Below are 72,089 nucleotides of genomic sequence, written 5' to 3' on the forward strand. Positions count from 1 at the left end.
CTTTGTCCGGTTTGCACCTTCAGATCCGCCATGGCAGGCTCAACACTATACTCCCAATGCTTATGGTTTTCCCCTTTTATATTCCACACTAGTTAAATCACAGTAGACTAAATTTCAAAATTGGGTCAGTCGATTTTTCAGAGCTCGCCGGAGTTCGTCGGTGAGATCGAAGGGGCTCGGGTGGTTGTGGGGCCTCGCCGAACGAAGAAAACTCGACGCGGGTGGGGGTTGGGGCGGGGGTGGGGTGGGGGTGGTGGAGGAACACAGGCGGTGGGGGCCGGTGGTCCGGCCGGCGGCCCGTGCGGTGTTCTGTATGGGAAGAATCAGAGACGAGGAAGAAGAAGGGTTAGGAGACGTAGGATCTTCATCCAACCGCCTGAAATGGTCGAGAGACAGCTGGGAGTTGCATTCTTAATGCGCTCTGGTTCATCATGTGTGGGCACTGCGCAACCAACATTTTATTATCCAAAATCTGCTTGCTCTTCTTTGCCATGTTCCTCTTCCGTTCTTCTTTAATATGTACTCTCTCTGTTCCTAAATACAAGTCTTTGTATATATTCCACCATGGACTACATATGGAGCAAAATGAGTGAATCTACACTCTAAAATGTCTCTGGATACATCTGTATGTGATCCATAGTGGAAATCTCTACCAAGACTTATATTTTGGAACGGAGGGAGTATGATAGTAGTACAGTATGTTCCTTGTACTGAAGATGAGCAGGGACATTTGCAGTGTAGAGGTCTATACGGTCGGTGGTGATGGACACTTTGAGCCTCTTTGATTCGTAGGATCTTGTAAACATAGGAATAGGATTTGTAGTGGCCTTCCCACTTGAATCCTATAAGAATAGCAAGGAAATGCAGGGAGCTGTGTCGCCTTTGAGAGTTACACTGATATTAACAGTACCGCACCTTCACTTGAAGAGAGTTGGTATCCGAAGCCTTTCTAGCCGTACCGGCAATACTAGCACATATATTCCAGCAAGTTCCACTTTGCTGATTTTACTCTAATGCTTAAGGTTTTCCCGTTATATCTACACTATGATATGTGTAGCTGCTTTGTGTCGCACTAGCAGCAGTCCACTCTTGAAGCTAAACACTGCAATGACTTACAAAATTGGCACCAAGGCATTGAGTGCCATTCTGGATGCAATGAAACTCATACGCTCCCCACCTGTTGATTCTTGTTCAGAATATGATCCTAATGACTATTCTAACCTTGAGGAGTCAAAGGCAGATGACCTGTCCTGTTCACCCATCAAGGTGCATGTTCTAATTTGGCAATGTTTTATTGATTGCGGGTATCTTGCATATGTTGTCTTGCATTTCTTCTACTTTGTTGCACCGCCATCTGCTTAGTTTACTCATCATATATGTCGAGATGCCCTGCCCATCCATTATCAATACATATTCCATCTGTCATCATACCATGTTTTTCCACTCAAATGTTGTTCTTGTGCATCAGACATCAAAAAGGAAGAGGGTGATTGCCGAACCTGAAGGAGCACCAGCAAAGTCCTTGAAAAACGTGGTGGTGCCGGAGAAATCAGACAGCACCCCACTTATATTGGTTGTACAACCAGTGACACACAACGTAGGACCGACTCCAGCAGACTGTACCCATACTTTACTGGCCACACCACTAGCCCCACCACACAGGACCTGCACTCCAGCAAAAGGTATACCGATTTCATTTGCCATAGCACCAGCTGTACCACAGAAAAATCCCGCTCCAGCAAAAAGTACAGCAAGCCCACCGGCCGAAGACCTATCCCAACTGCAGAGACGGCCAATTCCTGCAGATTGGAACCCCATTCCATTTATTCCCAGTTTAAAAGACAATGCTTTCAATGTTGTTAGGGACTACGTGCATATATTCCCATCATGGGAAGATTATTGTGAAGACAAACACCATTTTCACATCTTCTTGTCCAACTTACGTGTAAGTGCTATTATTCATGGTTATTATTTTCCTATTTTCTGCTGATTGAACACATCAATGAAACATTACATTGTTGTAACTAGGCGAGGGTCAATCTGGATAGTCATGACGAGCAAAGCTTGCTTGTGCTTTTCAAGGAAGCATTGCAGCAGTATCGGTGTTACCTGAGGAAATCACACTTTGATGGCAAGTCTATAAACGAATTTCCGGTGAAGTCTCCTGTGCTAAATTTAGAAGACATTGAATGGAAAAACCTTGTTATGCACTGGTCTCGTTCCCAGGATGAGGTACTGTCTATGAAATCACATGACAATTTGAACTTCTACTTTTCCGCATGTGCCTTACGGATCTTTTTTGCAGGAAATCTGCTCGAAGAAGAATTCCGGTTTGACAAGAACGACAGGATATCGCAAATATGCTGCCCGCTGCTTTGCTCTTATTAGTACCTGTTGTCCTGTATCACTGTACTTGCATACATACCTGGTTCATTATGTGACAGCAGTATGCATGATAGCTTGCTTATCAATTGTTCGCTCCAAATTATATGATCTGTATGAATGGTTACATTAGTGTAGAATATATCCAATGCCAATGTTTTTTTAGCTCTGCATTGTTCTTGTAAGTACATGTTGTCCTTTATCAGTGTACTTATAATGACAGGTAGTTGTTCATGTACCATCACTCTGCAGCTTATTTTCCTTTGCCCTCCATTTTCTACACATCAGATCTATATTTACTCTTACCATAAGGTTGGTACTGAAGAAGTTTAGCTGTGCATTGCTCTTGGCTGTACCTTTTGCCTGTATCGCTGCACTTACATTTATAGCTACTTGGTTATGTAGCATCACTCTTCATCTTATCTTAAATATTCTCCATTTTTTCGTATATTATCACATCTATATTTACTCTTGACAAAATGTAGTATAAAGGCAGTGCTTTTGAAGAAGATTTTGTGGTAAACTTCTTGAATTGCCCCCCCCCATCAGCATGGACAAGGCCTTTATAGAGCATGTCTTCACCAATAATGTAAGTTTGTCCATCTCAAGCCTTCAGACTTTGTTGTATATATTTGGTTAGGCATGACTGCAACAGCTGTTTATTTTTGGTGTTTGCATCAAATTGCTTGTTTAAAGTTTATTATGTAGTTCATAAACAAAAGTTTGTCCTTTCTCAATTTAAGTTTTCAGTTGTACAACCAAGTTCCTTCTTCATACCATGTAAATTAAACTATACAGAGCAAGTGATCTTCTTTTGCACTGCATGTATGCTTCTGTTCTTCATCCGTAATCCAGTGGTGTGGTGAACCTACCCACTACAGCACAATGTCATATTCTGCAATGTCTTAACTATGAACAATGTCATATCATTCTACTATTATTTAAACCGTCTCTTTATTTGCCAATCTGAAATGGTATAAATTGACAACACACTAACCATTGATACTTATGAGTTCTTGATCTGTAATCCAGTGGTGTCTTGAAGCTGCCAACTCCTTCACAATGTCATTTCCTGCCATGTCTTGACCTGAACAATACCATATTGTGTTAATGCAATTTTAAACTGTGTCACTTTATTCGTCAGTAAGAAATGTGATGAATTGTCAGCACCGATATTTTTATGTGCAAAACCTGTCATCTATCTACTTGTTTATCTTTCAGAGTGAGGAAGATATAAGTGTTGAACAAGTGCAGTATCATCATCTTGCTCAGCTGCTTGCGCTGCAGCTCCCTAGCAGGGCTAACCTTTCTTCAACTCTATTGAAGCGCTGTCGGTTTTGTATATTATTTTGTCGGCGTGTTTATTTGCACTGGTGGCGATCTTTGATGCCCAGTGTATGTAATCTGTTGTCTGCTTGTGCTTTATTATCATAGTGGCGAACTTTGATGCCCAGTGGATGTAATATGCCGTAATTTCTTAATTGTATAGTCTAGGTTTTTTCTTATTCACGATGCTGCAGTTATTTTACTATATATATATATATATATATCCTGTCTTCGCAGTAAACCGGCCAAACCGTAAAATTACGGTACATAATCGGGTCGTCATGCAATCATGATGTAGGTTGGGCCTGAAACGTGCCGAACAGCTCACGGGCCGGCAGCAGCCCGAAATGAACCCCGGCCCATGATTGTGCGAATCAAATCACGGGCTTTTAACAGGCCAAAATTGTCTCGGTCCTTGTTTGGCCCAATCAGATATCGGCTGCGAGCAGGCCGGATGCAAACCGGGCCGTAGTTAGGCCCAACTATATGACGGGCTTTTAACAGGCCGAAATTAATATAGGGCCGAAATCTTAAACGGGCCCTTAACAGGCCAAAACTAATATCAGGCCGAATTACTAAGTGGGCCTTTAGCAAGTGGGCCCAAAAGCATAGTGTCCAGTTGACGGGCCGAATCTGATATGGGCCATAATTGAGCCCAAAGCCTCTTAAAGGGCCGGACCGGATCTGAGCCGTAATTTGGCCCAGAACGTGGTAGGCTTTTAACGGGCTGGATCTCATATGGGCCACTATTAGGCCCAGAGTGTGGCAGGCCATTAATGGACCGGATCAAATATGGGCCGGCATTTGGCCCAAAACATGGCAGCCAGTTAATGGGCCGGCCTACTAGGGTCCTCAAAATCTTGTGGGCCTACAGCTGGGCTGGCCCATTAATGTCGGCGAAATCTCGTGGGCCTTTAGCTGGGCCGGCCCATTATGATCCGCAAGAATCTTGGCTTGGGCCCTTATGACCAACTGGGCTTCGGCCGCCATTATGGCACACAAAATCTTGTGGGCCTTTACCTGGGCCGGCCCATTATGGCCCACAAAATCTTGTGGGCCTTTACCTGGGCCGGCCCATTATGGCCCACAAAATCTTGTGGGCCTTTAGCTGGGCCAGCCCATTATGGTCCGCAAAATCTCGTGGGCCTTTAGCTGGGCCGGCCCATTATGGTCCGCAAAATCTTGTGGGCCTTCAGTTGGGCCAGCCCATTTAAACTTGATGGGCCGGTCCACGTGTCAACATATCATAGGCGCGTCTCGCCCATTGGATGAGTGACACCTGTGCCAACGCGGACCTGACACGTGTCTCCTCCAGCCAATGATGATTTTACACAAGGAAAATCCCCATTGGTCGGGGCTGTTAACGGGTTATCGGATCCAAAACCCAACCCGATAGCTTAACGGCGTTCTGTTACGGTAGATGCCACGTGTCGGTCACCCTTGACGAAAGCACTTCTGTGACGCGTGATTTATCGTCATGGAAGTGGACACTTCTGTGATGATAATTTTGGTAATGTCATGGAACACTTCTACTACAACACAGGTATGACTATCTTGATTCTTTCATAAATTTGTCATGGATGTACATGCATGACAAAAAACGCGACCTACTGTGACAAACACGTATCATCATGGAAGTGTATTTTTTTGTAGTGAAATAAACATCAGGGATAATGCTGGATAGGTTAACTAAATCTAGAGGAGGAAGAATGGAGATCCGTATTGAGGCGGGTTTAAAAAGGCCACGTGATGCTACAGAGTCAGCCAAGTTAGTATCAGAGGCAGCGGTTGCTATTAGGTGTCATGTACGTATCCTCCCAACATGGATTCAGTACATGAATGACAAAGACGAAACCCAGTTCAACACCTTCCTCGACCATTTATCTGTAAGTATGGTTATGTATGGAAACTAGTAATATCGTCTTGCTCTGTCCAATACTTTCTAGGTTGCTGATAATGAGACTCCCATAATTTTCAACATATGAGGTTCAAGTTGGATAGCCAAAATGATGCAACCAGACAAGCTTGCACCCATGTTTTCAAGTCTGCTCTGCGACAGTATCAGTATAACTTGAGGAAAACTCACTTTGAGGGCAAGGCTAACAGTGAACTTGCCCAAACATCTCCAGTGGAAAATATATCTGATGAAGACTTGTCGTGGAATTAACACGTCAGATGTCCTAGGTGTAAGGACTTAGTCGTGAGGCCAGCGCATCTATGTAGTAGCTTGAGAGGGGTTGATTGAGATGAGAGACACAGGGCGGTCCAACGCACGAGACAAGGGTTTAGACAGCTTCGGGCCCCGGGAAACATCATCCGGTAACAACCCTACATGCTGTTTGTGGCTAGGTCTCATTATGCTTATCAGAGAGTCGCCGGTAAGCCGGCTCTTTGAGTCTAGCCCTAGAGATTGTTTTTCTTCTCCTCTTGGGGTGCCCCGCCCCTCCTTATATAAGCTGAAGGGGTGGGTTACATGTAGAGTCCAACTCGGACTTAAGATTTAACCTTACTTTCACGTCTCACCATGGGCTTCTTAACGTCTTGGGCTTCTTACAATCTGGCTTACGATCTGACTTACCATCTGGCTTACCATCTGGCTTACCGTCTGGCTTACGATCTGACTTACCATCTGGCTTACCATCTGGCTTACCGTCTGGCTTACCACCTGGCTTAACATGTGCCGGGTTACATGACTGTGTCTGCCGGGTTACATGACTATGTCTGCCGGGTTACAATGCTCAACTGTTCCCGCGAGCTTAACCTACTTAACTGTTCCTGCCGGCTTATAGTCTGCCGGGTCATCAATGAAACACCCAATCCCAGCCGGGTTATATCTCCAGCCGGGTCATACTGCGGGGTATATCCCCGACATTAGCCCCCAGTTTAATTTGGATTCATCCATGTTAAACTGATCCTGTAAAACAACACAAGAACAATTTTAACAGGTTACGCTCCGGGTTAAAACATCTTCGTAAGCCAGCACCTAATCATCCTTAACTCCTTGTTATTTCCTTCTTCAAAAATCCGGGTCAAATAAGCCAACTTCATAATCAATTTGCTGACCCGGCTTAACTTCTGGTCTTGAAATACTCATGTGACCTTCAACCGGCTTAAAGATGAAAAAACTTGCCAGGTTATAAATAGATGATGCCGAGTCATAATTGTTGCTGATGCTGGGTCAAAACTAAGAATTTTGAAGATTTCTCTCCCTCATATCCATATTACCTGTAGCCCCCAAGTCTTGAGGGGAGCAAAGCGATGACTTAAGACTTGCCTCAATATAAATATTACCACTTTGAAGAAATCCATGTTGCTCATCTCAATCACTAGTCAAAACTGTGTATTCCACATATGTAGCCCCCAAGTGCCGGGTCATTATACAATAATGAGCAGGGACTTTATAGATATGATCATGTGAAAGAACATGCGGTGCCCCCATGTTTGGTTTTGGTAATTGATGACAATCTCTATGGACTAATGGTTGCCTTGAGTTATATTTGAAGGATCTGTCCATAGGCATTTCTTGAAGTCCATGTGTTGGTTTCAAGGAGTTTATGTGGTGACCAAGGTGTTATTAAGGAATTATCCAAATATTGGTCATGTGAGAGTAGAACTTATTGCAAGCATGTCTTGAAGAAGAAGATTGTGTGATCATTCATGTTTACCTTCAAGACATCATCCAAATGAAGAGAGTTGGAAAGAGTCAAGGTTGATCAAGACTAAGTCAAGAGTGAATCAAGTTGATCAACACACAAAGCGCACAAGATGTACCGAGAGGGATCAAGCGATCCCATGGTGTGGTAAGCATTGTCGATTACGCTTTGTGTACTAACCCATGATCTTCGTGAGAGTTCTTTGTGGGGTTAGGTTGCGGTGTGCAAGTTCAAGTGAAGCATCATGAAGAGATCAAATGCTTGAAGCTTGCCGTCCATTGTGGCGACAATGGACTTGTGAAGATGTTGCGGTGCGCAAGTTCAAGTGAAGCATCATGACGAGATCAAATGCTTGAAGCTTGCCGTCCATTGTGGTGACAATGGACTGGTGAAGATGTGCGGAAGAGTGGCTCACCCATAGTGGAGTATGGGGGAGCAATCAACTAGTCTTCATCGAGCCAACACAACCAAGAAAGGTGGTCCAACTTGAGGGAGTCAAGATCGTCATCATCTAGCTCAAGTGGACCATGTGCAAGGCAAAGGTTTGCTCTTGATAGGTTTTCTATTTTACCGGTCTCATGATGGTAGTTGGGAGACCGGGTTACAGGATCGATTGCCGTACTATCAAGGGGGGCTCTCGATGAGTAGCTTGATCATATCGTTCATAGAGAGCTCAAACCATTGCATCCTTGCATCATCTTTGTTGGTTCTTGTTTGGTTCTTCTCTTTGTGAGTTTTGGAGCTTATGGTCATCTTGATGACAAGCTCGAGTTCATCGAAAACGGAGTTCACTCGCATCTTCTATGATGTTTTCGATGTTGGAGGTTATGCCGGTTCTTCTCGGTTGGAGGTTTCACTCCTCTATTTTTTGGCATACCTCCCCTGCCTCTTCTTACTATAACCAGTCGCTGTTTTGATGCTACTCGCCTTTCTCAATCCAACAAGCTTGAGTTTGCTCAATTCGGAGCTCAGATGCAGAAGTTATGGCAGTTTTGGTTTCCTAGCGGTAGTACCGCGGCCAGAGCGGCAGTACCGCTTATCACCCCAAGCGGTAGTACCGCCTATGGCCATAAGCGGTAGTACGGCTACGGTTCCGCGCTGGTACCGCCTCTATTTTGGGTCTTGCATTTTTCGTGTCGAGTTTTGCAGTAGTTGCACGGCAGTAAGGCACGGCAGTTCCACCTATAAGCGGTAGTACCGCCCTGATGGGCGGTAGTACCGCCTATAAGCGGTAGTACCGCTCCGGTCGGGCGGTAGTACCGCTACTGTTTTTTTGGTCCCGTGTTCTGCTCCTCCAGCGGTAGTACCGCTGGGGTGCGCGGCAGTACCGCTTATAAGCGGTACTACCGCCCCAAGGTTCATGTTTGGTTGCTCCTTTTCCCTGCTTCTTCCGCCAGAGCGGTAGTACCGCTCGTGGAGCGGTAGTACCGCTCGTGGAGCGGTAGTACCGCTCGTGTGCGGGCTGAGCACATAACGGTTGGATTTTTCCCCTTCTATAAAAGGGGGTCTTCTTCCCCAATGAACCTTATCCCTTGAGCTCGTGTTCTTCCCCCATTGTTGACCTTCTTCGAGCTTGCTAACTCTCAATCCCTCCATGGATTCTTGCTAGTTTTTGAGGAAAAGAGAGAGGAGATCTAGATCCACATTTCCACCAATCACTTTCTCCTCTTTGTGAGGGGAACCCCTTGGATCTAGATCTTGGAGTTCTTGGTGTTCTCCTTCTTGTTCTTCCTCTCTTTTTCCTCCCTAGCATTAGTTGCTTCGGTGGGATTTGAGAGAGAAGGACTTGGGCACTCTGTGTGCCCTTGCCATTGCATTTGGTGCATCGGTTTGAGTTCTCCACGGTGATACGTGGAAGTTACAAGTTGAGAAGCTTATTACTCTTGGGTGCTTGGTGCCCTTGAGCTTGTTCCTCTTGGGCGCTTGGGCGCCCTAGACGGTTGGTGGTGTTCGGAGCTCAATCATTGTGGTGTAAAGCTCCGGGCAAGCGTCGGGGTCTCCAATTAGGTTGTGGAGATCGCCCCGAGCAATTTGACGGGTACCGGTGACCGCCCCCAAGGGTTGCCATTTGTACGGGTTCGGTGACCGCCCTCAAGGGTCCCTTAGTGGAATCACGGCATCTTGCATTGTGCGAGGGCGTGAGGAGATTACGGTGGCCCTAGTGGCTTCTTGGGGAGCATTGTGCCTCCACACCGCTCCAAACGGAGATTAGCATCCGCAAGGGTGTGAACTTCGGGATACATCGTCGTCTCCGCGTGCCTCGGTTATCTCTTACCCGAACCCTTTACTTATGCACTTTACTTTGTGATAGCCATATTGTTTCTTGTCATATATCTTGCTATCACTTAGTTGTTTATCTTGCTTAGCATAAGTTGTTGGTGCACATAGGTGAGCCTAGTTGTTGTAGGTTTTGTGCTTGTCAAATTAACCGCTAGGTTTATTCCGCATTTGTTCAAGCCTAAACCGTAATTATTTTATAGCGCCTATTCACCCCCCCCCCTCTAGGCGACATCCACGATCTTTCATCATGTAGACTGGAACAGCAACGTGTAGTCCCCAAGGGCCGGCTCATTAAGATAATACTGAGCTGGGACTTTGTATATAATTTATTGATGATAACATCACATGATGTAATCTCCACCATGGGGCTTGAACCCACGTCCATAAGGTTAAGAGCTTTGTACTCTACCAACTAAGTAGTGGACCTTTCAATATAATGAACTGAGGCTTGTGTACCTTGAATTTTTGACATGAGCAATTGGTAGCCTCCGAGGGCCGGCTCATTACAATGGGATGAGTCGGGTCTTCAATGAAGTGAGCAAAAAATGACTTTGCATTAGCCCCCAAGTGCCATGGTGCATGCTGGCAGTGACATGGGACTTGCATATTTGATGTGATCTCAATGTAAATAATGTAGCCCCCAAGTGTCGGGTTGTAAGCCTGCAGCGACTCAGGACTATTCCTTTCATTGTAGAATAAATCATATCCATTGATAAAATAATATCCATTGCGCCAAAGCGACTTTGAAAACCTCAACCATAACATTAGTTACTGATAACCATAATAAAAATCCAGCCATGCTGGCTATTAAACATTTGAATAACCCGGTTTGAAACCTCAATCATTCAATATCATAGTGAAAATCCAGCCAAGCTTGGCTATTTAAAGATTCAAATACCTTATCTGTTGACAAATAAATCCGGAGTTTAAATACCCGGAAATTTTAGAACCCGGCGGCTTATAGCCTTTGAGAAAACCAAGAATTGACAACCCTTTCGAGACACCAATTTCAATCTTTGATGATGGTCTTGAACTTAATCATTTATGTAAGTCATAGCCCTGTAAATCCTGCACAGAGTTTAAACAACATATGCCCTGGCGACTTAACATTAAAAACCAGAGTGGGTAATCACCCAAATGTAGTCTTATCCTGCATACAAGTAGATCACAAGATCCCTTGGCGGTTTACCGCAAGTCGGGTCATAATACCTCACATATAACCACTGTGATATTGATTTTGTATTGCCGGTTTACATGACATGTGCAGTAAGGGTGATAACCCAATCCTTTAGAAGCCAATGCTTCCACATAGATGATGATTGTTATAAGCTGGCGATTTACCATTGAAAATCAAACCGGGTTAAATAACAACCACTCATATACACTTTAGATATGAAAAAGAGCTTAAAATAAAATCCAAAAATTGTTTGTAAAAAGAGACTTCAAAATATTTTGAGGCTTCTGATTCGAATACGATCAGAAAACCGTCCCAAAGGGGTTAAGCTAAGATTCGAATACGATCATATAGCCCCCAGTGGCTTTGGCGTTGCCGATCAAGAGGGTACCGACAGCTATGTTCTCTTTGGTTCGAATACGACCTATGTTTGAACAGGAAGCCCCCAAATGACCTTGAGAGTTGTTTAACGACGCTGATTCGAATACGATCCACGTCGGTTCCCAAAGGGGGTTGAGCTATGGTTCAAATATGACCAAGAAACTCCCCAATGAGCTCGGCAGTACGCCGATCAAAAGGGTACCGACAGCTATGTTCTCTTTGGTTCAAATACGACCTATGTTTGAACAGGAAGCCCCCTAGTGATCATGAGAATATTTAACGACTCTGATTCGAATACGATCAGGGTCATACCAAAAGGGTTAAGCTAAATTCGAATACGATCAGCTCCCAATGGTCATTAAAGCAGGGTACCTATATTTGAGTTGTGCTTTGTAATAGACTCTCTTTGGTCCCTTTATTTTTTCCTGAGAACTCGAACTTTGCAAGAGACAACCTCTTTTTGAACCGGAAATTTGTAAACCGGATATTGAGAGCTTCAAAGCTTTATAATATATAAATTTACCTTGAGCCGGATGTTTGAACCGGATATGAAAGCTTCAAAACCATGCGGGAGAGAGAAATCTCTTGAACCGGATTTTAAACCGGAATCATTATTTTGAACCGGCAATTTTCTGACGGCCTTTAAATTTTCATCAATATGGTAGCAGCCTCCGGAACCGGGTTATCATTCCCTCCAACGACCCGGGGTTCCCGAGTCATGCCATTGTAGCCCCTGAGTCTTAAGTCGACTCAAGGAGTTGGCTTAAGATTCTCCGTAGTTGACCGTGATATAGACCGGTTTGAGTCCTACATGGGAGAACTTGCAAGCCAAAGTAATTGCTCTTCTTAAAGAAAATAATATGCAATATAAAATATACTGGATGGATTTCACTTGATATGCCAGGCTAGTGATTTATCCACCGCGGAGTTGTAAGCCAGCGTGGACGCTGGTGCATGGTGATGCTAACATACACTCCATATGCACAGTATGGCACCACCTTTATAATGAACCTTTGTCCTGCACACATAAAAAAATATACAGACCAAAGTAGTTGTTCTGTGATGGAAATAATATGTATTAATAAAATGGATTCAGATAGATATCACCTGATTTGTTCAGATGATGGATGATCCGTGTCTGTGAATGACTTCTGATAACTTCAATGGTGTTCTAGTCACTCTCTTCGTTAGAGGCAAGGCGGCATTGACGGTATCGTAGCAAGGGTGGAGGCTTTAAAGCGCTGGAAACGGGCGGCTTAAAACGGATCCTCCGGGTCATGTTGACTTTGCCTTTGTTTACATCCCACAGATAATTGAAACTGTATGTGCAACGCCCTTGTGATTGAAGTGGCACCTAGGCTGCGCGTGCACGCATTGTTTCCTGGCGACGTCGAGCCCTCGGTCTCCTAACCGATAGATCTTGTTGTCAGGACATTTGCTATATTTTCTCCAAACATTAGCACCCAGAGCGGCTGGTTTTTGTCTTCACTGAAGCCAAATAAATAATTAATCTTGTACCCGCTTTGGCTATTGAGGCGAGAGCCAATACAGTCCTTGGTGATGTGAGTACATGCTTTCCTTTGCTGATCTCCTAACCTCCGCATCTTTTTTGAAACCCACTTGAGGCCAGCATTCGAGCAACTCACCCGTGCTTTGCATGTAGCACTAGTAAATATACGTTACTGTCCAGGAACTTGTTGCAAATACATCGGCCTTGTTTTTCTTAACAAACAAGTACGCGGCGGCTGACAGAGCGAGACCTGCTTGGCGCGGCCAGCAGTGACGATCTTGTAGAAGAAGCAAGGCGTCTTGAGGTGGAGACGGCACCGCGAGACCCGGGCGACGGCGACTTGAGGCGCGAGCGACGGAAACGGAGACCACAAACGCAGCCCGGCCAAAACAAAAAACCAGTTGACAATTGGGCGACAAGCAGTGGCAAAAATGCGTCGATGGAGCAGCTCCAAGGCGGGGCCGTTCTCCCGCAACAGAGAACATCGATGAATGAGGCCCTGGTCAAGCTCGAAAGAGCCCGGGCACGCAGGCGCGGCGCCGGGTAGCAGGTCGGAGGGAGGCCAGGCGGCTCTCGGCGCGGGGCGGCTCTGGCGGCTGCTCACAAGGAAGCCCAGAAGCGCGGAGCGGTTCACCAGCAGCGGTTCAATGCCGATCGGTACATAGGTGCAAGTGGGTCGGCGACAGCCGGTCCGCGTAGGCGACTCAATACGCAGCAGTAGGGACAGCGGCTCAGAGGTAGTTGGTGGCCCAAGGCGCATTGTAACCCGCCGCGAAAGAGGCGCGAGGGTGGCTCGATGAAGCTGTAGTGGCTCCGCGCGTCGCGGCGGAGGTGGTCCGTGGCGACTTAGCTCTCTTGGTGAGGGCGTCTCACGGCGGCGCAAAGCCACGGCGGCTGAGGCGGAGGAGTGGCAAAGACAACAGCAACAAGAGACGGGCATAGCGGCATTCGAACGGCGGCTCTAGGCAAGCGGCGCCTTGCCCTTGCTGCGTTTAAAGCGGAGCTTGGAGAGGCGGATGGACGGCTCAAACACAGTCGGTGGAAGCCGGCGAAGCGGCGCGCGAGATTGACTCGGTGGTTCCATGGCAGCCAATGAATTGCGGGAGAGGTGAGGTGAGGCGGAACCAGGCGGGTCTCGGTGCAGACGAGGCCATCACGTGGCAACTATAACTCGGACGGCCGCAGGGGCGGCGGTGAGGCCGGGTCGATTTGATCCGGTGGCGGTTCAACACCGGGACGGCGGATCCACGGAGGGGGAGGCGACTCAGGCGCGGAGACCCGGCAGGGCGCAGCGGTGAAGCGGAGGCGATTCAGGCGCGGAGACCCGGCAGGGCGCAGCGGTGAAGCGGAGGCGATTCAGGCGCGGAGACCCGGCAGGGCGCTGGAGGTCGAGCGCGGGGCGGAGGCGCGAGGCCAGCCGCGGCCAGAGACGGCTGCGCGACCGGGCGGCTCACCGGCGGAACGGCTCAGGCAGAGGTGCGGCGTGGCGAGCTGCAGAGGGTCCCGGCGACTCACGGCGGCTCACTTGCGGTGGAGACAAGGCCGTCCGACGGCGGGCAGGTCAAGGCGACCCCAGCAGAGGCAAAGCCGGCGGTGCAGCAACGACCCGGCGGGTTGGATGCGCGAACCGGCGACGGCGGGGGCGCAGTGGGTCAATGAGCCGGATGTTGGAGGAGTCTGAGCCCGTGGATCACCCGGGTCCGGGTCGCTGACTGCTTTCCCTCTTGGGGTTGACTCTGGATTGACTCTGGAGATCCTGTGGTTGGCCTGGTTTCCGGGTCGTGGCAGGTTTGACCGCCCACGTCCGGGTCTTCCTTTAGGTTTCCATGCTGGATTTGCTCGTTTGGTGACAGTAGATGATCCTGCTGAGAAACATGGCGGCTTATGCCAAATTTTCGGGGGCTTCTCTGATGATTTTGTTAACAGAGATGATGGTTACTGCCCATAAAATTTCTGATCTCAATCCAGTGAACTCGAAGTTGATGCAGATCCCTCCAAAAAATTGGTCTTTTCTTTATCCAGACGCGAACTTCTCAATCCCTAGATGAAATCCCTTCAAGGACTCAACACCACCGTGCGCGAGCCCCACGGTGGGCGCCAACTATCATGGAATTAACACGTCAGATGTCCTAGGTGTAAGGACTTAGTCGTGAGGCCAGCGCATCTATGTAGTAGCTTGAGAGGGGTTGATTGAGATGAGAGACGCAGGGCGGTCCAACGCACGAGACAAGGGTTTAGACAGCTTCGGGCCCCGGGAAACATCATCCGGTAACAACCCTACATGCTGTTTGTGGCTAGGTCTCATTATGCTTATCAGAGAGTCGCCGGTAAGCCGGCTCTTTGAGTCTAGCCCTAGAGATTGTTTTTCTTCTCCTCTTGGGGTGCCCCGCCCCTCCCTATATAAGCTGAAGGGGCGGGTTACATGTAGAGTCCAACTCGGACTTAAGATTTAACCTTACTTTGACGTCTCACCATGGGCATCTTAACGTCTTGGGCTTCTTACAATCTGGCTTACGATCTGACTTACCATCTGGCTTACCATCTGGCTTACCGTCTGGCTTACGATCTGACTTACCATCTGGCTTACCATCTGGCTTACCGTCTGGCTTACCACCTGGCTTAACATGTGCCGGGTTACATGACTGTGTCTTCCGGGTTACATGACTGTGTCTGCCGGGTTACAATGCTCAACTGTTCCCGCGAGCTTAACCTACTTAACTGTTCCTGCCGGCTTATAGTCTGCCGGGTCATCAATGAAACACCCAATCCCAGTCGGGTTATATCTCCAGCCGGGTCATACTGCGGGGTATATCCCCGACAAGACTGGAGAGGCCTCGTTAAACACTGGTCCGATCCGAAGTATGAGGTACATTATATATATGTGATCAGATCACATGTTGAAGTCCTATTTACGCATGTGCCACACAAATCTATCTTCTTGTAGGTGAACTGTTCAAAGAACAAGCCCAACCGTACGAAAGTGAAATTCCAACAGACGACAGGATCTCGTAGCTATATTGCACACTGCGAGGCTCTTGTAATTAGTTGCTATTTCACTCTTTTTGTTGTACCATATTATCATATCTATATTGACTTGTTCCAAATGCAGAGGAAAGCCCGCAAGGACCAAAAAGTACCTGAACCAAATGTTGTGGAAATCTTCAAGGACTGTCACACCAGCAAGAAGAAGGGCATGACTACACCAGTCAAAGCCGTTGTTGTAAGTCCTTAATCCTCATGCCTTTTAACTACTACTTACTCTGACTTGTGCCTTGAACTGCATGGTTTGCAGCCAATGTCTATTTCTCTTTTCAATTTTATACACAATTGTCTTAGTGTATCATTGCACCTTACAAGGTTTAAAAGAGAGGAGTGATGTTCCTTTGATCTTGACCTGTAATCTAGTTCCGTGCTGGACTTGCCCACACAACGTTACAATTGCCTGTTTGTCTGTTCTCAGTTGTTTTGTGATACGAATGATGTCATACTATGCTTACCGTATTATAAACTTCGTCTCTTTATCCTTAGCCCTCAATACAATGTGAAGAAATAGACAATACATTAGCGATGGTACATGGTCATATGTTTGGAACCTGGTTTTATTATGTACTTTGCAATAAAATACAACTATTATTTTACATGGGTTCACCAGAATAAGTTCTGTATATAGACCAAAGCTATTTTGTTTGGTTTTGCTGCCTCCTTAATATCTTCTGTTCTGGTACTAATAATGTAAAACCACAACTTTTCAGCGAGCTATGGAAAAATGGTGGAACCGCCACCTTCTGAAGGTGGCGAGGCAACTATAACCGCAATGTCAGCTCTTGCTGCAGTGGGTAAGTACCTGTCCACTAAAAGTGCCAAAAGCACGTTCCTGCGTAATACTGGGTTGGTTGTTAAGGCAATCTCGTCCAAACTGCCTCATGATCAAGATATGCAAGCTCAAAACAATGTTGTATCTGCGCTCCAGACACAAGTCCATTCCCTAACAGAGACCCTTTGTGAAACAAGGAGAGACATTGTTCGATGTTGTCAAGATATGCATGGTTTTGAAACCAGACTATCAGACATTTGCTATGTTGCTCAGGAGCCTAGGAGAACTGAAGGCGAAGGTTATGGTGCTCCATCGGACAATACAACATGAAAACGTAATAGTCAGGTCAAATGAACTGAGCTTCTGAACTTCTGGTTGTGCATTTATCTGCTAGACTGTTAACTTTTATGCCAACCTTCCTTTTCTTTTATAGTTGTAATTTGTTTTGGTGCGATACAAAATTTGTTCTTAACGTGCAGCCACCGGCTGAAGAAAACAGCAAGCCATTTTTGTATAGTGTAGGGTGTTCCCTATATTTGCACTGGTGGCGAACTTTGATGCCCACCGGCTGTAGTTTACATGGGCCTCCTACGAGCCGTAGAAACAATGGGCCTTCTAAGGGCCGTAGAAACAATGGGCCTTCTACGTGGCGTAGAAACAATGGGCCTTATACGGGCCATAGACACAATGGGCCTTCTATGGGTCGTATCATCAATGGGCCTTCTACGGGCTTATGATCGGTTGGCCAAACATGGGCCAATAATAGACCACATTATGGCCGTAAATGGGCTAGAGTTGAAATCGTCCATTCATGGGCCGACCATTAACGGGCCGTCGTTAATCGGCCGTATTTTGATGACGCTATCAAAACGGCCCAACGTATTAACGGGCCACAAACGTGCCGACTGTAACCACGGGCTGAATTTGGCCCACAAGCAAAAATTGACAGTAACGGGCCGTAAGTAAACGAATGTGGAAATGAGCCCAAGAATAAATGGGCCCCGAGAAGGCCGAAAGATAACATGGGCTGGAAACGGCCCAACTGAATAATGGGTCGTTAATGGGTATAAAGTGATACACTGTTCATTACGGGCCAGTTTCACCACGGGCCGTTAATGGGTATAAAGTGATACACTGTTCACTACGGGCCAGTTTTACCACGGGCCGTTAATGGGCTGAGAGTAATAAGGGCCTCATATGGGCCGAAAGACGTCATGGGCCATACATGGGCCGGAAGTTAAAACGGGCTGGAATTATATTGGACGGCCCAGATGACGCTACTGGGCCTAATTCGGTTAGGCCGTAAACGGGTCCTGGGTTAGCGGGCTGTAAATGGGCTATATGCGAACAGGCCGTTAACAGGCTTGCTGTGGGCCGGCCCGCCACCTTTTGACCAAGTCAAACGGGCCGGCCTTTTCACAGGAATGGGCCTTTGTTGGGCCGTGCCACGTGACGACGTATCATAGGCGCTTTGTGTCCAATGAGTGGATGACATCTGTCCCAACGGTGAGCCGACACGTGTTTCCTCCAGCCAATGATGATTTTACACGTGGAAAATCCCCATTGTTCGGGGCTATTAACGGGTTATCGGATCCAAAACCGGACACGATAGCTTAACGGCGTTTCGTTACGGTGGATGCCACGTGTCGGTCACCCTTGACGAAAGCACTTCTGTGACGCGCGATTTATCGTCATGGAAGTGGACACTTCTGTGATGATAATTTTGGTAATTTCATGGAACACTTCTACGACAGCACAGGTATGACTATCTTGATTCTGTCATAAAATTGTCATGGATGTACATGCATGACAAAAAATGCGACCTACTGTGACAAACACGTATCATCACGGAAGTGTATTTTTTTTTAGTGGAAGCATCAGTTAGTCCATTATAGAAGATATCAAGTATTTCATTTTTCTTAAGAGGATGATCAGGCAAAGCATTAAGCAATTGGCAAAGCCTTCCCCAAGCTTGTGGGAGACTCTCTTCTTCAATTTGCGCAAAGTTACATATTTCTTGCAAGGCAGCTTGTTTCTTATGAGCAGGGAAATATTTTTCAGAGAAGTAATAAATCATATCCTGGGGACTACGCACACAACCAGGAGTAAGAGCATTGTACCAAGCTTTAGCATCACCATTTAATGAGAACGGAAATAATTTGAGAATATAGTAATAGCAAGTTTTCTCATCATGAGTAAAAAGGGTGGCTATGTCATTCAACTTAGTAAGATGTGCCACAACATTTTCAGTTTCATAACCATGAAAAGGATCAGATTCAACCAAAGTAATCAACTCTGGGTCGACAGAGAATTCAAAATCCTTATCATCAATAATGATAAGTGAGGTAGCAAACTTAGGACCATATTGCATTCTAGCATTCAGAGATTTTTCTTTATACTTGCATAATAATTTCTCTAGATCATCTCTATCCTTACAAGCAAGAATATCTCTAGTTGTCTCCTCATTCATAACATAACCTTCCGGTACCTTAGGCATTTCATATCTAGGAGGGCTAGTCCTAGTAGATTTTTCAAGATTTTCAGTTTCAAGCTCATTATCAGTTTCAACAATATCATGTTGTCTTACTCTAGCAATTTGTTCATCAAGAAATTCACCCAGTGGCACATCATTATCAGGCAAGGTACTAGCATCATCCATAGCAGAAGTAGCATCATCAATAACTTGCGACATATCAGAATTAATAGCATGTGGTGGTGTTGCAAGTTTACTTATAACAGAAGGTGAATCTAAAGCGGAGCTGGATTGCAGTTCCTTACCTCCCCTCGTCTTAGAGGAAAAAATCTTAGTCTTTGCATCCTTCAGATTCTTCATAGTGATAAATTGATAATAATTCCAAGTGACACAACAAATATAGCTATGCTCCCTGGCAACATTGCCAGAAAAAGGTCTTGATAACCACAAGTATAGGGGATCGCAATAGTTTTCGAGGGTATAGTATTCAACCCATATTTATAGATTCGACACAAGGGGAGCCAAACAATATTTGTAAGTATTAGCAGCAAAGTTGTCAATTCAACCACACCTGGAGATTAATTATCTGCAGCAAGCGATCAGTAGCAAAGTAGTATGATAGTTTTGATAATAGTAGCAGCAGCAATAGTAAGGTAAGAGTGATAGCAGTAATTTTGTAGCAAGTGCAACAGTAACGATAGTAGTAGTAACTTAGCAGAAACAATATAAGATAAATTCGTAGGCATTGGATCGGTAATTTTTTGGATGATATTCATCATGTGACAGTCATAACCTAGGGCGATACGGCACTAGCTCCAGTTCGTAAATATAATGTAGGCATGTATTCCATAAATAGTCATACGTGCTTATGGAAAGAACTTGCATGACATCTTTTGTCCTACCCTCCCGTGGCAGCGGGGTCCATATTGGAAACTAAGGGATATTAAGGCCTCCTTTTAATAGAGAACCGGAACAAAGCATTAACACACGGTGAATACATGAACTCCTCAAACTACGGTCATCACCGGGAGTGCTCCCGACTATTGTCACTTCGGGGTTGCCGGAACATAACACGTAGTAGGTGACTATAACTTGCAATATCGGATCTAGAACATATATATAATGGTGATATTATTAACGGTTCAGATCTGAAATCATGGCACCCGGGCCCAAAGTGACAAGCATTAAGCATGGCAAAGTCATAGCAACATCAATCTCAGAACATAGTGGATACTAGGGATCAGGCCCTAACAAAACTAACTCGATTACATGATGAATCTCATCCAACTCCTCACCGACCAGCGAGCCTACGAAGGTATTACTCACTCCCGGTGGGGAGCATCATGGAATTGGCGATGGAGAAGGGTTGGTGATGGCGATGAACGAAGATCCCTCTCCGGAGCCTCAAAGGGACTCCAGATCTGGCCTCCCGATGAAGAACATGAGGTGACGGCGGCTCCGTCTCGTGGAACGCGATAATTCTTTCTCCCCCATTTTTTCTCCGAAAATAGGATTTTATAGCGTCGGTTTCAAGGTCTGCGGGGCCACTGCTACCTCTTGAGCACTGCGTTGATTTTTCCCTTGAAGAGGAAAAGGTGATGCAGTAAAGTAGCGTAAGTATTTCCCTCAGTTTTTGAGAACCAAGGTATCAATCCAGTAGGAGGCCACGCTCAAGTCCCATGCACCTACACAAACAAATAAGAACCTTGCAACCAACGCGATAAAGGGGTTGTCAATCCCTTCACGGCCACTTGCAAAACTGAGATCTGATAGAGATGATAAGATAAGATTTTTGGTATTTTTATGATAAAGATAAAAAGTAAAGATTGCAAAATAAACGGTAATAAAAATAACTTGTCGACGGAAGATTAATATGATGGAAAATAGACCCAGGGGCATAGGTTTCACTAGTGGCTTCTCTCAAGATAGCATAAGTATTACGGTGGGTGAACAAATTACTATCGAGCAATTGATACAATTGAGCATAGTTATGAGAATATCTAGGTATGATCATGTATATAGGCATCACGTCCGTGACAAGTAGACCGACTCCTGCCTGCGTCTACTACTATTACTCCACATATCGACCGCTATCCAGCATGCATCTAGAGTATTAAGTTCATAAGAATGGAGTAACGCTTTAAGCAAGATGACATGATGTAGAGGGATAAACTCATGCAATATGATATAAACCCATCTTTTTATCCTCGATGGCAACAATACAATACATGTCGTTTCCCCTACTGTCATTGGGATCGAGCACCGCATGATTGAACCCAAAGCTAAGCACTTCTCCCATTGCAAGAAAGATCAATCTAGTAGGCCAAACCAAACTGATAATTCGAAGAGACTTGCAAAGATAACCAATCATACATAAAAGAATTCAAAGAAGATTCAAATATTGTTCATAGATAATCTTGATCATAAACCCACAATTCATCGGATCTAGACAAACACACCGCAAAAGAAGATTACATCAAATAGATCTCCAAAAGAAATGAGGAGAACTTTGTATTGAGATCCAAAGAGAGAGAAGAAGCCATCTAGCTAATAACTATGGAACCGAAGGTCTGAGGTAAACTACTCACACATCATCGGAGAGGCTATGGTGTTGATGTAGAAGCCCTCCGTGATCAATGCCCCCTTTGGCGGAGCGCCGGAAAAGGCCCCAAGATGGGATCTCACGGGTATAGAAGGTTGCCGTGGTGGAAATAGGGTTTTGGCTCCTCTGCTGATGGTTTGGGGGTACGTAGGTATACATAGGAGGAAGAAGTAGGTCGGTGGAGCCATGAGGGGCCCACGAGGGTGGAGGGCGCGCCCGGGGGGGTAGACGCGCCCCCCTGCCTCGTGGCTTCCTTGTTGGTTGCTTGACGTCCACTCCAAGTCCTCTGGATCACGTTTGTTCCGAAAATCACGTTCCCGAAGGTTTCATTCCGTTTGGACTCCGTATGATATTCTTTTCCTTCGAAACACTGAAATAGGCAAAAAAATAGCAATTTGGGTTGGGCCTCCGGTTAATAGGTTAGTCCCAAAAATGATATAAAAGTGTATAATAAAGCCCATTAAACATCCAAAACAGAATATATAATAGCATGGAACAATCAAAAATTATAGATACGTTGGAGACGATCAAGCATCCCCAAGCTTAATTCCTGCTCGTCCTTGATTAGGTAAATGATAAAAACAGAATTTTTGATGTGGAATGCTACCTAGCATATTTCTCGATGTAATTTTCTTTATTGTGGCATGAATGTTCGGATCTGAAAGATTCAAGATAAAAGTTTAATATTGACATAAAAATAATAATACTTCAAGCATACTAATCAAGCAATTATGTCTTCTCAAAATAACATAGCCAAAGAAAGCTCATCCCTACAAAATCATATAGTTTGGCCATGCTTCATTTTCTTCACACAAGATGCTCTCATCTTGCACAACCCCGATGACAAGCCAAGCAATTGTTTCATACTTTAGTAATCTCAAACTTTTTTCAACTTTCACGCAATACATGAGCGTGAGCCATGGATATAGCACTATGGGTGGAATAGAATATGATGATGAGGGTTGTGTGGAGAGGACAAAAAAGGAGAAAGTCTCACATTGACGTGGCTAATCAACGGGTTAGGGAGATGCCCATCAATTGATGTAAATGCAAGGAGTAGGGATTGCCATGCAACGGATGCACTAGAGCTATAAATGTATGAAAGCTCAACAAAAGAAACTAAGTGGGTGTGCATCCAACTTGCTTGCTCACGAAGACCTAGGGCATTTGAGGAAGCCCATTGTTGGAATATACAAGCCAAGTTCTATAATGAAAAATTCCCACTAGTATATGAAAGTGACAAAACAAGAGACTCTCTATCATAAAGATCATGGTGCTACTTTGAAGCACAAGTGTGGAAAAAGGATAGTAGCATTGTCCCTTTTTATTTCTCCCTTTTTTTCTTTTTCTCTTTTTTTTGGGCCTTTCTTTTTTTGGCCTTTCTCTTTTTTTCCTTTTTTTTTCTTTTGGGACAATGCTCTATTAATGATGATCGTCACATTTCTATTTATTTACAACTCAATGATTACAACTCGATACTAGAACAAAATATGACTCTATATGAATGCCTCTGGCGGTGTACTGGGATGGGCAATGAATCAAGAGTGACATGTATGAAATAATATGCATGGTGGCTTTGCCACAAATACGATGTCAACTACATGATCATGCAAAGCAATATGACAATGATGAAGCGTGTCATAATAAACGGAACGGTGGAAAGTTGCATGGCAATATATCTCGGAATGGCTATGGAAATGCCATAATAGGTAGGTATGGTGGCTGTTTTGAGGAAGATATAAGGAGGTTTATGTGTGATAGAGCGTATCGTATCACGGGGTTTGGATGCACCGGCGAAGTTTGCACCAACTCTCAAGGTGAGAAAGGGCAATGCACGGTACCGAAGAGGCTAGCAATGATGGAAGATTGAGAGTGCGTATAATCCATGGACTCAACATTAGTCATAAAGAACTCACATACTTATTGCAAAAATCTACAAGTCATCAAAAACCAAGCACTACGCGCATGCTCCTAGGGGATTGATTGGTAGGAAAAGACCATCGCTCGTCCCCGACCGTCACTCATAAGGATGACAATCAAAGAACACCTCATGTTTCAAATTTGTTACACAACATTTACCATACGCGCATGCTACGGGACTTCCAAACTTTAACACAAGTATTTATCAATTTCACAATTACTCAACTAGCACAACTTTAATATCACTATCTCCATATCTCAAAACAATCATCAAGTATCAAACTTCTCCTAGTGTTCAATGCACTTATATGGAAGTTTTTATTATGCTCATCTTGGATGCCTATCACATTAGGACTAATTTCACAATTAAAGTAAATTACCATGTTGTTTAAGACTGTCAAAATAATATAAGTGAAGCATGAGAGATCAATAATTTCTATAAAATAAAACCACCGCCGTGCTCTAAAAGATATAAGTGAAGCACTAGAGCGAAAACTATATAGCTCAAAAGATATAAGGGAAGCACATAGAGTATTCTAATAAATTCCGATTCATGTGTGTGTCTCTCAAAAGGTGTGTACAGCAAGTATGATTGTGGTAAACTAAAAAGCAAAGACTCAAATCATACAAGACGCTCCAAGCAAAACACATATCATGTGGTGAATAAAAATATAGCCCCAAGTAAAGTTATCGATAGACGAAGACGAAAGAGGGGATGCCTTCCGGGGCATCCCCAAGCTTAGGCTTTTGGTTGTCCTTGAATTTTACCTTGGGGTGCCTTGGGCATCCCCAAGCTTAGGCTCTTGCCAATCCTTGTTCCATAATCCATTGTAACACCCCGCATGTAACTTTCCATATTTGTAACTCCAACTCTTGCCATTTTCGGCTATGTGTTATGATATTCCCTCCGTGGTCGGGTTTTGTCTTTCGTTCTGCATTTTGTTCATGTCATACATTTCATATCATGTCATCATGTGCATTGCATTTGCATACGTGTTCGTCTCATGCATCCGAGCATTTTCCCCGTTGTCCGTTTTGCAATCCGGCGCTCCCACCTCCTCCGGTGCACCCCTCTTGTTTTCTTTTCATGAGCGGGTGTCAAACGTTCTCGGAATGGACCAAGGCGTGTCAAGTGGCCTTGGTATACCACCGGTAGACCACCGGTCAAGTTTCATCCCATTTGGAGGTCGTTTGGTACTCCAACGGTTAACCGGGCATCCGCAAAGTCCTTTTGTGTGTTGCAGCAATCCCCCTCTCTAAACAGCCCAAAACCCACCAAACTCACTTCCATGCTCTAGGTCGTTCGATCAAGATCGTGTGGGCGAAAACCGCACCTCATTTGGACTCTCCTAGCTCCCTCTACCTATAAATATGTGAGACCTCCCGTATACTTTCGCAGACGAAACACTAACCACCTTCCTCTCCGCGGCCGGACGCGTCCAGCCGCCGCCGGACGAAGCCCGCAGCCACTCGCGCGTTGACACGTGGCAGCCGTCCCCGCGCCGCCGCCGCCGGCCCTCGCGGGCCCGCGCGCCTCCGCCGCCCGCCCGCCTCGCCGTGCCCCGCCGCCGCCGCCGCCGCCATGCCCCGCGTGCCCCGCTGCCGCCGCCTTGCCGCCGCCGGCGCGCGACCGCGCCTCGTCGCCGGCACCTCCTCCTCCGAGCGTCGTCGCCCCCTCCGGCCGCCGACCTCCACTCGCCGTCCTCTGCTCCGGCCGAAGCTCCGGCGGCCGAGCTCGAACCCTAGCCGGCGCCGTGATCCCGATCTCGATCCAGTCCAAGTGCGTTGACTTGTTCTCTCCCCCCCCCCCCGAAATTTCTAAGTCTTTAAGATTTTACAATAAGTACCCATGTTCATCATGGCATAACTCTGCATGTAGCTCCGTTTCGCGCGTGTAATATATCGAAATGTTCGCCTCGTGATGCTCTTCATTTTGTTCCATTGCACCATGTTCATTAGAGGCCATCTTGATGCCCAAATCTCTGGTGCAATAGTGCTAGTTGCTGTTATCTGCTGGTTCTTAGCAGAACTTGGAGATTTGTCATTTTTGTATCATTTAATCTGTGCAACTTATGGGCATGAGCTCTACATGTGTTTTGTTGTATGCCATGCCATCTTTCCAGTGGGGTATGCCATGTATTTTTGTGATCTCTGTGGTGACTAGCACAAGCATGCAAACTAGGCACCGTAATGTTTCTGATTTCAGGGACAGTAATTTCTCAAGTCTGTCTGCTGTTATTTTGTTGCCATGTAAACTTGATGCTACAGAGATATCTATGCTTATTTTGGAGATGTTCATTAAGGATGTTTCGTAGATATTGTTGTAATTGATCCATTCCTGCCCTTGTTTGCAATTATGGAGTGCCATAGCATGACTCAATCTTGCTCTACTTTTGCTATAAAATATTTCTGGCAGATTGTTTACGTGTTATTCAATTTTGCCAAGCTTGTTGTAGTTGTTTCATGCATGCTATGTATTTTCTCTTGACATGGATAGCTTCATAAACATGCCATATTTCTGTATGTATGCTTGTTTTGTCGTGCATTGCCTTGTGGTGAGTGCATCAAGCTCACCAACATGCCTTCATATTATTGTTTCTGCCATGCTCTGTTTTCTGCCAAGTCTGGAACCAGTTAACGAAACTTGCTATGTTTGCATGGTTGCCATCATATCTTCTGGTCCTTTCTGGATTATGGTCAGTAAGGGACTTTTGTCATATGCATTTAGTAGAACACTTCCATGCTTTGTTTTGCTATTTTAATTGCCTGTAGCATGTTGATTTCGTGCTCTAAACATTGCTACCTGATACTGTTTCTGTCATGTCCAGTAATTTCACTAAGTCTGTGAACCTGTTATCTTTTTCACTTTTGCCATGCTTGTTTGAGCTTGATATGTTGTGATATAGCCGTAGCTCAGTGTTCATCTTTTGTCAAGCATCTCCTGTAGATTACTTCCATGTTCTTTGTTGCTATGTTGGAGTGCTGTAGCATTGTTACTTGTTGCATTTTAAGTGTTATCATGCTGTTAATCGCAGATTCGTGTCATTCTTGTTTTGCTTGCCATTTGCAAACCGTGCATCCGTTTCCGGTGATCTTTATATCGATTTCGACCGAAATCATCTCATCTTTCTAGTGGCATGCTTGGGTTGCCAAGTTACTGCCTTGTTCATCATTTTCCTTCCGGAGCACGCATATGCATCGCATATCATTTCTTGCATATCATTCAGGTATTGCATCATGTTGCTTGTGCATTTCTCGTGATTGATTGTGGTTCCGTTGCTTGTGTTCTTGTCTTGGGTAGAGCCGGGAGACGAGTTTGTGAACGAGGAACCTGTTGAGTACGCTTACGAGGATCAAGCTTTCGACAACTCTGAGAACCTTGCAGGCAAGATGACCACCCCTCGAAATCATTTCTATCTTTGCTTTGCTAGTTGTTCGCTCTATTGCCATGCTGCGTTACCTACCACTTGCTATACATGCCTCCCATATTGCCATGTCAGCCTCTAACCATCCTTTCCTAGCAAACCGTTGTTTGGCTAAGTTACCGCTTTTGCTCAGCCCTTCTTATAGCGTTGCTAGTTGCAGGTCAAGTTGAAGTTGTTCCATGTTGGAACATGGATATGTTGGGATATCACAATATCTCTTATTTAATTAATGCATCTATATATTTGGTAAAGGGTGGAAGGCTCGGCCTTATGCCTGGTGTTTTGTTCCACTCTTGCCGCCCTAGTTTCCGTCATACCGGGATTATGTTCCTTGAGTTTGCGTTCCTTACGCGGTTGGGTGATTTATGGGACCCCCTTGACAGTTCGCCTTGAATAAAACTCCTCCAGCAAGGCCCAACCTTGGTTTTACCATTTGCCACCTAAGCCTTTTCCCCCGGGTTTTCGCGAGCCCGAGGGTCATCTTTATTTTAACCCCCGGACCAGTGTTCCTTCGAGTGCTGGCCCAAACTGGGCGATGTCCGGCGCCCCCTGGGCAACCAGGGTCTATGCCAACCCGACGTCTTGCCCATCCGGTGTGCCCTGAGAACGAGATATGTGCAGCTCCTATCGGGATTTGTCGGCACATTCGGGTGGTGTCGTGGAATTGTCACGGCAGATGTCCTCGAGCTAGGACTTAGTCGTGGAGCCATCGCAACTAGGAAGCTTGAAGGGGTTAATGCGGGACAAGGAACACGAGGGTTTATACTGGTTCGGCCCCTTACGGTGAAGGTAAAAGCCTACGTCCAGTTTGAGGTGGTATTGATTAGGGTTACGATCACCAGGGAGCAAAACTGTTATCCCCGGCTCTCGATGAGATCGTTCTCTGCCTTAAACTGCTGCCGGGTCGTCCCTTTATATAGGGAGGCTGATGCCCTGCAGCTCTCAGAGTTCCGGCCGGCTCATAAGAGTGTCCGGCTCGGACTCTCAACTATTCTTGCCTTACACTACAAGTTCTAACATAATAAAGATTGCAACTACGGGCTTTAAGCCTTATCCGGGTCTTAAGCCCATCTTTGGCCCACCGTCTTCAGACTTGGCGCCGGGCTTCTGGCAATGACCATATGAGTAACCCGGCCCCTCCTGGCGGGTGACTCTAAGGTCTATATCCTCAACATTAGGCCCCAGATTGATTTGAGCCGGCTCATGTCAATCTTCCATTCCTTCGACAGAAAACCTCCGGCTTACAATTGTGTGAAGGCCATAACCCGACGTGACGTCATCCTCTGGACTCCGGATAATCCGCCGTGACGTCATCTTCCATTAAGCCCGTTTTTTACTCCACCAGATTCGCAACGGATATTTTTCTTTACGGCCATCCCAGAAATCGAGGCGTTCATGGGGAGATAACCACGCCATGGTCTCCTTGATTCTCGCGCCTACTTATGAGCTCGCCTTATAAATAGGCCGGCCCGACGGGCTTTCAGCCACTCTTCTTCCTCCTCGCGCCACTGTTCCTCTACTCGAGCTCGAACTCCACCGCCGCCGCCGCGCCCCCGGTCTTCGTCAACCTTGGCCGCTGCATCACCCTGACTCGGTCCAGACAAACGGCGGCGACCCCCGCACCTCTTCAGCACCGGTAAGTCCTCACTACTCCATAGGGCAGATCCGCACTAGGGCTCGAGTAGTTTGTCCGTGTTCTTCGTAGTTCATCACGGGCCTCAGTAGATTTGATTTGTACTGCCTCCTTTTGATCTTAGACTTGCATAGAACCATTGCGGTGACTGTTTAGCACCCATTTTACATGCAAGCAGCTCTCTTTTTACTGCATAAGAACCTTGTTCGAGCCCAAGAACTTCTCCAGCGTCTGTTTCTAGGTCTAGAAACTTTTCTTTTGCCCGACTGTTTTGATCCAAAAAATTTACTGTGATGTGTGAAACCTGTATTACCACACTTAGTAAAAATTGCAATCATTGAATCCCGGCGGTTTACAGTTCCGGTTTAAAGAAACCACGCGCCGTAGAACCTTCCGGCTTAAAGAAAACCATGCGCCATAAAATTTCCGGCTTAGCTGTGATAAAGCCTGTAGACAATCAAATTACTCTCAATCCCTCGGCGGCTTAAATAGCCCGATGCACTTTAATGTATACCATTAGTCCCCTTCATAAGCCGCCACCTTGTCATTGAACCGTAGATTTCTTCCGGCTCATAATTAACCCGGACGTTTTTCATTTTATCATAGACTGCCGACTTTCACCATGCCTCCCAAAGCTCCCAAAGCCTCCATCACTTGCAACTGGATGAGGTCCAATGTCACCAATGAGACCCTAGCGGATTTTGTTAACTCTGGATATCTACCCAAGAAGGACGTCATGTCCTACCGTGCCCCTGACCCGTCAGAAGAGAGACCACAGCCAAAGGACGGGGAGGTAGTGATTTTTGCAGATCATATGAGCCGGGGCTTCGCACCGCCCGGCTCAAAGTTTTTCAGAGACGTTTTGAATTTCTTTGATCTGCGGCCTCAGGACATAGGACCCAACTCAGTGTCCAATATCTGCAACTTCCAAGTGTTCTGCGAGGTGTACCTTGGAGAAGAACCTAGTCTGCTGCTCTTCAGAGAGCTTTTTTACTTGAACCGTCAGAATGAATGCGCCAATGGGCCAAGTCTGGAGTTAGGTGGCATCTCCATCCAGCGGCGTAGGGACTGCCTCTTCCCTTACGCAGAGCCGCCCAGCCACCCCAAGGACTGGAATCTGCCGTGGTTTTACTGCCAAGACACGTCGCCGGCTGACGAGAGTCCGTTGCCCGGCTTTCGCCCCTCGCGTCTGGAGCCGACTCACCCACTGTCAGACAAGCTGACTCAAGCGGAACGCCAACCTCTGCTCCCCACCATCAACAAGATCAAGGCTCTTCTGGGCAATGGTCTGAATGGAATCGATCTGGTCCGGGTCTGGATATCATGGTGGGTGATCCCATTGAGCCGCCGCCCCGGCTTAATGTGCGAATACACAGGCCAAAAGGATGACCCTCAGAGACACAGCCGCAACGATCTTCCTGAAGACGTTGCAGAAGAGATGACCAAGGCTCTTCTGAACGAGAGCCTGGCAGACTGCGGGAGGACCGGGTTAGCCCCCTTCTGCAAGACCAACCCAGCCCCAGCGGTAAGCCGCTGACCTTAACATTTTATCTTCTCCTGCATATAACTTACATCTGAACCGTTTTAAGAATTCATCATTGTATTTCTCAGGCTGATGACAAGTTCTGGCGGGTCAAGTATGACCATGACGCCGCCAAAAAGGCCAGAAAGGCGAAGAAAGCCGCCAAGAAAGCCGCTCCCCGTAAGAAGGGAAGTAGGCCCACTGCTTCGGAGCTGTTGCAGCTGAGTGACAGCTCCGAGTCTGAGGTAATACCTAAACCTGTAAGCTCTTGTTATACTTGTTGCTTTAGTTCTGTCCGCCTTATCAATGTTGTTTATCAACAGGAGGACACCGGAGCCAGTAACCCGGTGGTTGAAGAGGTAATGTCACTTTCCTCCGACTCAGAGCCCTTGCCAAGGCTGAAAGTCCGAAGGGTAACCCGGAAAGTAAGCTTTTCACATCCTTTAGCTTATCAAGATCCTAAATTTGTTTTGAAGCGACAGGTTCATGAGAGCCGGCGTCACACCCGGACCAACAAGGACACCGACCTCTCCTCCGGGTTACCTGACGCATCAAGGAAGCGCCGAACTGAGGTTATTTCCCACTTGTACCCTTTTCATCCGTTGGCGGGTGTTATCCGTCAGCCACTCAATTCTTCCGACTCCAATTATCAGGAGACCTCCCCCTCTTCGGGCGACTCTATGCAGTCGAGTCTTCCGGCTTTCAAGACCGTGCCCGGGTAATGATAACCCTCGTATATTTGTTCTGATCTTTTGCTCATACTTTTTGTACTAACCTTTGTTGTTCTTTCAGTGCCCAGGCAAAGCTCACCAAGAGGGCGAAGAAAACTAAGTCGGCCGGAGAGCCGGATTTGCCTGAGCCGGAGGTGACGGTCCAAGAACCGCCAGCTGCCTCCGCCCCCGAAGCCACCACTCCAATGGACACGGCACCTGTAGAAGCTTCTGCTGACCCGGAGGCCTCCGGCTTGGCTCAACCAACAAACGACCCGGACGTGGAAATCACCCGGACCAAATTTGTTGAGCCGGGGAGGCCTACGGCACTGGCCAAGTGCTCTGCCAAGGGGGAAGTACTGCAGCCCCACCGGGTCAGTCTGGATCTAACTGGCTATGCCAACTTGAGCATTGGAGAGCTCGTCTCCGGCTACGTCAACCAAGTGCACAAGAGCCGGGACGCGGAGGTTGCCATGGTGACCCAGATCCAGCAGAAATCTGAGGTATTATCCTTTTGTCCTCTTAGTTACTTTTTCCATGCTAGCCCTCAAGCCAACGACTTAGGATTGAATATGCTGTAGACTGAAGTTCCGGCTTAGCCAATTAAACCGGTAATTTGTAGATAAGAACCTTCTATACACATTAGCCCCCAAGTGCCAAGTGTCTTTGCTTGGAAAACGCTTGGGACTTAAAATTTATATAGGAACTGTTCATGTCATAACCCGGAAATGTATGCAGGCTGCTGGGAAGAAGCTTGAGGTTGACCTTGCCGATCTCAAGAACCGGCTGAGGATGCAAGAGATGGAGACCCGGAAGGCAAACGCCAAGTTTGTATCCAGCATCGCCGCGCAAGAGAAGCTGAAAACAGAGTTTGACGCTGAGCGGAAGGCGTGGGCCGAAGAAAAGGCCGCATTGGTGAACCGGGCCGAATAGGCGGAGAAGGCTCTCTCCGAGAAGACCGCAGAGCTCTCCGGCCTAAAGCGCCAAGTGTCCCAGATGGTGGCCGCAATCTTCGGTAAGTCGTCTCACCGGCTTTCATCAAGTGTAGAATTTTATATCTCATAATTCATCCTTGTCGGCGGCTTATCTGATTCTGTTAAACAGGTCCCAGAAGTGCCAACCTCAACCAGAGCGTGGTCACCAAGCTGAAGGCCGTGTACACCCTGGTGGAGCAACTCTACACCGGGTCACAACGTGCCTTAGCTGTGGTAGCCTTATCCAACGAGGTGCCGACTCACTTGGCGGAGGTTCTTCGTCGGCTCGCCGTCCTGCCGCAACGTATCCAAGAGCTGCGACGGGCCTCTGCGAGATCCGGAGCAATCGCCGCGCTGAGCCGGGCCAAGGCTTTCCTGCCGGAGCTAGACCCGGCAGACATCGCCCTCGGCTATCCAAGTCTGAAGGAAGATGGCACGGCTTTCGACCAAAAAGACTTCGCCGCCTGCGTGAAGATCGTGCGCCCAGTGGTGACTCTTATTGGCAACGACACGGATCTGACCAAATACCAGCCGGGTTATAACGCAGAAAATCAGAGGATTCCAACCCCTCGCTATGAAGCTCTGAGTTTAATTCCGCCGGCTCGTCAGCACACCTTTGCCCCAGAAATTGACCCGGCCGGGTTAATTGACGAGGAAGCCCAATTCGAGGCGCTGAGCGGCATCGACTGGAAGTCATCGACTTTCCAGACCTTGGGGACAGCCGGAGGAGAAGAAAGAAATGAGCTGGAGACTTCCACCCAGCAGGCGTCCTAGCTTCTGCAGCCGGCTTACCAAACAATGCTCCACCCTTTTGGACTCAATGAGTCTTTGTAATAGAGTAGGACCAATACTTTTATCCTTGCCGTGCCATCGTGTATGCCTTGAATGTTAAAGTCTTGATGAAGTTGTCTCCTTTATGTTTCTCCGGGTCATTCATTCTCCTTAGCCTCAAATAATTGTCTTTAACTATCCTGCATAGAAAGACGAATCACAAGTCTCCAGGCGGCTTACCGCCCTAAGAATTATATGTCTGAGATGTATAACCCGGAATATGAATCAAAAAAGACTGGTCCTCAATTATATCCTTAATACAGCCGTAATAACACACTGAGCGGCCTGCAAGCATACTTCCGGTTTAGATAACCCGGGTAATAAGGTTGGTACCTTAATTCCGATTTACTTATCTTAATGACACCCATTGTGTTCAACTAACACTGTAAACAAAGTTAAGCCGGCAAAATAAGACCCGGCCGTCACACTTGGAGAGAAACAGACAGAACTTGCTGGTCTTGTTTTACCATTGTCGAAATGTCTTGTAAACCGGGATTCCGAGACTGATCGGGTCTTCCCGGGAGAAGGTTTATCCTTCGTTGACCGTGAGAGCTTATGATGGGCTAAGTTGGGACACCCCTGCAGGGTATTATCTTTCGAAAGCCGTGCCTGCGGTTATGAGGCAGATGGGAATTTGTTAATGTCCGGTTGTAGAGAACTTTTCACTTGACCCAGTTAAAATACATCAACCGTGTGTGTAGCCGTGATGGTCTCTTCTCGGCGGAGTCCGGGAAGTGAACACGGTTTGAGTTATGAATGACGTAAGTAGGAGATTAGGATCACTTCTTGGTCATTGCTAGATGACGACCGTTCCGTTGCTTCTCTTCTCGCTCTCAATTGCGTATGTTAGCCACCATATATGCTTATTGCCTGCTGCCGCTCCACCGCATTACACCATCCTTTCCTATAAGCTTAAATAGTCTTGATCTCGCGGGTGTGAGATTGCTGAGTCCTCGTGACTCACAGATTCTACCAACACAGTTGCAGGTGCCGACGATGCCAGTGCAGATGATGGGATCGATCTCAAGTGGGAGTTCGACGAGGAACGTGGTCGTTACTATGTGTCTTTTCCTGATGATCAGTAGTGGAGCCCAGTTGGGACGATTGGGGATCTAGCATTTGGGGTTATCTTATTTTCAGTTGGATCTTGACCGTAGTCGTTCTATGTGTGTATTTTGGATGATGTATGAATTATATTTATGTATTGTGTGAAGTGGCGATTGTAAGCCAACTCTTTATCCCATTCTTGTTCATTACATGGGATTGTGCGAAGATGACCCTTCTTGCGACAAAACCACTATGCGGTTATGCCTCTAAGTCGTGCCTCGACACGTGGGAGATATAGCCGCATCGTGGGCGTTACATCCATCAAATCTTTACCCAAAACTTGAAAACTTCACGTCCAGCTCGAGGGAGAGGGCGAGCTGCTTGATGTGGTGACGGGCGTCGATGTGGTCGATGGTGCGCGGGCCCAGCCAGCTTGCGACCGGGCTGCAGGGAGTCGGATTGGCCGAAGCCGGACGGCCACGCCAGCTGGATTGCGGGGGAGGGTCTTGCTGGCGCCGGGCTTTCGGAGCCAGCTCGTCACCAGCCGTCAGGGCGCGGTTGCACCGGGTTCGGGTCCGGCCTGAATGAGCATCGTTGGAAGGCGGGAAAGACGTTGTGTTCGGCTGCTCGGGATCCTTGGTGCAGGGTGAGACGGACGCTGGGGGATGGTCGAGGCGGTCCTGCTGCGTATTCACGGCGCCGAGTAACTCGCGCATGCGCTGCAGGCGCTCCTGCAGCTCCTCGCCCTGCAGCTGCTCCAGGCCCGTAGCGGCCGCCTGCGCGGCGTGCATGTTCTTGACGGGGGTGTTGTAGACGGGCGGGATCGCGCCCAGAGCGTGGCCGATGGCGGCGCCATGGGTCCGCACCTTGGCAACCCGGTTGGGCTCGACCACGGCCGGCATGAAGCCATACGCCGCGTCGTGCTCCCATTGAATGGACTCCAGCCGGCGCTGCGCAACAGCGAGCGTCGTGGCCTCATCCAGCAGGCGCTTGCGCTCCTCATCAAGCTGGGCCTGGGCTTGGGTGGCGTTGATGTCAGTGGTGATGGGGATGCCGAGGTTCTGCATCGTGGCGCGCAGCGAGTCGGCCATGCTGGCGCACTTCGCTGCGGCCTTGGAAGCAGCGGCCTTTCTCGGGCGCTAGAGGAAGTGGAGCCAGAGTCGGTGACGAGCACCTCCACACGGATGCAGTGGTCCGCCACGTCATCGGAGATGCCACTGCCGAGCGGGACAGGCGAGTTGGTGACGTCGAGCGCCCCGTTGGGGTACTCATCGGGGGCCCGCAACGCGCCGAGGGGAACGCCCAACGAGGCAATGAAGCCGGTCGGCGCCGCGTCGGGCACGGGGACCAGGCTGTGCACACTGAGCTCGCTAGAGTCGATGAAGGGCCGTGTCTGGAACATGTCTTCGGCCGACACCTCAAGCTGCCCCATGGGATGGCTAAAGAGAGGGATAGGTGAGAGGAAACCGGTGGGCTCCAGAGGCGAGGTTGGTACGAGCAAGCGTGAGACACAAGACGTACCCAGGTTTGGGACTCTCCGGAGAGATAACACCCCTAGTCCTGCCGAGTTTGATTTGTATGAGGTGGATACAAGCTTGCTCCTAGAGCTGTTTTGGGGAGGAAGGACGACACGCCAGTGCATAGGCTGCTCCTTCTCCGTGGGTGTGTGTGAGTGTTCTACTAGATTCTAGCCCTTTGCATGGAGGGGCGCCGGGGGGTCTTATAGGCTGCCCCCCCCCCCCCCGGGGGGGGGTTACAATGGTAAAGTTACATGGGCGCGGGGCCGGGATGTCAGTGTCTAGGAGCCGGCAGTGGGAGCCGCGGGGTCCGCCCGATGCGGGTCTCGCCTGGTCCGTCGGGTGCGGGCTGTACCGGGCCCGCCAGGCGCGGGTACGGCCGGCTGCTGGATATTGTAGGCACGCCATGCCGGACGTCATGGGATGGCCGCCCCGTCTTGCTACAGGGTTGCGCCTCTGAGACGCCGCCCGCCCAGGCGGTGGCTTGGTCGGCACCATAGTCGCGCCCGCCGGGGCCAGCGTAAACGGGGGCGGACTGTGGCCATGCCCGCTTGTCGATGGAGGTATGTCTTCTGGGAAGCGGCCGGCATGGGCCAGCCGGCTGGCCGGGTTGCGACATCTGGCCAGGTTGCGCTGGGAAGCCGGCCAGGGACGCGTCGGGTTGAGGGGCGTTGCCAGCCCTGATGTTTTTGAAAGGATCCGGGTTTCGTTGCCTGCCCGGGGTCCATCCCCCTGACAGAGTTAATGGGTTGTTACATGGGGATGTCCCGTCCCGTGTTGTGATATTTGTAATGAACGGTTGTAATCTTTGTCCTAATTAATATATGGGGTGTTTTTTTAAAGGTGATCGGATGGAAAAGTACAAATTTTATAATTGCCTCTTGAACATAATTCCAACAAAAGTTGTAAGAAATGAACGGCTAACCCAAAAATAACCATGTTATGTTTCATCTTCTCTAAGTTACATCCTTCTATAATCATCAAGACCAAGATTCAATGAAGTTCCAAATTTGGCGAAAAAAATCCCTATAAAAAACCTAATAGAACTCTATCTAGATTAGAAAATAAATTAGAATAATAAATCCAGTCAAAGTTTAGGACGATGCAAACAATTCTAAAACACAAAGCTTCCATATTGTCCGAACCTTTGTTCTCAATCTACTCACACAATTACTTTTATAGAGTAAGTAAGTTCAACGTAATATTTGCTTAGCCGGTATTGTACATCGTCAATAATAGGTACCCCACGGTTGTGATAAGTATCTACATTTTAGCACTCAAGTACATAGTGAAGTCATAAATAATACCAAAAACTCCATTCATCATCTAAGACAAAATACAATCTTCCTTGTACCGTTGTTATACGAACGCATCTATAATTCTTACCTCATGGCAAGGGTAGGGGGAGGGCTAATAGCTCAAAGTACATAGTGAAGTCGTAAAGAATACTAAAAACTCGATTCATCATCTAAGACAAAAGACAATCTTCTTTGTACCGTTGTTATACGAACGCATGTATAATTCTTACCTCATAGTAAGGGTAGGGGGAGGGCTACAACTTTAACCCAGTGATGAAGCCACATTCAGTTGTGTGGTCAATTGACTACAAAACTTTTTGGCCAAAAGCCCGAAACAACATATACATCTAGAAATTAATGCCAGATTGTTTTAAAAAAATCATATGAACACATATATTTGGCCACACAAATTTTAGTTAACTACACAAGGATGAAGTCTTGCATCGCCACTGCTTTAACACAACCCAAAAACATAAGAAAGCATGTGTGCACTATTAGGTCCAATCCAACATCCCTTGGCCCACCTCCTTCTTTTTGAGAATTCCTAGACCCGCCCCTGTCTTGCGGGCTCTATACAATGAAGCATTGAGATCCACATATTTTATATCTCTACACGACATAGCATTGTACTCATCCTGATGAGCCAGTTATTTAACTTGTATCGATTCATGTTAGGCATCGAAATGACTTAATGATAAAGTAATACTTGACCCTGGACCACATTGACCTTGTTTTGACATGGCGATTCTATAGAATTGAAGCCATTAAGGTGTTAAGTTAGTATGCTAACACGAAGGTGATGGAAATATTTGAATCTCAAAGCACGATCAGACATTATATCTAGGGATATCGACTCAAAAGGGGGCATTAATATAGCCCATGGGTAATACTCAAAAAAAAAAAAGCCCACGGAGTAGCAACATTTTTTTCCTTCTGTTTTAGAATAAAAGGAGAACTTCCAACAACCACTTAGTGACGACAATGGTTATATGCAACTGTATATTACATCATTGTCAAAAAAAAATGATAGAACTATAAAAAGTGAAATACCGGGCTTTTAGTTGGTAAAGGTTGACTACAAACCAAGCATGCCTTTAGCATACGCGAACCTCCTAATGAGCCAGCAGTTGCTTGCAAAGCACGGGCAAATCCCGACCATACCCATCTACAACAATTGTACACATAAAAAGAATCACTTTTTTCTGTTGTAACATTGTCTCACTGTGTTTTTTGGTTAGACGTTTTATTTACTTAGGACTGAAGTATATATAAATTTGAACGCATGTTCTCCAAAACGTCGTTGTATATTTCTGCAACGGGTGCACTCCTTCGGGTTAACAATACACATCGGACACTATTACACCGTGATTCATCTCGCAAAAATAATTTTATGTCACATATTACATCTTTCTGCTAGTAGTAGTTTTTTTCTTAGCGTGAATGGCAGGTGCTCTGCCTTTGCATTATAGAAGAGGGAAAATGGTCCAGTTAATAGGGAAACCGGACCCGAAAACCATACACGCGCGGTTAATATGGGAAACCGGCAAAAACCACACCCAACAACTCATGGCACATCATCTGTGCCGGAAACAAGAGCCCCCAGGCCTAGGAACGGAGGCCATGCCTTGTATCCAACAAAGACGAACTCTGCAAACACCCACAAACTCTCTACAATGGCAGCACACCGAAGTGCACCCTGGCAACAGAAGTGGTCAAGCATTGGCCTGAACTAATGCGTGCACCGCCTCGATCACCTTGGGCGTGTGTTCCTTCTTGTACATCTGCAGATAGTGTTGCATCTTCTCATTCAGGTCTTCCTCAGATGCTTTTCCTTTGCTCTTGAGTGTTGGAACCTCTCCAAAGGCCTCCGCCCGCCTATACTCCGCGCGCTTGGCTACAGGAATGTCGCAATCTTTGTTTTTCTTGTCCAAACGGCAGCTTCGTCGCTCAAAGAGAGAAGGGGCAGCCTCTCCCACCTGCAAAACTTGAGGCGAGCTCGACACAGTGAGAGCAAGCTCTTCGAGGAACTCCCCCCGCGGAGAGGAGGCTCTCCCAAGAGGCTCATCTGCACCCATCTGGATCAGCTCCTTTGAAGGCTTCCCGGTGCAAGGAGCACTGGAAACCTTCGGCTCCTCCAGTGTCGACATCCCGGGTAGGACAGAAGCCAAGTCAGGAGGATCATCCTCGAGCATGACCTTTTCCAAGGCAGGCGGATCATCAACGGACTGAGCCTTCTCACTCAACTCAGCTGAGCAGCCAGCCACAACAAGCGCACTGCAATCCTCACCAACGGCCACAGCAGGAGGAGCAGATTCAACATTGGCAAGGTCTTGGCTGCCCCCGATATCTTCCATAGGTTCCCATAGGCTTGAGACTTGAGCAGTCCAACTCTCCACAGCAGCAACCAAGTCTTGAAGAGGCTTGAACAGCACCTCAAGACGAGCAGCGAACAAGGCCTGTAACTCAGCGCCGAGCGCCTCCGCCTGAGCTGCAAGGAGAGGCCGCAAGGGCTCCAAAACAGCAGGAGGCACGCCGGGGACAACCGCCGGCACGACACCATCAGTCGCAGGGTTGTCTTGACGAGAAACCATCGAAGCCCAAGTGCGACCAGGTCGAAGAAGTGGGGCTGGAGGCGATCCGCTGCAGGGGGGAGGCCGCTGACGAGGCCCGGTAGGCGCGAGGGGGGGACGGCGAGGTTCTGAACCGGCAGGATGCCGTGCCAAGCACTCCCGCTCGCATGGCCGGATTGGCCACATCCCAAGCACCGGACAGGGCCGTGGTAGCCCGCGACGAAGTGGTCCGACGCCAAGCACCGAAAGCAGAGGCCGAGAGTCCTCTGCTTGAAAGTGCGAGGCAGTCCAGCATCCTTCCTGGGAGGGGGAGCAGCCACCTTCTCCAGGCTCGGGCGGCGCCGTCTCCCAACCTCCACCCAAGCCGGGGCGGCCGGGGCCAGAGCGGCGGGCGCCGGGGTCGGAGCCGCAGGGGCCGGAGCGGCCAGGTCCGGGGCGGCCGGGGCCAGAGCGGCGGGCGCCGGGGTCGGAGCCGCAGGGGCCGGAGCGGCCTGCGCCGGTGCCGGAGCAGCAGGGGCCGGAGCGGCCGGCGCCGGGGTCGGAGCCGTAGGGGCCGGAGCGGCCGGCGCCGGTGCCGGAGCAACAGGGGCCGGAGCGGCCGGCGCCGGGTCGGAGCCGCAGGGGCCGGAGCGGCCGGCGCCGGTGCCGGAGCAGCAGGGGCCGGAGCGGCCGGCACCGGGGTCGGAGCAGCAGGGGCCTGAGCGGCCGGCGCCGGGGCCGGAGCAGCAGGGGCGAAAAGAACGACCGCCGGAAAGGAGCGCGGGTCGGGATCCGGGTCAGGGCCTTCATCCCCGGCCGGGCTGGGAGGGGGAGGGGGAGGGGCGGCGGGGGGGGGGGGCTACTGGGGCCATGGGCGAGGGCGGCGGAGGGGGCTGCGCAGTGGCGGCGGCGGCGGCCGCCAGCGGAGTCGCGGGAGGCTAGGGTTTCAGGATGGGGGTGCCGTGCCGTACGAAGCGCTTCTTTTCTCCCACCTTGGATCCTGCTAGTAGTAGTACGAGTATGTTTTAAGCACAAAATGTATTCGCAAAAAAAAAGCACATCAGAAATGAAAACATGTGTTTCTGGATAGAGACGCACCGTAGGCCAACTAGCACTCTAGCAGCCACAAATGAATTGTGCGCGCGCATTCTTTTTTTGTGGCAACCAATTGGGAGACTTGGCGTGACAGCCAAAAAGAGAGTTTCCCGCAGGGGTAGGTAGGTAGGTACTTTGCCCAATCCATATGTGTTCTGTTGCGCAGGGTGCATCTACCTGTTTGGTCGCCTGTTGCTGCAGCCAAGTTGCTGTTCGAGTCACCTAAATTTTTCTCCGTGTTTCCACCACACACACACACAGAGACAAACCCTCAAAAGAGCACTGCTCACCAGACTGCTGGCAAGACCTCACTACTGATTGCCCTACATAAGCATGTGTTTAGTCAGAGATCAAGCTGTTGTTAACTTGCGGCAACTTACCTAACCATGCAGTCCTGATGCTATTAGGCCTGCTGATTTGGGTGGCATTTCTTTGTTTTTGTTCTTCTGATTTGGTCAGCATTTCTGTAGAATTTTGACGAAAGCCGAAAACCTCGCACTCCAAACATGCCTGCATATATTTTGTTCAGATGGAGGATGGCTGGTCACCATGCACTTCATGCTCCCATAGAGACATCTCTGCAAGTTGGAACACACGAATTTGAAGCATTTTTACATGCAAAATTCATGTGCCCGGGTACACCTCGAATGACATAATATGATAGTACAATTTTGCATGTCTTCATGTGGCTGCACAGCACAAAAGAAGTGCAGAAACAGCATGAGAAATGGGCAAAATATTTTGCATAGCCAAACACAGCAGGGATTTCACAGCCGGCTTCCGTTGACAACCATCAGATTTGAATGGCACAAGAAATGTACTTTACAGTTCTTTCAATCAAGCAATTTGCTCTTACAGGAATGCTTACAGGATTTCCAGCATATCCGAATCGCTTATATTTCCACTAGCAAAAAACAAACCTTTTGAAAACAGAAAAAAAAAAAACAGATTAAGAACGAAGCGACTTGGCAAGGAGTATAGAGCACCAAGATCCTATACCACTAACTACAGAATCAACATGTATTAACGGTTTCAGCGGAGTTATTGATTGCGAGCTATATCTAATTTGCCCCATAGCCACGCGGATGCGACTTTTGCCACCTCCATGCGACAGACAGGCTTTCCTTCAGATCGGTGTGTTGAGCAGTCCAGTTGAGCTCACTGTTGATCTTGGTAGGGTCACTGAATACTTCAGCATAGTCTCCTGGCCTCCTGCTGAGGTACTCAATTTTGATGTCAACCCCAGTTGCCTGCTTGCAGGCATCGACAAACTCCTTAACGGAACGGCCTGAATAGAGGAGATGGATATGGGCATGATTTGACAGTACAACTTCAGTTAATTCTTCAAGCATGATAACAAAGTTGCATAACCTTTACATGGTTTTTTTTTCTAATGTAAGATCAGTAAAGAATACCCCTTTGGTTCTTCTCAACTAACTCTTTGCATGTTCTTCTATGCCAATTTTCATATATAAATGATATGCTTTGTCCTTGCGTGAGCAAAGAATTAACTGCGATTAAGTAAAATTAGAAAGAAATCTAGTATTGTCAAACCTCTTCCAGTGCCAACATTATAAATGCCAACTCTACTAGGCTCTGCCTTGTTGAGTGCTTTCACATGAGCATCTACTAGATCTGTGACATCAATGTAGTCTCTTATGCAGGTTCCATCAGCTGTAGGATAATCTATCCCTTTAACCTGCAATTGATTTGTCAAAATCCATCAGCTTCACCCCTTACTCACTGATTGCACTTAAAACACAGGCGTGCTACTTACTATGAAGCAGAGAGCATAAGCATTATATACCATATTAATAATATAATCCAAACATGCACAACTTGATACGCGAACCTGCTCCAGTCAATATACAAGAAAAAAAATACCTTCAATCCTGAAATGACTCCTAGTGCTGCATCAAAGCATGCTCCAGATATTCTTCCATGCTCTCGTAGCTCAGGCCTAGGAGCCTCACCTAATCTTCCCTCCGGGTCTGATCCAATGACATTGAAATATCTAAGACAAAAGTTTTCATGTCAGTCAAAATCAATTCTGTGTTCATCAATTCCTAACTTGTACAAATATCCCACCTTAAAATCATGACAGCCATATCTGTTCTCTTTGAGAAATCTAGTATGATGTCCTCTGCCATTTTCTTGGCTTTTCCATAGGGGTTAATTGGCAACTGTGTAAAGATACATATAAAGCAATTAGGAAAATAATACAAAAATATCGGAATGTTCCGACAAGGTAAATAGATTTTGTTTTGCGCGAATACAGGTACATACATGAAACTAGCAATAGCAAAGTAAAGAGTAAAATATTTAAGTAGCAGCACTGAATTTTGCCTTTTCAATAATTGGAAGATGAAATACCCAGAAACATTGCCTTCATAAGGCCATCTTAAAAATAGTAGCCTACACTTCTAGAAGCCATGTTATAAATAATCGCCTGCACGTCTACAAGTCATCTTAAAAATACCTACCTGAGGTGTGGTTTCTATTATAGGCATCTTCTCTGGTTCTCCATAAGTTGCACAGGTACTAGAGTAAATAAGTGTCTTGACTCCATGAGAAGCCATAGCCTCCAAAATCAGTAAGGTGTTTGATGTAATATTGTGATAATACCTGCCAAGTAGTCGAGACTGTCAAATCTATAACAGCGTTATCTGGAGAACTACAAAATAAGTGCATGATTGAGTGGTTGACATTACAGTGATCCATGGACTAATTACAACATTAGTTTTTTGGAAGGAAAGGAAATTGAGTGTCTTTTTCCCTAGAAGAATATGTTTAGGTCATTCTACCCAAGTGCGTGTGTAAGGTGGGTGAGGCTTCACAGGTGAAGTGTGTCAAACTGTCAATAAGGTGATGGCTTACCTAAGGGGTTCCATTGTACTCTCACCCACATAGGCAACAGCCGCAAAGTGCATCACAGCATCAAATGCATTTTCAGAAAATATCTTGTTGACCTGGAGTCCGGTTAAGTGAATAACAAGAACAATATAACTGTAAAGGACAACATGCTGCAGGTAGTGTTATAAGCATAAAATTAGGATACAGATTTTTGATCCCCAAGATCTGCATAGATGAATTGAAGTCTCCCAGGCTCCGGAAACAATTCTTGGAGAACCTTTACTGCTCCTTTATTTCCTCTAGAAAGATTGTCCTACAAGAATAAACATTAACTTATCATCAAGGATGAAGAAGATCCACCAAATGAATCACTCCTTCAGATATTCAACAATTCCACAGAAAGATAAACGGAATTACCACAATGGTAACTCGATAGTTGTCTTTTAATAGCCGTAATGAGGCATGTGAACCAATATAGCCAGCTCCTCCTGTCACTAAGACATGGGTAACCCCAGGTTCATGACGAGAAAACTGCAGCGGTACATGAACCAAAATCAGCTCTACAGTTGTGAATTTAAGTGAATATAAATATAGTAATACCATGATAATCATGTAATCATAACAAAGAGGACAAAATAAAGGACCTTGCATGAAGTGATGAAAAGCGTGAGCAAAAGAAGTTGATACACACTTTACTTTCCTATCCAACACTTCAAATCAAATTGGAAAGTAAATGATTTTTGTCTGGCTCATCTACTAATAACTAAAAAAAATTCTTCAGCTCCAGTGATATCATACCCAAGCTTCACCGCACATATACAATGCAAATTTATATATGTACTCCCTCCGTCCGGTAAAGAATGTGCATTTGGCTTTAAAATTTGTCCACAAAAGAGTGCACTTCTATCTTTCCAATGCACTTTAAAGTAGAAAAAAATGTTTCTCTCTCATCACAAGGTAATCAAGACCAATAAGACTAGCCACAATGGGTAGTAACATAGACTAGTAACATGCACATGTTACTAGTCTATGTTACTACCTCTATAGTGGGGAGTAACATATGTGTGGCAACATGCAACACTTCATTTATTAGGCTATAGACTCATTTTGCCTTGATATGTGTGATGTTACTCATACTACTAGTAACTAGCTATGTTACCACTTTCCTCCATTTCTTCATTTATTGCTTGCCACATCATCTATTTTATCTAGATATGTGTGATGTTATACTACCTATGTTACTCCCAATGTGGGTAGTCTAACATTCTACACATGGTCTCCTTAATTTCTACATGCACTTAGCTCATTGGGGGTTGGGTAATTAAAGAGGAGAGAGATGGTGGCTTGCACCTTTCCAATGCATTTTTTACTCCACTCCATACACAAAGTCAATGTAGTTTTTTAACTGCAATTAGCAAAAGCCTTTAAAATGTCATACAAAAAAAACACTGCGCTATATAATTAACCTGTAAATTCAGAGATCTGACATATCTACATCTGCAAATTCACCAAATAGTTTTTCTTCAACAGGAAAAGTCAGGGGTATTTATTGAGATGGCTTAGCTGTCATAATATACAACTACCACCTTATTGATGAAAGATCCAATTTGTTAGGATGCATTAGGCCCACAACTTACCAAACCAAGAAGTCGCAACAAACAGTCATGGAAGTTCAAGTTGGACCATGACCTAATGTAAACTAGAAAGCAATGCAAAGACTATTGGCTGGAGGGATGTCACTTTCATCATCTGCTTGCTAGCACTACTAAGAGTGCCTAATATGAGCGTGGACAAAACTAGAATATTTATCATTCTTTTTATGTTCATTATACAAGGATGTATTCAATAACCCAAGTGATGATATGCTTTTCTGTTACGCCTACAGTTGCTTGAGACTAAAACAAACTATTTGATGAAGTGCCCAGCAAGAAAACAAAAAAGGAAGGAACTTAGAAAGGTGTAATCAATACCTATAGGTGACCTTTAATTTGTGTGCTATTAAACGTGAGGAAAAACTGATTCCGAAAGCAAATTAAAAAGAATATGATTGGAGGGAAAAGGATAAGAGATACGTGGACATCTTACCACACTATTGCCACCAAAACCAGGAGATTGCTTCAGAACAAATATACAGAGTGCTATGAAGAGCAGGGCCACAATGACTTTCCCAATATTATGTGGTTTACGCCTAGCATCAAAGTACTCCATCCCTATCAACAACAAAAGTATAGACCATAAGGGATTAAGCTGAAGCATACTCGTGGTCAGACCAATGGAGCAACCAAGTAGATTAGAACAATGAATAAGAGAGAGATGAACCTCACAGAAAATAACTTTCTCTTTGTTAAATATATGCAGTAACCAGTAAGTATACTGTTGACTTGCTTGAAATGTGATCGCAACAAAGTGACAGCTTTGCTTAAAGGCTAAATTGGTATGGGTGCACATGTCCAGTTGACTTCAGTTCAAATACTGCACCTAATTGCTTTACTTTCACTTGCCTACCTTCCTAGCAACTTGCATCTCTAGTGTCTATGTAAGGAGCATTACTTCAGGCAGAAGAAACACCACTGAAAACAGTGCCAACAGAAACACTACGGGGCTGTTTGGTTGGTGCCCATGCCAGCCCTACCAAAACGAAGGCTTGCCAAAATTTTGGCGCAGGAATTTGCCGCCAGGAATTCGCCCGCTGGCTACTACAGAATCACATAGCGTGACCAAATAATTGGCAACAATCAAAAAACTTGGCCATGATCCAAACGCCTATTGGTCAACGACCAAAATTTTGGAAGGGCAGCTGTGCGGTGCCATCCAAACAGCCCCTACGACTTTCAGTGTGAAACAACACAGTTTCACTAACAAGCATGCTAAGCATCACCGTGGAAAGCTAAGCATGCACTTGTACACAAGTGAATCCCATTGTAAGCTCTAAAAAAGGACAGCTTTTTCAGGTGGAGTATTGAAAATAATAATATCACATTGTATCATGGGGCATGGATTCGATAGACAAATTAAGCAAAAACAATGCCCACCCACAACTGGTTGGCGCACATGCCCAAGGACTATTGGGGTGAAAAGCCATGGCAATTAGGCGTATATATATCTAAAGAAACAGTAATAGCTAAGATGAAGGGCAGAGAGATCTACCAGCCCTAGGCTGTGTTCCCCTCCTGTTTGCAGGGATCATGTAAGAATTCTTCTCCTTGAGACGAACTATCTAATGGTGGAACCTCTACTCGCCGCCGCCACTGCCGCCGCCTTGATCTTTTTGCCAATGGTGGAATCCCTACAGAACCAGCACACGGCATGTGTAAGTCACAAGGACACAAAAAATCACCCCCAGAGCAAGCGAATGATAAGAATCCACATGGCCATAGGGCGGCCAATTCCAACAGGGCAAGAACAGCATTGCAATTCCAAACAAGGATCAACAGCATTAGATAGAGCATTGGGCACCAATTGGCCAAAAAAAAAACAGGTTCAAAAGTCAATTCGCCGGTCTTGATCTCGAATTCAGAAAAGGACAAAGGAAATTAAAAGCGCAAGATCTCGAGTTCAAGAGAGTGCCGCCGGGATGGAGTTTTCAGGCGTGGCAACCGCAGTAGATCCGAAGAGAGCAGCACGGAACAACGACGAGAGAAATCGAAGCACATTTACTTCTTATTATTACCTTATCCTCCAGGGGAAAAAAATCGCAAACACGAACAGCTCGAAGAGAAGAAGCCAATGCATCAGAACCCAGTAATCCCCAAAACGCATCCCCCCCCCCCCCCCCACCCCCCATCCGTGGATAAGGAAAAGAAAAACCCAATTTCCGAACCGAATCGCATCAATGTCGCACTTTTGCCGCCTCAATCCGAACCAAACATCACGAATGTCCAACTACAAAAGACGCAAGCATGAGGAAACCCCCGATCCGCAACAAAGTCCCGCGGCCGCGAAGCCAGATCAAGAAAATGCAGCTGAGGCGGCAAGAGCTCACCGTGCGCGCGCAGGGAGACAGAGGGAGTGAGGGGCAGCTCCAATCAAGCAGGGCGAGAGAGGAGAAGCCTCCGTCCGGGAGGAGAAGTAGGAGAAAACACGGGAGAGGAGGGGGGTCGTTGGGGTGGTGTTCTGGACCAAGTCCCCTCTCTCTCCTCTCCTCTCCTCTCCTCTGTCTGTCTAGAGAGAAGAGAAGTAGAGTTGCAAAAGTCCTTGCTTTGCTGTTGCTTCCTCTCTCCACCTCCCTCTCGCCGTTTCTTGCTTTTCTTTCTCACTCTAGGTCCAGGAGGTGACTGCACACTCTATCTCTCCACCTTGAAACCAGGACTGAATCTCAAGTTTCAGAATTTATTACTCGCATTGTTTGTTGTTGGGAATCTATCACCACCTACACTGCACTGCGAACTTTTCTTCGTGCATCTTTTTTTTTCCTTTCTTTTCCTACCTTTCTCTTGCATTTACGAGCCAGCATCAGAGTACATGTCAGCACTCTAGGGAAGCAGGTCAGCGTCAAATCGATCTGATGACGAGACACTACCTGACATGATACTTGTACAGTGTACATGTCAATCTGCTAAGGATTGGTATTTATAGTTTGTTTTTTTAACTCCTCCAAAAATGTAAAATATTCTCTCTGTAAAGAAATATAGGAGTGCCTGGATCACTAGTAGAGGGGGTAGTTTATATTATACTCCCTCTATCTCAAATATAAAACATTTCTTAATACTATTTCAAGACTATTTGTTAGATTTATCATAATGTTTAGATCAAATTATACTATTTTAGTATAATTTTCATAAAAAAAGAGATTTATTGAAGATGACACTCCTGGTACTCAAATTCTAAATCTCCCACTACTTGAAGCAGGCGAGGGTGAGGTAGGGCGTGGGAGGCTTCCTACTCCCACCGCAGCGACGAAATGGCAGATGTCGGTGAAGCTCAATTTTCGGCAGCGGAGCTCGATTCCAAGCAAGTTGAGGGAAGTATGGAGCGTCCTCCAGAAATATGGCGATGAAGGCGGGTTTGGTGAATATGTTACAGTGTTTTTTTACCCTATATGCTTCACATTGGCGGTTATTATGGATCCAAGAGGGATATAAAGACTCTATTGGAGTTTCTCCAATGACTTTGATCCATCATGGCACCGTGTAAAATGTTGTTTTCTAGTAAGACAACCTCTAAGAATTTTCTTGGAACGCATAAATCAGACAAACTCATGGTTAGAATGTGATCGACACCATAGACATCAAAACCACGCAATTTACTTGGAAATGGCATTTTTAAGATGGTGAAACATCGAAGAATTTGCTACTTAACTCGAGAAGACACGAGGGAGAAAAGATGCATGAGATAGCTCATATTTGGTATGCTCCCTTATGTTCTACCATGCTTTCGCAAGTTGTTCACCATGAGTTTCAGAGCACTTTGACTTTATATGACATGAATAAAAGGCTATCCTTGGGTTTTTAATGGTGTCTTGTTAGTTTCTCCCTAAATTTATTACCCCAAATAGGGACTAAAATAGAATGTCTCGGGGCATACTCTCTAGTTAGGTAATTCCTTTTCTCTAGAAGATGGGAAATATTTTAACCTAGTTTTTTTAGAATGGGGGGGAGGGGTCCCCAACAACAACTTTATTCACTAGAAACAACAATTACATCGTCAATAAGAAAATTACAATATATTTCAACGGCTCCTCGAACCGATCCCTTGTCAGGAAACCCTAATCTAGCAAGTTCTTGAGCAACCTTATTTGCTTCCCTATTACATTGTTCAAAACTAGTAAGAGAAAAACACACGCCATGAAATAGCAATCATCGAATACTGTCGTCGTCGCTCCCGCAGATTGTCCTCTATTCTTCATTGTGTCAATGACTTACATATTATCAGAGTTAATAACAAGACGATTGCATCCCATCTTTTGTGCAAGAGATAAATCCAACCTTAGAGCCAACGCTTCCGCTGTCAGTACATAAGCACACCAATCGGTCTTCCAATTTTCATCAACAATGAATTTTCCTTTATCATCCACGAGGACAACACCAATTATGCCCCTAAGCAGATCATGATCAAAAGAAGCATCCACGTTCAGTTTTACAAAACCCATAGGAGGTCTGCTCCACCCCCCCCCCCCTCTTTCCTAATTGCATTAGGTGAATGGGCATTTACATAGTTTGTCGTTATAGCGCGACCCCATGGACATCTGGTATGCATCTTGAAACTTTCCCTCACGAACCAGCTTGCGTCTATCCCACCATAGATACCAAGCGGTTATAGCGATCAATTCACGTACATTCTGGAGGCCCAATATAGATAGTTCTTGGTCTGGCATAAGGAGTAAGAATTCCATAACTGCCTCTCCCATGTGATCAATAGCACAAGGTTTATTAATCACATCGTACAACCCCAACTTATCCCAAATGGTTGGGTATTCCTCTATCACTACGCCAAGGCAAAGTGTTTTGCTAGAGAGTGCGAAAATTTTGAAGAAAATGTTTTCTGCAAGAGAGTGAGTGGGAGGACAGTGCAACTCAACAAGATTGCAGAATCTTCGTGATCAGGTCAAAGAAAAGAAATGCTAGAAGTGATTCTAGAATTTCCTCCCATGACTGATACGAGAGACTCTACATGAGATATAGAGACTTCAGTCGAACTTGCAGCGGAACCATATTGGTTGGAAAAATTCGTGCAGACCTTCATGTTATGTAGACGAAATATTGTTGAACAAATGATTAACCTATAATTCACAGAGAAACATTGATGGGACCTGACTCCAAAAATTTGCTATATGTCAAAATAATCTGAGATAGTATCCATACACATAATTGAAGTTTAGAACTTGATGAATCCTTCGAGACTTAGAGTCTAGAAAATAGTAATGGATCTATAAACTGACAGAGATAGCAATGTTTTGTAATGCTTGAATTGTTACAAATAGTTTATGATAAGATCAAGGAGTTGACTATGACGAGATTGTCTCATCATAGCAATACTTATAGTCAGTGCAGGTTAAACTAGCAATTACTAAATATTTTAATTATGATATACTCCCTCTGTAAACAAATATAAGAGTGTTTAGATAACTACTTTAGTGATCTAAACGCTCTTATATTTCTTTAAGGGGGGAGTATAATATATGGATGTCAAAATGATTCCCATGATATGGAAAAAGAACCAAGGTTGTATGTTTGATACGATCCAAGGTAATTTTGTCGATCCAGAGGATGCTAGTAAATATGCAAACTTCGAGAGATCTTATAACGATCTGAAGCAAGCATAGTGGAGTTAGAGTCTTCGTGCTAATGAAGTGGTCATCGAGGAAAGTGAAGTTTCTTGTATCTACAAGAAAGAAAGTGGGAGCATGATAATATTTCTAAAACACTATATGTGTTTGACACATTATTGATTGAAAATAATATAAATTTCTTCACATGAATTAAGACTTTATTAAAACTAGTTTTTCAGTAAAGTACTTAGACAATAGATAGTCCTAATATTAGGCATGATGATCTATGGAGACAGTAATGTCTAATGGGCTTAGCCAACATACATATTGACAGAATACTAAAGCAGTTTAGTATGAAATACGCAAGAAGAGTTTCTTGTCAAAGTCACATGGAAGAAGTTTTAAGCAAGAATCAGTATTCTGAAATACCGATGAGCGAAATATGTGATTTCAATTACACTTGTGTTAAATATGTTCCATGCACTACAAAAAAAGACACATCCGTGACATTTTGGGCCGAACGAATTTTTTTTGTCATGCTTATGACACTTCTATGACGATAATTGTGACAAAACCCGGTATCATCATAGATGTGGTGGGCTCCTACTTCTATGACAAAAAATCATGACAGAAAATGGGCTTTTCGTCCTGGGTGGGCCGGAGACACAGATGCATGACATTCTTTGGGCCGTCCATGACGGAAAAAACCGTGGTAGAAGCGAGGGTGAGGAAAATATCGGGGAGTTCCCGGTTATGGTGGGTGGTCGGGGGCCGAGCGATGCGCGTTCTCTCGTACATGTACGCGCGTGGGTGCGAGGCGTTGGGCTCTAACTGAACCCAAGAGAGGCGTTTGCCTACTGAACCCGAGCGATTGCACTGCAGGCTACGCGTTACTGAACCCGAGCTGATCCCTTGCTGTTAACTGAACTTGAGTGATTCCTTCGCTACTGCTGCTAACTGAAGCCGATCGATGCTGCCTCTGGATGAGCAGTGAGCGTTATTGGGGGGGTGGATGAACAGTTCCCGGTGGGGGGTTGGATGAACAGGACCCCGTGGCAGTAGAGGTCGTTGCCGCTGGATGAACAGGACCCCGATCGAGCCGGTTGGGGGTGGATGAACAGGACCCCGTGGAGGGCTGGTTAAACAGTAGCCGGTGGAGGGCTGGATAAACAATAGCTCGTGGAGGGATGGTTGAACAGGACCCCGTGGAGAGGGCTGGTTGAACAGTAGCCGGTGGAGGAGCGGTGGAGGCTGGATGAACAGGAGCCCGTGGAAGAACAGTGGCTGGTGGAGGCAAGAGGGGAGACGTCGTGGATGAACAGTCGCAGGTGGAGGCTGGAGGAGGTCGACGATGGATGAACAGTAGCCCGTGGAGGCAGTCGATGGTGGAGATGAACAGTATCCCGTGGAGTCCCGTTTTGCGGTACACCACGCCCCTCCCGATGAACAGGACCCCCGTTTCAACCGTAGCGCTCCAACACAAGTCCTTTTCCTCCGTTTTGCGGTACGCTACACCCCTCTGATGTCTACTACACAACCTTCTTCTTGTAGACGTTGTTGGGCCTCCAAGTGCAGAGGTTTGTACGACAATAGCAAATTTCCCTCAAGTGGATGATCTAAGGTTTATCAATCTGTGGGAGGCGTAGAATGAAGATGGTCACTCTCAAACAACCCTGCAACCAAATAGCAAAGAGTCTCTTGTGTCCCCAACACACCCAATACAATGGTAAATTGTATAGGTGCACTAGTTCGGCGAAGAGATGGTGATACAAGTGCAATATGGATGGTAGATATAGGTTTTTGTAATCTGAAATTATAAAAACAACAAGGTAGCAAGTGATAAAAGTGAGCGTAAACGGTATTGCAATGCTAGGAAACAAGGCCTAGGGTTCATACTTTCACTAGTGCAAGTTCTCTCAACAATAATAACATAACTGGATCATATAACTATCCCTCAACATGCAACAAAGAGTCACTCCAAATTCACTAATAGCGGAGAACAAACGAAGAGATTATTGTAGGGTACGAAACCACCTCAAAGTTATCCTTTCTGATCGATCTATTCAAGAGTCCGTAGTAAAATAACACGAAGCTATTTTCCGTTCGATCAATCCTAGAGTTTGTACTAGAATAACACCTTAAGAAACAAATCAACCAAACCCCTAATGTCACCTAGATACTCCAATGTCACCTCAAGTATCCACGGGTATGATTATACGATATGCATCACACAATCTCAGATTCATCTATTCAAACCAACACAAAGTACTTCAAAGAGCGCCCCAAAGTTTCTACCGGAGAGTCAAGACGAAAACATGTGCCAACCCCTATGCATAAGTTCACAAGGTCACTGAACCCGCAAGTTGATCACCAAAACATACATCAAGTAGATCACGTGAATATCCCATTGTCACCACAGATAAGCACATGCAAAACATACATCAAGTGTTCTCAAATCCTTAAAGACTCAATCCGATAAGATAACTTCAAAGGGAAAACTCAATCCATTACAAGAGAGTAGAGGGGGAGAAACATCATAAGATCTAACTATAATAACAAAGCTCGCGATACATCAAGATCGTGCCAAATCAAGAACACAAGAGTGAGAGAGAGATCAAACACATAGCTACTGGTACATACCCTCAGCCCCGAGGGTGAACTACTCCCTCCTCATCATGGAGAGCACCGGGATGATGAATATGGCCACTGGTGAGGGATCCCCCCCTCCGGCAGGGTGCAGGAACAGGGTCCCGATTGGTTTTTGGTGGCTACAGAGGCTTGCGGCGGCGGAACTCCCGATCTAGGTTATGTTCTGGAAGTTTGGGGATTTATAGGAGAAGTTGGCGTCGAGAACAAGTCAGGGGCCCTACAGGGAGTCCACGAGGCAGGGGGCACGCCCTAGGGGGGTGGGAACGCCATCCACCCTCGTGGGGCCCACGGGACTCCCCTCCGGTAACTCTTCGTTCTGGTATTTTTTATATTTTACAGAAAAAATCTCCGTTGATTTTCAGCGCATTCCGAGAACTTTTATTTCTGCACAAAAACAACACCACAGTAGTTCTGCTGAAAACAGCGTCAGTCCGGGTTAGTTATAACCAAATCATACCAAAATCATGTAGAAATATTATAAACATGGCATGAATACATCAAAAATTATAGATACGTTGGAGACGTATCACCCTCTCGATCAACAGGACCCCGTTTCGACCAAGAGAAGTCCATTTCCTCCGTCTTGCGGTACGCCAGACCCCTCCCGATGAACAGGATCCCATTTCGACCGTGGCTGGTCGAACACAAGGCCGTTTTCTCCATTCCGCGGTACGCCAGGCCTCGTTTCCATCGGCTGTTCCATCCAAGTCGGTTGGCTCCCGATGAACATGATGACGCATTCTGTTCTGACCCAGCCGGTTGCCTCCCCATGAACACGACGACGAAGTAGTTTCTTCGTTCTAACCCAGCCATGTACGCGAGCCCTGGCCGTACGTATGCGCGAGTAGGCGTTCGAGACCCCGCCCATATGTACGTACGTGGTCGTATTTAATTTCTTGCACCCTGGCCGATGTACGTACGTGTACATGCTACGTGTGCGCCTCTACTACGACACGTGCCCTTCCTTACACGACCACGATTCATCGCTGCAGCCTGCACACAGATCGATCGTATGTACGTACACGTTCGCGATCAGAATGACAATGCTATGTACGGTTCGACCAGGTGGGTCCCAACTGTCAGGCACTTCCTTGTGTGCCAATGTAGCTGGTGGGTCCTAACAGTCATGGGGGCGAATCATTTTTTCCTGTAATATGGACGCACTTCCTTGTGTGCGAAGATGTAGCTGGTGGGTCCCAGCAGTCAGGGGGAACGTTTTTTTCGCGAAATATGGTGGCCCGTCCGGTGTGTCCCTGCTATCAGGTGGAGAATATTTATTTTCCGCGTAATAAGGAGGCACTTCCTTGCTGCGGCCGTGGACCCAGCTGTCAGCCTCTCCACGTATAGTACTCTTCCGATGGAAGTCGTTCCTTGACCGCGTTGACCACGCCGCGCCGAGAGCACCAGGGCGGTGGACGACGATGAGGCCTAGGAAGGGGACGACGCGGAGCCGGGGAAGACGCGGAAGTAGATGCCCACGCGGAGAGGAGTACAAGGGTTCACTGGTTCGGCTGCGGTGTGAGGTTGCCGTCACCGGAGGGCCTGGCCAGCGGTGGGAGTGGTAGGGGGCGGTGAGGCCTCCGCGGCAGCACAGCCGGCCACGGGAGGCAGGAGCAGGCAGCACGACCGGCACTGCTTTGGGCGGCTGGAGCAAGAAGACCAGAGGTTGAAGAATCACGACGGCCGTTGGATGGACATCGTACGGTCACTGCAGCTAGAATCGTTTATATTGACTAAGTTGACAAAGCCCTTGGTACGCGTCAACTTAGTAGGCCCATAGGTCAGCCTCTGAAACGGTGCGCCCCAGATGTCAGGAGGAATCATTTTTTGGGCGGCTGAAGCTAGAATATCCGAGATTGAAGAAGAAGCACGACATCCGTTGGATGGACATCCAATGGACACTGCTGCTAGAACCGTGTATTGACTATAAGTTGACAAAGCCTTGCATACGCGTCAAACTTACTTTTTTTTAGGGGACGCGTCAACTTAGTAGGCCCACAAGTGTGTGGCAGAGAACTTATAGCCCATTTGCGATTTGTAAGAATGTACAACCCATTTTTGAATTCTAATGAAATTTACTACAGCCCATTTACAGTTTGTTAAAAGTACAGCCCATTTTCTAGCTAGGACAACGATTAATAATTTCAACCAACCGTTCAAAACAGAATTCAATAAAAAAATTCCCACATTTTGATAGGATCCGGAATGTTTTTATCCCGAAATTTCTAGTCAGATTAAATACAATTTCAATATAAAATTGTATTACGTTAAAATCCAACGAAACATTGCGCGCGCAACAATTAATGAAATTAAAATTTTCAAAATCCAAAAGTAATATTTTATAAACTAATTACGTGTTTGGTGCATTTTTTATAGTTACTGCCCAGTTTTTATAATTACATCCCATTTATTATTTCTTAAAGCCCATTTTCTTGTTAAGCCTAATGCATCCCTCCTAGGAAAGATTTGCAGCCCAGTGGGGCAGAGAATAACAAGTTGACCCGGATTGTGTACAACTATCGGCCCAGTGCTGATGTTGAAAAAAGGCCTGTGTAGTACAGTACAACCTTACATGGCTACTCAGCCCACATTCAGCGACGCCAGAAAGGCCCAAACAAGGCTTCTGTACAACTTTTTGAAGTCACTAAGCTCAATTAATAACTTAAGAAAAAAGTTAGAGTACAGCGGGACCTAGTTAAAAGCTGTCACGAGCGAAGAAATAATTCAACGGGTCCCACTTGTGCATGTGTGTGTGTGTGTGAGAGAGAGAGAGACCCATCGGTCGATGCTCGTAAATACATCTTTCAGCCATATGCATTGATGATGCTCAGTAAAAACTTATATAGTTGACACAATCATATAGAACATTATAGCACACTGAACTTGCATACAAAAATTTCACGCAGGCGGCACAATCAGGGTGGAAGCAATGGATCGCTATGGGTAGGGCTATGTTGAAACCAATGAACTCGTACATAATGGTTCATCGTCTTTATCAATGACGGGGAAATATCTTGAATGCTGTGCAAAGAAAACAGACAGACAACACAATATATAAGTTCTGCTAGAACATTAAGTTGACGTACAACCCTTTCTAAAAAAAATTCAGGTAAAAAACAGAACAAGTCACAATCAAATGTACTGGCACATCAGTGCTTCACACCCATAGCTCGGATTTAACTAGTATCTGACAGGATTCAGTTGTTACCTCAAATTAGAGCACATCCAGGCAGCCAGCCCTGCCTCTTCTCCTAAAGAAGCAGTGGCCTCCGCCGCGCGATGGAGTAGGCCCTGTGCCATCCATGGTTCCGAGCAACACGGGTAAAGTCTAACGTTGACTCCTGTAATGGACGTCGTCGACGGACCCGGGCACCAGCGGCGGCGGCAGGACTTCGATTGATGGATTGACCACTTCTTCACATGCACAAACACTCGATATAGGTACATCCCTAATGTGGTCCGCGGCGGCCTTGGTGGCGACGAATAGTACAACCCCGGTTCCTGCACCGGTATCTCAACACCAATCACCTTCGGTATGGTGGGCGGCTTCTTCATCCATGCCATAACCGTCAGAGCCCAGCTGTCTGGAGGAACAAACATACTTATGAGCTCACCTCCAAGGTCGTTGATAAGCTCATTCATGGACTCGCTACTCCAAGCACGCCGAGGCATGCCGTGGAAGGTAAGCTTTGTTAAAACCTCAAGCTCAGAGGGCATCGAACCCCATCCTGGGTGCCACCGATCAAAGCTCACCAGCGCGCCATCGCAGAACAAACGCCGGGAAGATTCGAACACACGACTGCAGTCGAAAGTTGTTCGGAACCTGACAAAGAAATCAGCCGGTGGCGGACAGACTTTGACGGGCAAGTCACTTATTTGGATGCTGTGCGCAATGCCAAGAGCTTTGACAAGGTTGTCCAGCGAGACGTGAGGTCGGTCGCCGTTGATGGTTACCATCAGCACTTTGCCGGCAAACTGGTTGTCAAGCACCGCCATGCCACTGTTGAGCGGCAGCACGCAGCGCCCGAAGGCAGGACGGACCTCAGGATCTCCGGCTCGGAGATCCGCGTTGACCGGCGACATGATAGTGCGCTTGAGTATAGGGAATACAGGAGGGGGATTTGGGGGAACTGGAGTAGGAATCGAGATTCCAGAGGTGGGGGAGGGGCGGGAGATTGGGGATGAAAAGGTAGCATGAATTTCGAACACACGCCAATATGCTCTCGGCGCGCAAGCGCACGAAAACACCGGTGGCGCCCACATGTCGGCGCACAAGAGTCCCAATTCTCCCACAAGATCTTGATGTTGCGTGCAACGCACGGACATCTTGCTAGTAACTTGAAAAAAGGAGATATACTCTGAACACTGGAGAATGGTGATGCCCTCATTTAGCCCACCAGCAGTTCGAGAAAATAAACAGTTTGAAACAACAATATATACAACATTCAAACACTGACTAGTGACTAATACTGACATAAACAACAAGACATGCTAGTTCATAAGAAGTCTTGCTACACCACCAAAACGCACCAATCTGCAGCGCTCAGACTCTCGTGATCTAGACGAGAATGACATTCTAAATAGAGGCAACCATTACATAGTAAGAGTGACATAGACGAGGATGACCAAATGACAAGGAATATGCATAAAAAAAGAGAGAACTACCCTTCCAGAACAAGCAGCAAAGACAACAAGTCATTCGAAGAGGGATGATCCAACATCATCATAATTTTCAGCCCCGGTTTAGCCACCAGTAATCCGGAGACACCAGTACTCCACCCTTTCGACGCAACGACCCAATTACCTATCAACCTGAAGGCTTGAACCACATCACTGCCTGTCGGACTCGACACATCCAAGGATGAAAGTTAATCCAGATGCCTTTTTCATTCTCACCTTCTTTTGGCTGCAGGCTGTATCATTGACAATCAGGGGAGTTTGCTCCCGACTCCTAGGGCTCGCCGTGTAGACATAGTTTTCCATAGCAAACAGAGCCTCTCTGCCATCAAGGTCCTTGCCAACGGTGATCTCCTGGTTAATCGGATAATTGAGTCCGAGAAACAGAGAGTGTGAACCAAGGCTGTTTACCCGCCTTCAACTCAAAAATCCTGAAGGCTCCAACAAGCTGGTATCCTGCTCATAGACGTAACAGCCACTGTCCGGATACTCACGTATTTCACGGTGCTTGCATACAATGGGGTTTTTGCAATATAACTTTTCCAGCTCATGTGTACGAATGATCATCAGTCTTTTGCCGTCGTTTGATCGAGCGAGGAACCAGTTGTGCTTCCCTATTTTTGGCAAAGGTGGTGTGATTACAAAGGGCAGTAACTGTAGGGACACTGCATCATATCAAAAAGGACAGGCATTGTTAATGTAAGATCAGCATTGTTCAGAGTATGAGTAGGATAATGCAAGAAACAGCATTGATATGTCCCTGCTGGAACTGGAAGGAAAATACAGGGAAATGTATACTGGGTTCGAAAATATAGAAGTACCATGCATGGTTATACTCATGTTATCTCACAATTGATTCTTCACAAGAAACTACCATGTCATGCATGTTATGTAATCATGTTCTGTCCTCACAAACAAATTCTTCAAGGAAACTAATAGACCATGCATTGTTATATACTCATGTTCTGTGGGCAAAATTTTTGTGAGCATATTATTCTAGCCATTGATTGCTGAAGGGCGAACATAGGTATATACACATGGTAAGCATTACATGATTTCACTACTTCCAAATATAGAGTTCTCCATATGCACATTTACTTCCCTAATGTATGGTTAGATGAAACCAACAGTGTGATGCATGTTTCTACATCATGAAAATGAGGAAACTAACATGGCCATTGATACACACTCATATTTATTAGTATATAGATTACTATAAAATAAGGAGAATATCAATATCTTCGTAACCGTTTGATTATTCAGAGGTACAAATTGGTTGTAATGAAATGGTCACAATCGCATGAATTAACTCATTCCAAATATAGCTGATTTACGTCGTCTCTAATACATTGCCATAGTTCTACTCAAATTCTGCTCAAACAGGGATATGTCAATCATCACAAAAAGTTCAAACAGTGTCATGGCGTCATCATTAACATCAGGCGGAAACAACTTACATGCGCCGTCCCAGCAATACGTGGTGCCATCTGCTTTGTCGATCGCGTAGATGATGCCATTGTGTTCAATAGCATCACAGAAGTGTGTATCAGCTTTGACGACGATCCACTGCGAGCTGAGCTGTCTCCAGCTAAAGAAGGCACCGGCGGAAAGATAGGCGAGTCCCTTGTTGAACATGGCAATTAGCTTGAAGTCTGCGTAATCCGCATGTCGTGTAGGCACTTGGGAGATTACAATCTTTTGCAAACAAGGGTGCGTCCAACTGACCACGTAATCTAGATGACTTGGACCGCGACGGTAAAACTCTATATCATCCAACGGAGGAAGGATAATCTCATGGGAGGTCTGGAAGTTCACGAGCACCAACTTTTTCTCGTCTTCTCTGACGACAGCCATCCAGTGGGAGTTCATGCCGACCCAGTACATACCTGCAAGAAGTTTCGGGCGATGGTGATCGGATCGAAGTCGAGGGAAATGATGTACAGCGACGCACTACATACCTGCAAAGAAGTTTCGGCTAATGGAGGTCGGATTGAAGTCGAGGGGCATCATGTACGCCTCCGTATCATGGTGAGCAAATCTCGCAAGACCAGATAGCAGCAAGCAGGGTGTCTTGAAAAGCTTAGGCCTCGCTTTGACGATGGCCGTGTGCATGCCCCTCGAGCATGCAGCCAGCCGCATGGCGCTCAACATATCCATACACGAACAAAAGAGGTTGGGGACGTCACTGGGGAGATTGCTCCAATCGCGGTTCATATGGATGCTGCGCGGTTCGCGTTCAGCCATGGTGGAGTTTGGAAGGTGGGGTTTTGGGGGGCTTGATTTATGGGGGAGAAGGCTCTCGGTGCTGGAGCGGCTAGCGAGGGAATAGTGGTACTGGGGGAGGCGAGCAAGGCGAGGGTACGCGGGGGCACAGTGAGATGATGAAGAGTGACCTCAAGATCTCTGGCAAGACGGAGATGGAGATGGAGTGGTGCTAGGGGAGAGGGAGACGAGGTGAGGCATGCTATATAGCGGCTGTGACAGTGACTGCACAGTGCACAAGGTGAGGCTGACTTTGGTAACCCAAACACGCTGCCTGGACTGGTGTCACCTCGGGCGCAGGGTCTTGTCACTTCACTGTGAGAACCGGATGAATAATAGTATTTTGACCATCAAGTGTACCACAGTTGTACTACTACTAGTAGGAGTAGTAGGAACATGAGTAGCACTCCCATGCTAGCATGCCTCTGGGTTCACTTCATCCTCCAGGTATCATCCATATTGCAAGCAGAATCAAATTCTCGTGCATGCGGAAGCGCGAAGAAGGACTTCTCTTTTTTGAGGATAACTGCATATTCCTTAACTAGAGAATGTTGTGTCTCCCACGCACGTGCCAATATCCATCCGAACCAGCTACGACACATTTTTTATCCGTTTGCATAGGTCCCACCTATCAGGAGTGGTGCAGAAATAAAAAGGAATCATAAAATGTCTCGCCACGGTGATTCGAAAGAGTGACCTCAACTAGCCAGTGGCACATGTAGCGCTAGAAGGATGGGAATGTATAGGGACATGCCCCACTCCTCAGTCTACCCGCATTGCCTTTTCATTTAGTCTACCTAGCCGTCTAATCAATTGCCTGCAAGCCACTTCTCCCATTTACTTCTCCATCAGGAACTGATTTTCCTCGGCTTCTTCACTACTCCATCTTCATTTGCATCCAAACCACACTGCATTCACATTGTTTTAACCTCTTCACATCCTCCTAGAGTAATTCCGAAGCCCCTATAAATAATCATCTTCTTCAGTTAGACTAGCCATCCAATCCTAATTCTCCAAACCATAGCCCTCCGGTCCAGCGGTTCCAAATGGTGAAAGAGATCGAGATGCAGGTTTTTAGCGTCCAACATGTCCTCGTCAAAGGCTCATTGACCATAGTTGCCACAGCCACCGACCACCCAAGGGTTGTTCGGAAGTGGATCAACAATGTATCCAACTCCCTCCAAAAGGTGGAGATGAAGGTCATCGGTCAAAACGCAGAGTACACGGAGCGTGCCACTGGGAAGATCCAACGCGCCGCCGTCCTTCAGCTGTGCCTCGAAGATGATGTTTTGGTGTACCACATCATATACGCGCCCTCCATACCAGGTGAGCTTCATGATTTCTTGTCTCGGGAGGACATATACTTCTGTGGGGCAGCCATCGCAGGGGACAAACAGAAGTTGGAGCCGTACAACCTTGTTTTGAAAAGCATCGCTGACGTACAAACCAAAATAAAAATTCCTGTAGAAGATTGTGATAAACCGACACCATCCCTATTCGACGTAGCAAATTTTGTGCTCGAAACAAATCTTGAAAAGGGTGATGATACGCTGGCATTAAGGTTGTCTGGATGGGAGAATTATCCCTTGACGTACGAGCGGATAAAATATGCTGCCCTCGATGCCCGTGTGAGTTTCGAGATAGCTGCAAGGTCCAGAGAGCTTGTTGCGAAGCCGTCTCCCACAGAAAATAAGAACAAGAAGAAGAAGAAGAAGAAGAAGAAGAAGAAGAAGATGCTGCACCAGCAGCAGGGCATTATGGATGGATGAACTATTTCCTCTCTTGTAAAAAAATTATTCCCTCTCTGTGAATATTGATATAGATGGACTATTTCGATGGTGTGCATGTCTTTGGAACAAGTAGTAGCGTGGGTCCGCTTGACTATAAGGAACTATTTATCCGCCTAGCTTTCTCTACTACTCCTTCCAGTGATCGGTATGCAATGCATGTGTCCGTAGACATGACAGCTTGTCCATGGAAGTTCAACTACGGCGAACATCACGTTTCATCCACTGCCACTCGCGATTCACACGACGCCGCTCCAACCCACGGCACCACGTCCCCCGACGTGCGCCGCACCCCTCTCGGCCGCACCGCCCCTCTGCCTTTGTGTGCATGACATGTGGGCCAACTGAAATGCGGCGAGCATCAAGTTCCTACCACAGCCACACGCGATTACCACGACGCCGCTCGAACCCATGACACCACACGTCTCCCGACCTGCGGCTCACCCCTCTCGGCCCCACTACCCCTCTGCCTTCAGGAGCATTACATGTGGACCAGCCACCTATCGGGTCCACATGTTATTGACTCAAAGGCAGGTGTCGTAAGGCGCTAAAGCTCAGACCCAAGGGCCCCGAGAGGTAAATGTAACTCCTGCGCTAGGCCTTGTGGTGCTACCGCTGCACGAACTCGTGCCAAACTCGAGATTTGTTTCTTTACTATACATGCACGCAACGATTTAATGGACATTGTAATCTCAACATGTGATGGGGAGCTCTAAATTTGAATTTGAAACTTATAAAATGAAAAAATTCAAAACAAATAAACTGGGAGAGAGGGAGTATACCGTAGGATGTGTCCCATACGAAACAAGTCCCCTGGTTTGTCACCGCAAAGATGCGGTTAGAAAGGAGCACAACGTCTTCGTACTCGTATGGCAACAAATCGACCGCAGACAGCATCGTGCACCTTTGACCGCCATGTGCAAGGTTTGTGCTATCTTCTTCAATGTCACCGTGGTTCCATCGTACCCATTCAGGTGGTGGCCCATTGCATGGTTGATCCCAATGTTGGACAAAGGTTCTACGGGAACGGTGTCACCGTTGTAAATGTTGTGCAAATTGATGTTGGTACCCTCCCGTACATATGCAAGCCAATCTCCACTCGCACTGAGCCTAACCTGTGAAACAGTGGGCAGGGGGAGAATTAGGAAATGGACATGGAAGTAGTCTTTAGAATGCATTTACTACGTGATCAAACTCATCTTACCTGCTCATCAGACAAAACCCGAGTGCCCCTCAACGTCGGCATCTCAAGGGCGTCAACTTGCAACTACGACCACGCCGCGCTGGAGAGACCCCCAAGGAAACATCCTCGTGCGTTGCACGGAACATCAAGATGCATTTGTATCAGTAGTTTATCTTGTGAAAGAGAAGGATGAATGAGGGAAGGCCTTATTTGCAAATGTGGAGAGGGGTGTGCCAAACTACGGCCACGCGACGCTGAAAAAAAATTGAGTTTGGGTCGGTGGCACACCCTGCGGCAAGATGCCCGTGTGGGCTTCTTCTATAACTAGCAAGATGCCCGTGTGGGCTTCTTCTATAACTAGCAAGATGCCCGTGCATATCAGGGAACATCAAGATGCATTTTTTTACAAAACACCTGTTGTGATTGACCCTTGCAGGAGTAATCCCATGTGTAAAAACTAATGATATCTCGAGAATTTTATCGGAAAAATGGTATCTTTGGAACAAGTTTTCTCTACTACTGCTCCTTGCAGTGAGCGGTATGCAATGCATGTGTCAGCAGACATGACAGCTTGTCCATGGAAGTTGAACCACGGCGACCATCACGTTCCTTGTTTCTACCACTGCCACACCCACACGCGATTCCCACGATGCCGCTCCAACCCACAGCACGACGTCCCCCGATGTGCGCCTCATCCCTCTCGGCCCCACCGCTCCTCCGCCTTTGTGTGCATGACATGCGGGCCAGCTAAACTGCGGCGACCATCAACCTTCTACCATAGCCACACCCGATTGGACGTGGTTTGCCTGCTCTGATCCGTACTCCCGCACCATCGAATTTTCATCAGTGGCTGTGACACATTTCGTCTCGGGCATCAATCCTCAGCTGGAGTACTTCTGTACTACAGGTAGTACCCACCGGTGTGGCCATCTACGCCTCGTAATGCCTCGACGCCCAGCTGTGGCACCCTCCCCACGGCCACACCACCACCGGCTGGTTCATCTTGAATGAGTGAGTCGCGAACCATGCCACCACCATGAGAATGACATGTGGGCCAGCCACATTTAAGGTTCGCATGTCATTGACTCATAGGCCGGTGCACTAAGCCACTGAAGCTCGGTCCGGTGGGCCCTGAGAGGGAAATGTAACTCTGCGGCATGCCTTGTGGTGCTCCCGCAGTATGAGCTCGTGCCAAACCCGGAATTTGTTTCTTACTACTACCAACTAGTAAGGTACACGTGCATTGCACGCATGAGATTTGTAACCAAATTATGAATAAATAACACACTATAGCATGTAAGCTTTGAGTCATATATGCATGATGTAGATGTGCATTTAATTCTTATAGTTCATCTAGTTCAAAATTAATTAGTTTTATAAAAAAACTATTTTAAGATTCATGCACTACAAAAAAAGACACATCCGTGACATTTTGGGCCAAACGAATTTTTTTTCTGTCATACTTATGACACTTCTATGACGATAATTGTGACCAAACCCGGTATCATCATAGATGTGGTGGGCTCCTACTTCTATGACAAAAAATCATGACAGAAAATGGGCTTTTCGTCCTGGGCGGGCCGGAGACACAGCTGCATGACATTCTTTGGGCCGTCCATGACGGAAAAAACCGTGGTAGAAGCGAGGGCGAGGAAAATATCGGGGTGTTCCCGATTATGGTGGGTGTCGGGGCTGAGCGATGCGCGTTTCTCTCGTACACGCACGCACGTGGGTGCGAGGCGTTGGGCTCTAACTGAACCCGAGCGGGGCGTTGGGCTCTAACTGAACCCGAGCGATTGCACTGCAGGCTACGCGTTACTAAACCCGAGCGATCGATCGATGGCTGTTAACTGAACCCGATCGAGCGATTCCTTCACTACTGCTGCTAACTGAAGGCGATCGATGCTGCCTCTGGATGAACAGTGAGCGTTGCTGGGGGGGTTTGGATGAACAGTTCCCGGTGGGGGTGGATGAACAGGACCCCGTGGTGTTGCCTCTGGATGAACAGAACCCCAATCGATCGAGCCGGTTGGGGCTGGTTGAACAGGACCCCGTGGAGGGCTAGATGAATAGGACCACCCCGTGGAGGGTTGGATGAACAGTAGACAGTGGAGGGGTGGATGAACAGTAGCCCGTGGAGGGGTGGTTGAACAGGAGCCCGTGGAGAGGGCTGGTTGAACAGTAGCCGGTGGAGTAGTGCGCGGTGGAGGCTGGATGAACAGGAGCCCATGGATGAACAGTCGTAGGTGGAGGCTGGAGGAGGTCGACGGTGGATGAACAGTAGCCTGTGGAGGCTGGAGAGGTCGACGGTGGAGATGAACAGTATCCCGTGGAGTCCCGTTTTGCGGTACGCCACACCCCTCCCGATGAACAGGAGCCCCGTTTCGACCGTAGCGCTCCAACACAAGTCCGTTTCCTTCGTTTTGCGGTATGCCACACCCCTCCCGATCAACAGGACCCCCATTTCGACCGTAGGAGGTCCGTTTCCTCCGTTTTGCGGTACGCCAGACCCCTCCCGATGAACAGGAACTCGTTTCGACCGTGGCCGGTCGAACACAAGGCCGTTTCCTCCGTTCTGCGGTACTCCAGGCCTCGTTTCCATCGGCTGTTCCGTCCAAGCCCTCCCGATGAACACAACGACGCATTCCGTTCCGACCCAGCCGGTTGGCTCCCCATGAACACGACGACGACGTTGTTTCTCCGTTCCAACCCAGCCATGTACACGAGCCCTAGCCGTACGTATGCGCGAGTAGGCGTTTGAGACCCCGCCCGTATGCACGTACGTGGCCGTATTTACTTTCTTGCACCCTGGCCGTTGTACGTACGTGTACATGCTACGTGCGCACCTCTACTACGACATGTGCGCGCCTCTACATTGACCAGTATGTACGTACACGTTCGCGACCAGAATGACAACGCTACGTACGCTTCGACCAGGTGGGTCCCGACTGTCAGGCACTTCCTTGCGTGCGAAGATGTAGCTGGTGGGTCCCAGCAGTCAGGGGGGCGAATCGTTTTTTTTGCCCGAACACACTTCCTTGCGTGCGAAGATGTAGGTGGTGGGTCCCAGCAGTCAGGGGGAAACATTTTTTTCACGAAATACGATGGCCCGTCCGGTGGGTCCCCGCTGTCAGGTGGAGGAATAATTATTTTGCGCGTAATAAGGAGGCACTTCCTTGCTGCGGCCGTGGACCCACCTGTCAGCCTCTCCACGTACAGTCCACGTCCGATGGAAGCCGTTCCTTGACCACGTTGACCACGCCGCGCCGAGAGCACCAGCGCGGTGGACGACGGCGAGGCCTAGGAAGGGGACGACGCGGAGCCGGGGAAGACGCGACAGTGGATGCCCACGCGTAGAGGAGTATGAGGGTTCACTGGTTCGCTGCGGGGTGAGGCTGCCGTCGCCGCAGAATAACAGGGGGTGTGGGTGAGTAGAGGGATGGCCTGGCCAGCGGTGGGAGTAGTAGGGGGCGGTGAGGCCTCCGCCGCATCGCAGCCGGCCACGGGAGGCGGGAGCACGAGGCTCGACCGACGCTAGTTTGGGCGGCTGGAGCAAGAAGACCAGAGGTTGAAGAAGCACTACGGCCGTTGGATGGACATCGTACGGTCACTAGAGCTAGAATCGTGCATATTGACTAAGTTGACAAAGCCCTCCGTTCCCGTCAACTTAGTAGGCCCACAAGTCAGCCTGCCACTATACTGGGTCCCAGCTAGCGGGGGGAGTATTCATTTTTTTGTGCGTAATAAGGAGGCACTTCCTTGCGTGCGAAGATATAGCTGGTGGGTCCAAGCTGTCAGCGGTGGTAATGTTTTTTTCGCGAAATACAGAGGCCCTTTCGGTGGGTCCCAGATGTCAGGTGGAGGAATCATTATTTTGCGCGTAATAAGGAGGCATTTCCTTGCGTGCGGCCGTGGACCCAGCTGCTAGCCTCTCCACGTACAGTCCACTTCAGATGCGTCGGTCGTTGACCATGTTGACCAGGCCGCGCCGAGAGCACCAGGGCGATGGACGACGGCGAGGCCTAGGAAGGGAACGACATGGAGGCAGGGAAGACTCGGCAGTTGTTTCCCACGCGGAGGGGAGTACGACTGTACGAGGGTTTACTGGTTCGTCTGCCATCGCTGGAGAATAACAGCAGGTGTGGGTGAGTAGAGGGATGGCTAGGCCAGTGATGGGAGTACGATGGGGCGGTGGGGCCTGTGCGGCAGCACAGCCGGCCGCGGGGAGGAGGGAGCAGGCAGTCCCGCCGGCGCTTGTTTGAGCGGCTGGAGCAGGAAGAGCAGAGATTGAAGAAGCACGACGACCGTTGGATGGAAATCCAATAGTCACTGCTTGTGCGTCAACCTTTTTTTTAGAAAAGCCTCAAATCTGTGGAAAACAACATACAACCCATCTGCCATTATTTCTAATAATTTACAACCCATTTGCTAATTCTTAAGTTTTTTTGGAGCCCATATTCTTTTTGTTAGCATTACAGCCCATATTGTGGCCACGGTTAAAAAATTATACCAAATTTTGCATATTTCGGTGCGGTCCGAACTGTTTTTAATCCTGAAATTTCGAGTCACATTCAAACTGATTTTAAAAATAAATGTATATCAATATAAAATCCAACAAATTGTCCACGCATAAAAATCAATGCAATTTAAAATCTTGAAATGAAAAAAAGAAATTTGAAACTAATTGCTGGTTTGATGTGTTTGAAAAATGTACAACCCATTTCTCATTACTGATAGGCCATTTTCTCGGCCAGCCGAATGAAGCTCTCCTCGTCTTGAACGATTTGCAGCCCAACAGGCCTGACAAAGCGACTTACTTGGCAAATCACAAAAAAACTGGGCTGTGGCCATGGACCCAGCGGTCAGCCTCTCCACGTACAATACTCTTCCGATGGAGGTCGGTCGTTGACCACATTGACCACGCCGCGCCGAGAGCACCAAGGCGGTGGACGACGACGAGGCCTAGGAAGGGGACGACGCGGAGCCGGGGAAGACGCGGCAGTGGATGCCCATGCGGAGAGGAGTACGAGGGTTCACTGGTTCGGCTGCGGCGTGAGGCTGCCGTCGCCGTAGAATAACACGGGGTGTGGGTGAGTAGAGGGATGCCCTGGCCAACGGTGGGAGTAGTAGGGGGCGGTGAGGCCTCCGCGGCATCACAGCCGGCCACGGGAGGCAGGAGCACGCGGCACGACTGGCGCTGCTTTGGGCGGCTGGAGCAAGAAGACCAGAGGTTGAAGAAGCACTATGGCCGTTGGATGGACATCGTACGGTCACTGGAGGTAGAATCGTTCATATTGACTAAGTTGACAAAGCCCTCCGTCCCCGTCAACTTAGTAGGCCCACAAGTCAGCCACCCACTATGGTGGGTCCAAGCTAGCAAGGGGTATTCATTTTTGTGTGCGTAATAAGGAGGCACTTCCTTGCGTGCGAAGATATAGCTGGTGGGTCCGACCTGTCAGCGGGGGGAACATTTTTTTCGCGAAATACAGAAGCCCTTCCCACGTACAGTCCACGTACAGTGCGTAATAAAGAGGAACTTTCCTTGCGTGCGACCATGGACCTCGGAGGGATGGTCTGGCCATTGGTGGGGTAGCGTTTCGCTGAGGAGCGCAAAACAACGCCGCTGGATGCCGGAGGCTGGAGCAGGCGGTCCCGGCAGCGCTGGGGGAAGAAGATGAGAGATTGAAGAAGAATGCCGACCGTTGGATGTAAATCCAACGCCTTCTTAGGCTTCGACCTACTGGTCCACAAGTCAGTCAGTCTATTTGTTTTTTTAGTCCATTTGGTGGGCTGGGTGAAACAATGATGTAGCATATATGCAGCCAGTTTATATATATGGTAGAATTTAAAGCCCATTTGCATTTTCTCAAAATCCGCGGACTTGCTGGGCTGGGTGAAAATATCATGTTGGGCTAGACGGAGAAATGTTATAAAAACATAAACACATGATTGCACGTCTATTACTGCATTGGTTAGTAAAATCTTTCCAAGCTTATGTACGCAACCACTAGGAGTTAACTTGCCAAGTTATATATAAACAATTATTATTATTATTTTGTAAGAACTTTCAACTTACGAAATAAAATATCATTTAAATTTGATGGGTTAATAGTACGTGGGGTATTATTATTTTTTAGGCTAGACGTGGGACAGCTGAGTTGGTTCTAGGGAAAAGTACTGGGAGAAAACTCATTTATATCGAAAAAGAAAGTGGGAGAAAATTCAGATATAGGATTAATGAAAACGAAAAATAAAGGAAGTGGGAAGGTCTATAAAATGGTTGGACGAACGACAGGTTTAACGGAAACTTATGTTGTTTCTAATATATATATATATGTAATAAAATAAGATATAAATATAGGTTCAGTTTTGCATTCATATAGAAAACAGGTCCAGTTTTGCATTCTTATAGAAAAATAGAACTGAGCTGTGCGTCGTCTTGAAAAAACAAACATAACTTGGGCTGCTGATGTTATAGACAAGCTAGGTCGGGAGGCCCAGAGGCCGCTTGATACCTGCTGGATCCAAAAAAATGTTGAAACATGTCGTGGGCTGCCCATGTTAAACAACAAAACCTAGGCCATGGACCTGGTGGGCCCGGGACTGTTAGCCTCTCGACGAACAGTTGTCTCCCGATTCCTCTTGTTTTGCTAACCATGTTGGGAACGACAGACGGCGGCGCCGCGGCTAGAGCACCAAGGCGGAGGACGACGTCGAGACCTCGGACCGAACGAACCGGAGTGGGGGAAGACGCAGGCGGAGGGGAGTACGAGGGTTGACTTGTTCGGGTGCAGGGTGGGCCGGTGGAGCTGCCGCCGTCGGACAATGTGTGGTAGTAGAGGGATGGCCTGGCCAACGCCATAGGCTATGATGGCCAGCCGCTGTATAGGAAGAGGATGAAAGATTGAACAAAATAAAGAAATACAAATGGATAGGTGGTTGGTCCCATATGTCTGTGTACGAGACCTGCTGGGTCCACCTGAGGAGGGGAATATGTTGGGAGGAAGGAGATTCAAAGCACGGCAGCTGAGTGAACTAGTTTTTTTAACGGACAAGTGAACTAGTTACATACATAAGCAAATAGCCACTAAAAAAGCAAACAGGTTAATGGGTTCTTAAAAGAAATATTTCGGACAAAACAGATAATTATGACACATAGGCTAATGCATGAAACACTCAGATGATAAAGGTGCTTATAAACAGATAAAGTACAACATCTAGACCTTCCTGGCACGCTTGATCATGACGCTGCGGCTGTCCGTGTACTCGTCGGTTACGGGAAGCAGACATGCCCTCATGTCCAAGATCTACATGTACATGTTGTAGCATGCGTATGCATGCTTGACCGCGTAGGTTATGTAGGCTAGATTTAGAGGTACCTCCCACGTGTTCAGGTCCTTGGTATCGTTGTGTTCTTTCATGTTGGCGTATCAGGGGTCGATGATGGTCTCGGCGAGCTCAACCAGGGAGTCCTTCTCCTGCCCGTTGCTGATGATCTTGTATTGATTCTGGATGTCGACAAGCTTGTTGCACCAGATGGCCGAATCGTCGCGTTCTTCCTTCTCTCCACCGTAGCGAAGGTGCAGTCGGCGCTGCCGATGAAACGGGCGAATGCTCCAGAACCTCTGATGGCCCTACAGAAGTGGTAGATGAGAACCTCGTCCCGCACACATACCTGGGCGACGGCAATCCGCTGGTCCCTGTCAGGAGACGAATGGATGTGCACAAGGTCTAGTCCTGCAACCTTGTGCTTTCTTGTCCTGTAGGTACTGCTTGAACTCGGCGAGGCAGAGCTTCACCGAGTCCGGATCGTTGGTGTACATCACATTCAACTTGGTGCAGCCATAGGACTGAACGGCGAACTCAAAGGGGAACTCCTTGCTGAAGTCCATATCCAGCAGGCTCACCCCTCAGATCGCCATTGGAGTCTCTTCAAGTGAACGAGTGTGTAGGCGGCGACAACAGTTCGTTTTTCAGCTCTTGGGGAACTGGATTCAACAGTAAACTGAGTGTGTACAGGCGACAACGGTTACTACCCCTCCCTCGTCCGATGCACGCCCGGCAGAAGATGCACCCTCGGCGCATTCAAACGCCTCCATTAAGAAACCTACTTCGGCCACACGTCGGTTCACGAGCGGGTCTGTATTGGTACTGTAATAACAAGAGTTAGTGGTCAGTTTACTTAAATTTAATTAGCTTTAATAGAAATTTATACTTAAAACAAGCAATGCATTGGCTCGTTCTATCAGTGCCACAGGATCAACATGCACAACAATTAGAATTATTATTCTTAGGACGCACACGATCAACACATTTGTCGCACTTTCACAAAGATAATACTACCAAGTTTGAACTGTTTGTTATGGTTGTTGTCCTCTGCATCATCATGCCATGTTTCCCAGCTTGCAAGATTCAGAACCAACAAATAAGATCCAAATAATAAGTACAACAAAGATGCCTACACATCTCATTGATTCCCAGCTTGCAAGATTCAGAACCAACAAATAAGATCCAAATAATTACAACAAAGATGCCTAGACATCTCATTGATTCCCAGCTTGCAAGATTCAGAACCAACAAATAAGATTCAAATAATAAGTACAACAAAGATGCCTACACATCTCATTGATTCCCAGCTTGCAAGATTCAGAACCAACCCATTAGAGCCTTTTGATAAAGTGAATATCGGGATTAAATCCATCTTGGCTAGCCATGTCATACAATCGAAGAACTTGGCGAATGCTCTTGACCGTCACAACATCTGTAGTTGAGTATTCCTGTTTGCACAGCACAAACAAGAAGAGCATGATTTCACTTTAATAGTGGCCTCCTTGAACTCAACCTGCAGCTCCACTCGGATGAGGCCTGCATGGAGTTCCATGATTCAATTCATGCGCCTTTTTCTGCAGTTCACCTGAAGTGAAGCAAATATTGCATCATTCAGCTAGCAAGAAGTACTTGCTCTAGTGAGCTGGCAGGTTATTCTTTAGTAGTTGCACTAAAATTGAGGAACATTAAGGTTGGCTGTCCGGCTCATGTAAGGTGCAACTATAATTTTCTTATCCTTTTGTGCAGTTCCACTAAAACAAAGTGCCATTGTGGTGACAGTGATGGCTCATCTTGCAAAGGCTAATAAAATGTTGCACGAGATTACCAGCAGAACTTGACGGAGATTTTGGAAACTCCAATCACCATTTTGTGCAGTTCCACAAAAATTGAGAGATGTTGCCCACGTGACATTTTAGTTGAACTGCACAAGACACTCATTCCAAAAAAGTGTTTTGTGCAGTTCACCAAAAGGTCACAATAGCAACAAGGTGAAATGGATATCCCTATCTGCACAAAAAGATAGAAA

At 47.0% G+C, this 72,089-nt stretch overlaps 1 protein-coding gene across 1 annotated transcript; it reads right to left on the bottom strand.

The window, feature by feature from the left end:
* Window positions 1–40,879: 40,879 nt before the first annotated feature.
* On the bottom strand, window positions 40,880–47,236 carry LOC123165617 (probable UDP-arabinose 4-epimerase 3). Its single transcript, XM_044583309.1, has 11 exons — window positions 46,952–47,236; window positions 46,117–46,255; window positions 45,055–45,179; window positions 43,387–43,500; window positions 43,175–43,282; window positions 42,994–43,085; window positions 42,600–42,741; window positions 42,205–42,299; window positions 42,001–42,130; window positions 41,671–41,815; window positions 40,880–41,404 (listed from the first exon to the last, which is right to left on the bottom strand). Exons 2-11 carry the CDS (start codon window positions 46,154–46,156, stop codon window positions 41,178–41,180), a joined length of 1,218 nt encoding a protein of 405 aa, XP_044439244.1. The 5' UTR covers window positions 46,157–46,255; window positions 46,952–47,236; the 3' UTR covers window positions 40,880–41,177.
* Window positions 47,237–72,089: the final 24,853 nt, after the last annotated feature.

The sequence above is a fragment of the Triticum aestivum genome, chromosome 7D (genome assembly GCF_018294505.1).
Source record: "Triticum aestivum cultivar Chinese Spring chromosome 7D, IWGSC CS RefSeq v2.1, whole genome shotgun sequence".
Taxonomy (NCBI): Eukaryota; Viridiplantae; Streptophyta; class Magnoliopsida; order Poales; family Poaceae; genus Triticum; species Triticum aestivum.

Bases quoted from the DNA above. Each gene is read 5' to 3' on its own strand.
- LOC123165617 (XM_044583309.1), bottom strand. From the start codon at position 46,156: ATGATCCCTGCAAACAGGAGGGGAACACAGCCTAGGGCTG. The intron at 43,086-43,174 runs GTATCCTAATTT...ACCGGACTCCAG, and splicing joins ATCTTGGGGATCAAAAATCT to GTCAACAAGATATTTTCTGA. The intron at 42,131-42,204 runs GTGGGATATTTG...CTTTTGTCTTAG, and splicing joins ATGGCTGTCATGATTTTAAG to ATATTTCAATGTCATTGGAT.